This window comes from Watersipora subatra, chromosome 4, assembly GCF_963576615.1.
Source record: "Watersipora subatra chromosome 4, tzWatSuba1.1, whole genome shotgun sequence".
Lineage (NCBI taxonomy): Eukaryota > Metazoa > Bryozoa > Gymnolaemata > Cheilostomatida > Watersiporidae > Watersipora > Watersipora subatra.
Window position 1 is genome coordinate 19,543,378 of NC_088711.1, and position 67,394 is coordinate 19,610,771.

The 67,394-nt window shown below is 36.3% G+C and overlaps 6 protein-coding genes across 10 annotated transcripts; 3 read left to right on the forward strand and 3 right to left on the reverse strand.

Annotated features, from left to right (window-relative positions):
- Positions 1-520: 520 nt before the first annotated feature.
- On the forward strand, positions 521-3,234 carry LOC137394007 (protein FAM200C-like). The gene is made up of 4 exons (XM_068080722.1): positions 521-786; positions 930-1,109; positions 1,409-1,593; positions 2,756-3,234. The coding sequence occupies exons 1-4, from the start codon at positions 521-523 to the stop codon at positions 3,232-3,234; spliced, it is 1,110 nt and encodes a 369-aa protein (XP_067936823.1).
- Positions 3,235-6,695: 3,461 nt separating this feature from the next.
- LOC137394008 (perlucin-like) lies at positions 6,696-10,521 on the reverse strand. Its single transcript, XM_068080723.1, has 3 exons — positions 10,471-10,521; positions 10,144-10,246; positions 6,696-7,123 (listed from the first exon to the last, which is right to left on the reverse strand). Exons 1-3 carry the CDS (start codon positions 10,519-10,521, stop codon positions 6,696-6,698), a joined length of 582 nt encoding a protein of 193 aa, XP_067936824.1.
- A 14,496-nt stretch (positions 10,522-25,017) lies between these two features.
- Positions 25,018-27,876, forward strand: LOC137394755 (uncharacterized). Of its 2 annotated transcripts, none has more exons than XM_068081517.1 (2): positions 25,018-25,121; positions 26,247-27,876. In XM_068081517.1, exon 2 carries the CDS (start codon positions 26,664-26,666, stop codon positions 27,612-27,614), a length of 951 nt encoding a protein of 316 aa, XP_067937618.1. In that variant the 5' UTR covers positions 25,018-25,121; positions 26,247-26,663; the 3' UTR covers positions 27,615-27,876. The 2 variants fall into 2 exon arrangements, with proteins under 2 accessions (XP_067937618.1, XP_067937619.1); XM_068081518.1 differs by lacking the exon at positions 25,018-25,121 and adding an exon at positions 25,316-25,340.
- A 2,281-nt stretch (positions 27,877-30,157) lies between these two features.
- Positions 30,158-36,025, forward strand: LOC137394009 (17-beta-hydroxysteroid dehydrogenase 13-like). The gene is made up of 6 exons (XM_068080725.1): positions 30,158-30,301; positions 32,074-32,199; positions 33,530-33,659; positions 34,108-34,231; positions 35,013-35,123; positions 35,896-36,025. Exons 1-6 carry the CDS (start codon positions 30,158-30,160, stop codon positions 36,023-36,025), a joined length of 765 nt encoding a protein of 254 aa, XP_067936826.1.
- Positions 36,026-36,096: 71 nt separating this feature from the next.
- Positions 36,097-53,305, reverse strand: LOC137393452 (uncharacterized). 3 transcript variants are annotated; one of them, XM_068080009.1, is made up of 17 exons: positions 53,170-53,305; positions 52,806-52,954; positions 51,865-51,979; positions 50,081-50,194; positions 48,196-48,256; positions 46,154-46,224; positions 44,073-44,099; positions 43,667-43,807; positions 42,585-42,723; positions 41,686-41,910; positions 40,819-40,880; positions 40,074-40,190; positions 39,414-39,446; positions 38,682-38,804; positions 38,108-38,230; positions 36,704-36,793; positions 36,097-36,354 (listed from the first exon to the last, which is right to left on the reverse strand). In XM_068080009.1, exons 2-17 carry the CDS (start codon positions 52,826-52,828, stop codon positions 36,316-36,318), a joined length of 1,503 nt encoding a protein of 500 aa, XP_067936110.1. In that variant the 5' UTR covers positions 52,829-52,954; positions 53,170-53,305; the 3' UTR covers positions 36,097-36,315. The 3 variants fall into 3 exon arrangements, with proteins under 3 accessions (XP_067936110.1, XP_067936111.1, XP_067936112.1); XM_068080010.1 differs by lacking the exon at positions 44,073-44,099; XM_068080011.1 differs by lacking the exon at positions 39,414-39,446.
- A 708-nt stretch (positions 53,306-54,013) lies between these two features.
- On the reverse strand, positions 54,014-59,643 carry LOC137393453 (RING finger protein 11-like). Of its 2 annotated transcripts, none has more exons than XM_068080013.1 (4): positions 59,611-59,643; positions 58,251-58,401; positions 56,926-57,110; positions 54,014-54,854 (listed from the first exon to the last, which is right to left on the reverse strand). In XM_068080013.1, exons 2-4 carry the CDS (start codon positions 58,377-58,379, stop codon positions 54,674-54,676), a joined length of 495 nt encoding a protein of 164 aa, XP_067936114.1. In that variant the 5' UTR covers positions 58,380-58,401; positions 59,611-59,643; the 3' UTR covers positions 54,014-54,673. The 2 variants fall into 2 exon arrangements, with proteins under 2 accessions (XP_067936114.1, XP_067936113.1); XM_068080012.1 differs by having other exon boundaries at positions 58,245-58,401.
- Between the last annotated feature and the right edge of the window lie 7,751 nt (positions 59,644-67,394).

Sequence of the window (67,394 nt, forward strand, 5' to 3'; positions counted from 1 at the left end):
GATTTGGTTTGCATAAATGTGTAACATTTTGACAATTTGCTCTGTAGCCTAACATATATATGATGTTTTGCTCATGTAGATATTGAACGTATTCAAATATTTTGATTGCATATCCCATATTGTAGGTGTTAGAAATGTCAAAGACCCAAAGACCCATATTTTATGCATTCAGTTCTAATATTATTATATTAGTTAGACTATTCACTAGTTTTTTAGTTAGACTATAGTTTCTTTGCGGTCCTTTTTATTTTTTTGTTGTACACCGCTTTTTAGTTAGTTTACTTGCCGTGGTACCTTGTGGAAAGCATATTGTAAAATATGACTATTGATTACCACAATAAATATTGCTCATATATAAAGACGAACATAGGATGATTCTTACCGTAACTATGGATTCACTTGTGTGATTAAAAGCGGCATCGAAGTACCACAATGTGTTTTGTGCATGAAAGTGCTCGCTAACGACTCCATGAAACCACATCAACTTGAGCAACACTTAAGAAATAAACATGCAGAACGCATGGATAAATCAAAGCCGTTCTTTGAAGCTAAAGAGAGCTTTCATATCCAAGCACAGGCCATTACCGAGGCATCCTATGCTCTGTCTTACCGTATCGCCAGAGATAAGAAGCCACACACCATTGGTAAAACATTAGTTAAACCTTGTCTGCTGGAGTGTACTAAGATTATTCTCGGAGACACAACCGCTCAAAAGATAGCTGATTTATCCCTCTCAGACAGCACAGCAAAATCGAGGATCGATGATATGTCTGCGGACATAAAGAGGCAAGTAATTGAAAAGATCAAGTCATCTCCCATGTTCGCCATTTTACTTGATGAGTCCACTGATGTTGCTAGCATTCACAGCTGATGGTGTTTGCACACAATGTACACAGAGAGACAATTGAGGAAGAATTTCTGTTTTGCAGTCCTCTAACAGAGACCACCACAGCTGCTGATGTTATGAACCTGGTTTCCGACTTCTTCAGCAAAGAACATTTGAACTGGGGCAAACTAATTGGAGTTTGCACTGATGGTGCTCCAGCCATGCTTGGCTGTCGTGCTGGATTTGCACAATTGGTAAAAGAAAAGAATCCTTTAGTGGTTGAGTACCCATTGCTTCATTCACAGACAAGCGTTAGCAGCAAAAACTCTTCTCAAAGGATTGCAGGAACACCTTTCTTCAGTGATTAAAGTAGTAAACTTTATCAAGGGCTCTGCCTTGCAAACACGTCTCTTCCACAAGTTATGCGAAGATATGGATGCTGCGCAGTCATCACTATTGTTCCACACCAAAGTTCGATGGTTATCAAAGAGTAACATGCTTCTGTGTTTCTTCAATCTACGAGCAGAGGTCAATGAGTTCTTGAAAACTCATAACAAACCCAAAATACTGGCTTCAATGCAGGTGGAAGTCTTCCATCAGTGTCTTAATTGCTTACCTGGCTGACATATTTGGTTCAATCAATGAAGTGAACACAAAGATGCAAGGTAGAAACAGAAATGTGTTGAATGTAACTGATAGTATCAATGCATTCAAGGACAAGCTCAAACTTTGGGTGGAAAGACTAGCTACTGGAAATGTAAGTAGAGGTAGAACGAGACACGAGACGTCTCGAGTATCGACCTGTCTCGTCTCGTATCGGTCTCGTCTCGACTTAATTATTGCCAAACTCGAGACAGGAAATAGAACTAAAGCGCCTGCGCACGGTTGTTAAAACATGGCTTCTTACGGTAGCGACAACTCCATATATTGTAATGGATTGCGGGCAACTGCCTTTAAAGTTATACCCGGTCCGTTACTACCTGTTGTTATTGATTATGTTGGCCACTGAGTCTAATCATGTAGTCCGGACAACGGCCCTGTTATATTTTAGTTCGGTTCTGTGTTCTTAAAACAGATACCGGGTCGTATCTAATTACTCTTCGGATAATCCAATTTAATAAAGAAGACTTTTGCGGGTAAAATGTCTGTATTTTATCGTATCGTGTCTAAACACCAACTGCCCTTCATAAAATTCGGGCCTCTTTTACGTATATACTACCAATCGCGGGTAAAACTTGCCCTGACACGGAGAAACGAACGAAAGGCCGTGTCGACCATAGTCCGTGTTCGGTTAACAATGACGTTTTGTTAGCTCAATATAAGAATATACATGTGCATGTATACAGTAATTAATATAATTTCATGAGTACAATTTAAATATAATTCACATACTACAGTTAATACACAAACAACACTTAACATTAATGAAACGATAAGAATGAAAGTATTATCGTGTGTTCTTTTAGTTGTGGTATTTCTTTGTAGAGCGACGGCTATCGGTTTCATTACATTAAAAAGTAAGAACTATTCAATAGATGGTAAAAATATACATGTACAAAGCAATATGTTTATAATAATTATGATCAATCAAGCTCAAAATTCTTAGAATATATAACTTCGGTATTTTAGAGCTGTTTGTGTCACTTTTGTTTACAAAAACTACATGCATATCACTATTAAAATGTTGTATTTAAATCGTTTACACCAGGCGAAAATTCAATTTAAAAATAGTTTTATTAATTTTATATATACCAAGTAGCTAGTAATTGTGTAGTAAAATCATCACCAAATGCTCATTATTTTACTGTCTCGTGTCTCGAGTCTCGAATTTTTACAAGACAGTGTCTCGAGTCTCGTCTCGAACTTAAAAAACCTGTCTCGTTCCACCTCTAAATGTAAGAGTTTCATTTCCAGTTCTGCATTTATTAGTTGACAAGAAAACTCCTTTCGCTTCTCTGCTAACCGACATAAAGCATCACTTGAACAGCTTGATAGCAGAGTTTGAGAGATGTTTTCCAAAGTTAGATCCTAGGACAGAGCAATTGATGAGCCTGACCCGAGACCCTTTCAGGCGCAATGTCCACGAGATTCCAGAACAGCTTCAGGAGGAGTTTTTTGAGCTGACAAACAACTCTGCATTAAAAGATGACTTCAAGGAGCTATCAATAGAGCACTTTTGGGTTCAGGCCCAAAGATTGTATCCTAACATAAGCCTGGCCGCTTTCAAGGTGCTCATACCATTTGCTTCCACATATCTTTGCGAGACAGCATTTTCGGCAATGCTAACCATAAAGAGCAAATTTAGAAACCATCTGGAAGTAGAAGCTGACCTATGGTGTGCCCTATCTACAACAACTCCTAACATCAAAATTCTGGTCAGCTCCAAACAAACACAGAAATCGCACTAGTCTGCTGACTGTCATACAATGATAGATAAATTGAGTTTCAATATACATTCATTTTGAATATTCCATGTAAATATGACTGTAATAAATGCATATATACATGTATATATATATATATATATATATATATATATACAGTCAAACATGGATAACTCGAACTTCAAGGGACCGAGCAAAAGTGTTCGAATTATCAGAGCGTTCAAGTTATCAGAGCACTGTCACAAGTCCATATATTTACTTATTTATTAGTAGATACATGTACATATACAAACTATAATATAAATCAAAAGCACAAATGGCTTGTTTCAAATTAAATGCTTCTAATGTAAAGTTTAAAACGTTTTCATGAAAAAGTATAGAGATTTTTCTATCACTTGAGATTGGTTTGTTGTTTGAGGTGATGTTATTGCCAAGACGTTTTTCAGATTGAAATTGGCAAAACTTGATCATTGTTGAAATGCTCAAAAGAAAAGACATTTTTTTCTTTTGGGTTTTTACCCACGATCAATTTTGCCGTTTTTTCTTGAAGTTTATGCAGATTACCTTACTTTACCTGGGATTCGTTAAGAGCAACACTCTGAGGCAGTTCAATTAGAAGTTTTACGAGGTTTTACGAGGTTTTACGGTACATTCTATATCACTCACGCTTTTTTAATAGATACTTATTGAATGTACACACGTATTCTGTGTTTAGGTCAAACGAAGAATAGTTTTTGTAGCTCAGACAACGTATACGTTTAATTACAACAATTTTTAAGACGATTTAAACATTCAACATTCCGACGTTGATTCAACACGGAATCAACGTCGGAAAACTATTCATCACGGGCTAGCCGGGTCACGCACTCAAGGATTTTCGCCACGCACATACAAAACAAAACTCAACATGCGATTTTTGTTTTGTATGTGCGTGGCGAAAATCCTTGCACGCGTGACTCGGCTAGCCCGTGCTATTCATCGTATCGCAGTATAAATCAAATTTCACCAAACTTTTAGAAAAGTCGTTGACAAAAATATTTTGCCGATGGTGGTAATAACGACGCTTATGAATTACGAAAAGATGAAGTTTACCTCTATGGCTTTGAATAAAGTGATTTTCTAAAGCGATAACAACCGTTTCGGTAGCCGTTGGGCAAAAAACAGTTCGAATTAACAGTGTTGAGTTCGAGTTATCTATAGCAATTTATCATTACGTGGGAACGGACCAAAGGAAATGTTCGAATTAACCATGTGTTCGAGCTATCCGTGGACGAGTTATCCATGTTTGACTGTATATATATATATATATATATATATATATATATATATGTTAGTATATGCCACAGTCATCATGTATATGTAGTCAGTTGTAAGTATAGTCATCGTGTATATGTAGTCAGTTGTAAGTATAGTCATCATGTATATGTAGTCAGTTGTTAGTATAGCCATCATGTGTTTGTAGTCAGTTGTAAGTATAGCCATCATGTATATGTAATCTGTTGTTAGTATAGCCATCATGTGTTTGTAGTCAGTTGTTAGTATAGTCATCATGTATATGTAGTCTGTTGTTAGTATAGCCATCATGTGTTTGTAGTCAGTTGTTAGTATAGTCATCATCTATATGTAGTTGGCAACTATTTCAGAATAATTTTCTGAAACTTTTTTTAATGGAAGGAGAAATCCGTGATTTGTGTTCTGTACACTAGATCAGTTAAAGTAAATTTTAAGAAGTTAGTTTGCACTGACAAGAGCAGACAACTCTGCAGCATAAACATGATAAAATCTTTGCACAATAGATTGCAGTGGAACTACCAGCTCTCCATTTGAATATCTCCAGAATCATTCGTTGGCAAAACAAGCATGTAACTACCCGAGTTAATTACATAGTATACAGAGCTGTAGTCCTAACAGTTCCATTATGTGGAGCTAAAACCTAGACAGTGTTCCAAACACCAGCGAAGAGATGAGACAACTCTGCAGCTTAATGAAACTCACTTGAAAAAGGAGGGTAAAAAAACCAAGTTCTCAGATTGATTTGCATCCCGCTCATGGCAGACATCTTAATAGAAAAAGGTCTAAGATGGTTCAGACAAGCGTTCAGAGTGGGTCATGAACGGTTACCAAGGCATTATTATATTCTCAACTTTATTGAGCAAAGAGAAATCAGGATAGACCCAGATTGAGAAACAAAGATGTAGCAAAGTATAACATGAAGTTAAACAAACTTGACACAAACAGATAGCAAAAGAAGGTGTAAAACGGAGCTGGTGGAAGTCCGTATATAAATCTAAGAGTTTGTTTGTTTGTCATATGTCCAGTTATTACAGGAACGAAAAACTGCTCTGCAATGTAATAAAACTCGGAAACACCAATTCGGCAGACAGGTAGACTATTCACTACTCCACCCTGCCACTTTGCCATATTGTGGAATAATTGTGACCATACTTATAACACCAGCCAAAATACGAATGCTAACAGCGCTTGCAAAAATGCTATTGGTTACTACTAGAACGCTAGAAGATCATGAATTCATGATTGCCTGAGCGATCATGGGGCGTTAAGAATATAAGCGCAATTATTTCAAAACACGGCAAGGCTGCTGACTGGCTTAACATTAGTGTGCTTAACTTCACACACGTGCATTCGTACAATGCATGGCTTCAATTCCTATGAGGTGCAATTTTTCTTTCATGTTAGTTTCAGACGAAGAGACACGGCTCTTATTATAGTTAAGAATTTGACAAGTTCAAGGTCAAGTTACTAGCTTAAGTTACTCAAACTCATTGTGTAAAGAAACTTAGCCACTGGCAACTACATTACCTTTGCCACTGTTTATAAGCTGTTTTAAATCTTGAACGAATGTTTAACATACGAAAAAAGAAATTTTTTTTATAGTCCATTCTAGCTGTACTTTGAGCTTTCAAATATCTGAATTATGCATTGACTTGGCGCACAGGAATAAACAAATACCTTCAATTCAAAGTTAGAATGGTTAATGTTTTATATTTTGATTAAAAATAAACCTTGTGCTAAAACTTTTTTAATTACCTGTGCAACGCTGGGCATTCCGTTAGTTAGTGATAAAACCTAAACCATAAGACAGCCATTGTGAAAACGACGGCCTGCAAGAGAAAGAGAAAAAGATAGAGAGTGAGGGAGAGAGAGACAGAGAGGGAGAGAGAGAAGGAGGGAGGGAGGGAGGGAGAGAGAGGAGGGAGGGAGGGAGGGAGGGAGAGAGAGAGGGGGGTAGAGAAGGAAAGATTGAGGGAGAGAGAGGGGAAGAGAAGAGGAGGGAGAGGAAGAGAAGGGGAGAGAGGGGAAGAGGGGGGGGAGACGGGGAGAGAGGGAGAGAGTGGGCTTTTGTAAATGTAAGTTGCAATATTGCTGGCATAACTTGCACACAACAGACTCGCTCAACACTGACATGTTTGTAAGAGCTACAAAGTTGAACTTTTATAGACTTATTGCTTTATTAATCATAATTCTTAAATTTGATTTCTCTCACAAATGAATGGAAGCAGCTCTTTGCATTGAAGGTCATTCCAGGCATACTGCTGATTTGATCCTCTCAGTTCAAGGCAATTCTCACGTCCTCCAAGGTTGTTTGGCTCACCCGGTGCCCAATGTTTTATCGTCATTGTTGTGTTTTCATTTTTTCCTTTCCATTTCCACACTCCATCTTCTTTGAAACCTCCAACCCAGTGTCGCGTGACTTTGAGGTTCTTGTAAAATGCTCTGTAGCCCATCAGCCAATAGATTTCTTGCATATCCTGAAGGTCAGCCAATATACCTCCCTCATCCGCACATCGACTTTGCGCTTGGTTCCACGATGCTCTAGTACTAACAAACATGTAGCAGTTGCCTAATATACTTGTCACCCATTCATTAGGGCAGGTAAAGGCATTGGCTGCACCTGCAACATGAACCCATTACACTTAAGAATAGTAAGTAATCTAAAGATGGTATCACGAGCATATTACAATAGTCAGTCCATGACATACATTAGACATATGAAAAACTTCCTATTCTGATATCTAGTATCTGATGTGACAATGCAAAGAATAGCTAAAAAAGAACTTTTAACCACAAATATTGAGCTAAATTGTAGCAGTTGTCATGGCGATCTCTATAACTTTCCACCAAAAACAGTAGGACAACTCCTTTAGTTCCATTGGCCTATTTTCCTGTTTTTCTTAATAATTCTGCCAGAATTTCCAAAATCAACTAAAGTGTAATTCTGTCGAAGTGTGAACAAAGTTTAAAAATTCTTCATGTCAAGCAGTCAGTGAAATAATTTTGAATTTGCCTTATTGAGAGTTGCTTACTCCTCTGAACTCATTCGATTTAACACCAGTCCTTATATATGACCTTACCTTTGAACATGAAATGTTGTTACCACTTCTTCACACCTGATAAAAAACTGCTTATTAATACTAGGCTGATTTATGATTCATTACGCTATTGATTTTATCTTTACATTTGTTCAGATACTAGCAGGCTAGCATGAATAGACAACTCTCAAACATTTGATATCATTGAAGACAGTTTCCGAAGATAATCGTTATGGAAAACTAATGAGCTTCAAGTTTTATGCAGGATACCATGAAGGATGCAGCTTGAAGAAGCTCATTCATCATGCCCTGCCTTTAAGAAGAGGCCCTGCTATTTCCTTCTCCCCTTTTTTCTCCATCTTTGTCGGCTGATTTCTATCATATGATTAAACTCTTTTAATCTTCTTCTCTTACTTATACTACTAAAAGATTTTGTTTAAAACACAGCCCTGTATCTTTTTCCTCGTTGAAATGCTGTCTTTGAACATCTTATACCGTTATCACAGGGCTCAAAAACTTTTACCGTTTTATTTATTTATATGACTACCGGTTCCTTGTTTAAAATACAGCCCCGTATTCTTTTGTTTTGTTAAAATGCTGTCTTTTTACATTTTATACTTCATAGTTAAGCAAACCTCATTCTTACCACAGTTGAACTTACCTAGAGACAAAGCTATTATTACCAGTAGCAGCTGCATTTTTCCTACTACTTTCTCACCTCATGTAACTCAATATATATAGTAGCTTAACATATAATCCCATTCAGGTGCTTTTTCTCACCACGTCTGCACAAAAAACCACTAGTCAGACTTTAGACTATTACAGAACTGATAGAGACAGAGATTAACGAAATGCCGCCTTCAAGCACTAAAATGACAGAAGCTCTGTGTCCACTTTATCAAAGGTTGTACACTGCTTATCTAAATCCAACTTCACATGTGATTGTATGTAGCAAGAGCATTTGTTGTTAGCTGTACGGGGAACAACATACAAAATACTATTATTAAATTATACTATTATATATATTGTTATATTAAAAAGTAGTTCAATTAGGCTCCTCTCTCAGCATATATTATTTGTGAACATATCAATCAAAAATGAACCTGATGTTAGAGCCATTAGTGTGGTCTGAGACTATTTTATATTTATAGGCCACATTGCGCGAATGAAAATCTGATTGGCAGCAAAATGCGAAAATCCGATGTAATGTTTGTTACCATCATCAATAGTTTCTCTGTCACAAAATACAAAGAATATACAAAAAGCTACATGCAATGTACATATATGATATAGAAATATTAGACTTGCATGTTTGATACCTAAACATAAAGTTTTTTTGCAGAAACAGCTATTAAATTAAAGTTTTTCTTATTGTTATGTTTTAAACATGCACAAGTTTGAAGTGAAACACAGCTCTTATGGAATGGGGGGCACTCAAAGGGGCTGAGTGGTTACACACAATATTGTGAGGAGCCATTATTCATTCCGGAAAGCATGGGAGAAGTATTGATGGCACTCAACTGAAAAAAGACTGCAGATGCACAGAGGCCGTTTATTATATTCTATTTTAAGTTCAAATTTGTCAAGTCTAAGGTATCTAAAGTTTTGAATTTATGTAGTACTTGATGAATTCTCATTGTTGCACGAGTAATAAAAAACATTTTGCACGGAAATTTTATTTTTTACCAGCATATACAACATTTGCCATTCTAACTTTTAAATGAAGGTGTGTGTGTGTGTGCGCGTGCGTGCGTGTGTGTGTGTCCGGTCATAGCTAAAACTGATTGTTGGAAAAGATTTCTTGTTTCTCTTGCTACACTTTCATTCAAAATTTAGAGCAGCTTATAAATAGTGGCAGGTAATGCAGTGTCCATTGAGTAATCCATTGACTAAGTTTCTTTACTCAGTGAACTTGTGTAACTTAATGTAGTGACTAAAACTAGCCTAAATATTTACTATAATAAGAACCATGTGCATCTTTCTAACTGGGGGATTAAGAGAAAAGACTGCCCTTTACGAGAATTGAACCCATACATTTATGGATGTAAAGCCAAGTTCACTATCAGTGAGCCACACAACTACTGCCTATAATAGTTGTGTTTATAATCGTGACACATCATAATCTCTCCCTTTACAAAGGACTGTGAAAGTTGTTTTTGGGGAAGTCTGGGTAAGTATTTTTTTCTAGTAGTTTGAGCATACTAGTTCAAGTTTTTCTAGCAGTTCATATGGGTTATAGCACACATGAACTGCATTTAATTAATTTTAATCAATTGCATTTCATATGGGCTATAACCAGTAGCTGGACATACAACAGACAGACCAACAAACAAACACTTAGATTAATATACATGTATACAGTTTTGTTATTAGCCTTTTTCTGTTTTGTGAAATTTTATTTTACAATTCCGATAAAAACTTGCTTATGCTCTGCACGCTTACAACACACACAGATAAGATAGCTAAAATTTATACTAGCTGAAGACAAAGGAGATTTAACTGATCCCATCAGCAATGGATTTTCAAGGAGGCAGATTTTTAGTGCCCAGCAAAACATGCTTCCCCTGCGTATTGGAATCATAGTCCCACATACAAGTTTTACCTAGCAGTTGGATAAAGTTCCATTTTCTCCTTGGGTGAACCTTGAGCCCTAAAACTGGTGCAGCCCTGTGTATCGGCTCTTCATCCAGCCTAGACTGGTTTTCCTGCAGTATGAAAAACTTTGCATGCAGAAACAAGCTAAAATTACAAGTTTAATTAAGTGTTGTTTTATGTTGTGTTCATTTTTAAAGGATTTGTTTTTGTGAGTATCGTTTCTACTTATATCTTGATATCGTAAATATTACAGATCAATCTACGTAACCACCTTAACCTATTTCTGAATGTTTATCAACAAACTATCAAGTTCTTGACATCACATTACGCTCACTTGTTGAATACTACGCGGATAGGTGATAGAATTGTTAATGTCCATGACCATAGCATGTTCTTTTTACTGGTGACAGTGCAGTACAAATCTAATAATATGCCAGAATGTTTGAAGAGATCAAGGAAATACTTGGCTATCTGAAACAACAAGCAGAGCGTTATGCCCAACCAATGGGCCAACAGATCAACGGCTCAAGCTATGACGGGTCACCTGACGTAATAGAATTTGGCAATAGAATTCATAGAAAATTTCAAGAGGTCAGCATAAAAAGTGAAGTAAAGAGGACACAAACCTACAGTTCAAAATATCTTTAAAAGGAGACACCGCGAAAGGCATATCAGCAGCAGAATATGAACAAAAGAAGGAATAGTTGTTAGAAAAATACGGAAATATGAGTGCCACGCTCACCAGTTGATAAAGAAGATTTGGTTCCGCCCTGAAAAAGGCATTTACAGCCAACTCAAGCATGTAATTAAAATTGTACACTCATCCCTCATGGGTGAAGAAAGAGTTGGCTGCCCAGGAATTCTTGGGACTGCTTTTGTCAAATCACCTGGCCATGTAGGCCATGGCGTTAAAGCCGCCCAAAAATATGAAGAGATCCAAAATCAGCTAAAGGCGTTCGAGACGACCAACCTCAAAATTTTACATATTGATATAGCAAGAAGCGATGACCCGGAAAAGAAGAAAGCTACCGCAATGCCCAAACATTCTACAATGACCAATTACAAACACAAATGAGAACACAAGAGGCATTAAAGCGAATGGTGTCACTTGTGAACTAAGTAGGCCTATCGCACCGGCCAGAGAAGCCTGGGGATAGACGTAAAGCATGTGCTGTTGGAGATGTAACCAAATGGGGCACCAAAAGCTTGACAGTATCGCCTTCCATCTACACCAACAGCCACACAAGCGTTGGTGCAGATGGAAGGCGCCAGACGATAAAAAAATGCATCCAGAGCTAGAGGGTCCAGCAGGCTCCAGAAGAAAATTATTTCATCCGGACATAAATCAAGAGTTCAGCAACAACTATGCAACACCCTATGAAGTTTTTGGGCAAGCCGGAATGGGAGGGGCAAAGTTCCTTCTCGACAGCGAATGCTCAAAACCAATTGTTCTAATTACCATCTACAGACAATTCCAAGAATGACACACTACACGCTGAAAGCCGTGGGCTGTCAAGGAGTTCTGGTAAACAAGAGTAAACTGCCCTTGGAAGGATTAACCACCATCACAGTTACGCCAAAAAAAAAAAACTTTTCATCAGTAATTTTTGGTAGCAAATCTCCAGAAAAACAGATTATTAGGCGTCCATGTTTTATGGAAAAGGTATGCTACATAGATTTGTGAAAGGAGCAACTCTGTCAAAATGGAAAAATGATTAAGCATTGTGATCAGCATAGAGGACTACTGCAAATGGATGGGCAGGCAGTGAAAAACGTCAAAATTAATTATTTATTTATTATATTATATTTATATTATTTAGAGGTTATTTTTGCGTTCTGTTGCCAGTCAGGTTTTCATTTGCACAATACAGCCTATAAAATATAAAATAGTCTCAGATTACACTAATGGCTTCAACATCAGGTTCATTTTTGACTGATATGTTCACAAATAATATATACTGAGAGAGGAGCCTAACTTAACTACTTTTTTAATATAACAGTATATATAATAATATAATTTAATAATAGTATTTTGTATGTTGTTCCCCGTACAGCTAACAACAAATGCTCTTGCTACATACAATCACATGTGAAGTTGGATTTAGATAAGCAGTGTACAACCTATGATAAAGTGGACACAGAGCTTCTGTCATTTTAGTGCTTGAAGGCGACATTTCGTTAATCTCTGTCTCTACCAGTTCTGTAATAGTCTAAAGTCTAACTTGTGGTTTTTTGTGCAAATGTGGTGAGAAAATGCAGCTGAATGAGATTATATGTTAAGCTGCTATATATATATATATTGAGTTCATGAGGTGAGAAAGTAGTGGGAAAAATGGAATATTACCATCTTTCAATGAAGGCTTTAAAAGAATTCGAACAATACTTTGGAAAAGCTTACGATACTGCTTTTTCACTTCTGGATCATAGATATAAGACCACTCCTTGTCGCTGAATGATTGTAACAACGATATAAAGCACAATGGCTCGGACATAGCAACTGCATTTGGAAGGGCATGGAAAGCCTAAGATAAAGCTGTAGATCCGCAACGCCCGGTATGGTAAACCCAAAAAACTATTTTTCTGTTTTTTGGCATAGATTTCGCCAGCCTGTTAAATGATTTGATGGGCATTACTAAAAGATATTCAGCGGTATAAAAAATGGCTTGAAATAAAAATGGTCTTCTTCTCGTGTCAAAGACATCGATATCTTCTGGTGGAACACAAAACAAAACATACTCCTTAGAGATGCTGGCCAAAACGATATGCTTCTGTAAAGCATATTCAGGATTAACCAATCGGACATGCGTAGTAAGAAAATGGCGGAAGTCAAGGATGGTAGGCTTTATAGTTTGTGCCCGAGACCAGATCTTTAAAAGCTGGGCAGAACTCTGGTAACTTCTCCCTTTTCTAGTATTTACTAGATGTGTATGAACTCCATTCAGCCTCCAGGTGATACTTTGCCAGGTTGATAATAAGACAAAGAGAAGCGGGTGTCCAAAATATTTTAATAATCCAAGACATGACTTTTACCTTTCCATGACTGACAAGCTGTAAAGGGGGTACAATATTTTCATTACATTCAAGTAGTGAAAATACAGCACAAGGCAGCACAAGTTGATTAAAACTAAAACAGTCAGCATAGAGGGTTGATGTCAACAACAGTGTTTGAAAAATATGAGTCACTGTTCAAGGTATATCTCAAAGTTCAGTGGAGGCACAGGTTAGATGCTTTGCAAGAATTGCAAATTGTATGAGTTAGAGATCTGGCTATTGGTGACCAAAATCATAGACTCTAACAAAGATTTTCAGTTGCAATTAATTTTAAAAGCTTAGAAACCATTTTGTGGGTGTCCACCCATTGTAGTGAAAGGATATCTATTTTTTGTAGAAAATCTCGAATTTTAGTCATTTTAAAATAACTGATTAGCACAAATTAAGAATTTTCAATTCTAGATTTGAAAAGATAAGAAATTTTACGTCAGAGGTCACAGCGGTGCACACCTATCTCATCAAATCAACATAGAAACAGCTATAATGTGAAGTCGTTTAAAAAGGAAATAGCTCGGGTGAAATTTTCTTGTACATCATTTACGAGCACCATTTCCATCTTTCGTAAGCATAAAACTTTCAATAAAAATTTGTGAGTAACAAAACTCGCTTGTCTTGTGGGTTTTTGCTGTTTCTGGTGAATGACACAAACTTGTGGGGTCATTGTGGGGTCATGGAAACATAGTGACCAACTGGCAGTTTAGAGCATTTTCATCAATCTAACAAGTAAGTATTATCTTTATAGAGATATCTTCATAGTGTTATCTTCAAAACTCGCTTGACTAACGGGTTTTTACAATTTCCATCTTGGCAGTGACGTATACTTATGTATTAACTGCACAAAAATGAGACCATGAACACCAACATTGACGTTAAAGGCTCAGTATATAATATAGTAAGTGACAATACAGATAGCAATGGCTGAGCGCTTTATATTCAAACATGCAAAAGTATAACAAGATGTTTAACTACTATTTCCAGATTGGATAATAATAAGATACCCAATAATTCTATTAGATTTGCTTCTGCAGTGCAGAAAACCATGAAAGCATGTATGTATGTTAGAGGGCACAGCTCTAATGCTTGAGCGCTCATGTGCACAAATGTGGATGGCACTACAGAAATTATGTCATCTTAATTATTGACCTTTCCACAACATGGAAATAAATTGACCAATTAGATCAGCACTGTGAGGACCTAGTGTCTTTCCCATGATGTCAGATGCTGACACAACAGCGGCTATGACTGCTCATACCTCACTCCGCTATCAAAGCAGCAGTTGTATTCACAGACTGTCCGTCTTGAGTTATCCTAACAGCTGGCTCTACTGTTTATGACTATCAGAGAATAAAGAAGTTGTGATCTCCTGGCTTATAGCTTTATTAGAGATGAAGTTGCACAAAATTTTAGTATGTTTCATCTGAAAGTATTTGTAATTTTTTATCCTTTGAGATTGTTTTTAATGTTTGAGGTGATTTGACTACCAGAATGCTTGAAGATTAAAATCGTCAAAACTTGATCGGCGTTAAAATGTTCTGCAAAAAAGACATGCCCAGACTTCTCCAAATATGATGTCAGTAACAATGCATATTGTTTATAAGGGATAAATCTACAGTTTCTTCAGCGTTGGGTACTTACATGTTTACATGACATTTAGAAGGAAAAGTCGGACAATTTCTAACCAACTAGGCCTATCTTTAAATTATTAAAAACATCTATAGAAATGCATCTGAAGCTATCTTTGAAGCTTTATACCGACAATAATCAGCAAATACAAAATAAAACATACGTAAATAGAGATATGTAACACACAGCTGACACATCAGCGTCTATGACTGCTCATGCCTCACTCCGCTATCAAAGCAGCAGTTGTATTCTCAGACTGTCCGTCTTGGGTTATCCTAACAGCTGGCTCTACTGTTTATGACTATCAGAGAATAAAAAAGTTTGTTCTCGGATCACGCACTTACGAACATCTCAGTTTCAGTGATAAAAGCTATAGACACCGTTCATCCTAGTCAATAATCAAGTCAATAATAATAGTCTGACATTTTGATATCATGGTTTATAGCTTTAAAGATGAACTTACACAAAATTTTAGTAGATTGTATCAGAAAGTATCAGTATTTTTCTATCATTTGTGATTGTTTTTTAATGTTTGAGGTGGTCTGATTGCCAGGATGTTTCAAGATTAAAATCGACAAAACTTGATCACAGATAAAACGGTCAGAAGCAAAAGACATGCCTAGACTTCTCCAAATATGATGTCAGTAACCATGCATATTGTTTATAAGTGATAAATATACAGTTTTTTCAGCATCCGGTACTTGAATGTTTATACATAATTTAGCAGGAAAAGTTGGACAATTTCTAACCAACGAGGACTACCTTTCAATTATTTAAAACATCTATAGAAATGTATCTGAAGTTATATTTGAAGTTTCGTTGTAACAATCAAAGCAAATACAAAATAAAACATACGTAAATAGAGATATGTAACACACAGCTTGACCCCAATAGCTGATATCATAACGAGAGGGACAAAAAGCGAAACTAAATTTTGTGCGAGTTTATCTTTAAACACAGTTTCATAGTAAACATACCCATGTTAATAATCAGAACTCTGTGTTGGTCATTTAAAATTCTGTTCAAGCATTAAACAGGTTCACTTAGATTCTCACTAAACTCCAGCTAGGCTGGTTAGTGACTTGGCAGAAAGCTGCTGTATGTCATGTCAGAAGCCCTGCCTGTCACTTCTGGAGTCTTTTCTAGGAATTGCACTCTAACCTGCTGGTCACGTGTCAGACACTCCAGACCACCAGGGCAGGATTCTATTACCGTACATTAATGTGAAGTAAAGCAGTGGATTGATTTTGTGGATCCACTGAAAGTCGCCAGTAACAAGTATTTACTGTAGTAACAAAAGACGTTGATCCCCTTCCTTGTACAGATGGTAGTCTAGACACGCAGGAACGAAGCGCCGTCTTCAGCCCATTGAACTTACCAAGCGGCTATTACCCTAGTAGGTAGAGTTGGGTAGGAATGTTAAAGGTTGACTTGCAACAAAATTCACATTACAGTTATTTGATATGAAAAGATTCACCATGTCTTACTCTGTTGTGTTGTAGGTGCAAAATATGTGAAAATGTGATTACAAGCTCTTAAAAGCTCAAAAACGAACAGTTAATCGCAGCCACACGAGACCGCCGTAGTTTGGATTCTCTTTCCAAAACAGCTCAAATGTGACGTAGTTGTGGTAGATGGTTTCTGTTTACACTTTCATGCAACCTTATTCGTCGAAATATTTTCACAAATATACTTCACGCATTCAATAAAACCATGTCTATTGTTCTTAAGCGTCTATTTTATCGTCATTGTAATGCTGTCACTTTGAGCACTGATATCTTATAACTTACCGTAAAAATTCGTTAAACTTTTTAACCTTAGCTCGAAGGAGTGCATATCGTTCTCTGATAATCATGACGAGTCTGTTGGTGACCTGTGATAATCGAAAAGTGCTGCAAAAATTATTTTCGAAGTATTGAGTCACATGATCAGGTTACGATTTGACGATTAATTCAAGCCAAAACAAAACTGTAAAGTAGCGAGCATCTATATTTGATACGGGGTCTTCGGTAAAACCCGAAGTGTTTGTCATAAACTAGTGCTACGATAGGTTTATATTGAGCTTTTTATTTGGCCTTTGATACGGGGTCTTCGGTAAAACCCGAAATGTTTGTCATAAACTAGTGCTACGATAAGTTTATATTGAGCTTTTTATTGGCCTTTCAATTCATGTGAGAACATCACGTGACAAGACAATAACCAAACTGTCATGACTACATCAGAGAAATAAAGAGATTCCAATCTACGGCGGCTTTTCGTTTTTGAGCTTTTAAGAGCTTGTAATCATATTTCCACATATTTTGCACTTACAACACAACAGAGTAAGACATGGTGAATCTTTTGATACCAAATAACTGTAATGTGAATTTTGATCATCTAGTTAGATCATCTATTTGGATGATATAATTGTATTTGCCCCAGGCGTTGATGCACACATCTAGAGGCTAAACGATGTATTCACCTGGCTCTGGGCTGTCAGCTTGAACTCAAGTCAAAAAAGTGCTCATTCTTTGCAAACCAAGTGACCTATCTAGATCACACAGTGAGTAGCAAGGGTGTCAACACTGATGATGAGAAGGTCTTGGCTCCTCAGCTCTGGTTCAATCCACTACAAAAGCGGCATCTCCGAGCATTTTTAGACACCTGTAACTATTACAGTCAATTTATACCAAGCTATTTCGAAATAGCTCAAACCTTGACGCAGTTAAGTTAGAAAAACGCACAATTTCAGTGGTAAGATGAGTGCCAAAAAGTGTTCAACACGCCACAGCAACATCTGGTATCCGCCCTTATACTAGCTTACCCAGACTTCCAATTCCGTTCGTTCTGGACATCGATGCCAGTGTGAGAGGCCTTGGCGGAATTCTTTCTCAAACGCAGGATGAGCAAGAGAGAGTGCACGCATACAATTCAAAGATGACGACTGTGGAAAAACTGAACTTGCATAACTTGACAAAAGATGATAACCATCGTAAAAGCAGTGATACTCGTCAAGTTGCAACTCTGTGGCCAAAAGTTTGTGATCCGTACTGTTCATGCATCTCTGTCATGGTTAATGCACACTGGCCTGTTGGATGGAGACTTTGGGTCTGTATGACTTTACAATTGAATACAAAAAGACCTGTGTACACAATCCTTCGTTTTTTTGTGATGTCATTCTAGCGTTGTCCGCCATCTTTATGGACACATTTTATCGTTAAAAACACGAAGCTTCTGCAGTTAATTATTGCAAACAATCCTTTTGTTGGCAATTTTTTGTTTTAGTATCAAAACAACACTGAAAAATACTATTAATCAAGAGAATGACGATCGTTTTCTACAAAGATGGCGGTTTTTTTCGTGGACGAGCGCATGTGCAAACAGGGTGATGACGTCAAAAAACCGATGGATAATGCGGACAGTTTGAGTCGCCAGACCTGTAAGGACTGGTGACAGTGCACCCACCTAGCTTGCATCAATCCCTGGATGGAGAAGAACATCGCACCAAGGGTCGAGCAGCCTGAAGAGGCTCAGCCTTCACAATGACACCATGCTAGCACACCTCTTCATACTATTCTTTCTCATATGAACTTGCGCACTGGTAGCCATGCGGGACCCTACCAGGTTCCGCCCCTCCATAACAGCACGGTACAAGCAATACTCGTTGGACCCTCATTTCATAGAGACAACTATCTCCCCCTCAAGCTACTAACTTGTATCTTTAATGTCATGCAAAATCCTCTGCGATTCTCGTGATGGAGTTGTTAACATTCGTGACCACACAATGTTTCACTCAGGTTTATTTAAAGATGATACTCATTTAAAGAAAGAACTCATGTCATTAAGTAATTAAGCAGTACTGGAGGGTTAGTACATAATTCAATAGTTGTACCAAATATGGATACAAGCTAGTTACCTACTGTAGCAAATAATTTTCATTGGGGACTTTCAGTGGATCCACACAATCAATCCACTGCTTCGTTTCACATTAATGTAATAGAATCCCTGGGGGCTCTAGACCGTCTAACCTGTGACTAGCAGGTCAGAGTGTAATTTCTAGAAAAAACGCCAGAAGTGACAGGCAGGACTTTTGACATAACATACCGCAGCTTTCTGGCAAGTCACTAACCAGCCTAGCTGGAGTTTAGTGAGAATCTAAATGAACCTGTTTAATGCTTGAACAGAATTTTAAATGACTAACACAGGGGTTCTGATTATTAACATGGGTGTGTTTACTATGAAACTGTGTTTAAAGATAAACTCGCACAAAATTTAGTTTCCTGTTTGTCCCTTTCGTTATGATATCAGCTATTGGGGTCAAGTTGTAGGGTTACATGTCTCTATTTACGTATGTTTTATTGTGTATTTGCTTTGATTGTTACAACGAAACTTCAAATATAACTTCAGATACATTTCTATAGATGTTTTAAATAATTGAAAGGTAGTCCTCGTTGGTTAGAAATTGTCCAACTTTTCCTGCTAAATTATGTATAAACATTCAAGTACCGGATGCTGAAAAAACTGTATATTTATCACTTATAAACAATATGCATGACTACTAATAACACATTTGGAAAAGTCTAGGCATGTCTTTTGCTTCTGACCGTTTTATCTGTGATCAAGTTTTGTCGATTTTAATCTTGAAACATCCTGGCAATCAGACCACCTCAAACACTAAAAACAATCACAAATGATAGAAAAATACCGATACTTTCTGATACAATCTACTAAACCTTTGTGTAAGTTCATCTTTAAAGCTATAAGCCATGAGATCAAAATGTCAGACTATTATTATTGACTTGATTATTGACTAGGATGAACGGTATCTATAGCTTTTATCACTGAAACTGAGATGTTCGTAAGTGCGTGATCCGAGAACAAACTTCTTTATCCTCTGATAGTCATAAACAGTAGAGCCAGCTGTTAGGATAACTCAAGACGGACAGTCTGAGAATACAACTGCTTCTTTGATAGCGGAGTGAGGTATGAGCAGTCATAGACGCTGATGTGTCAGCATCTGACATCATGGGAAGAGGCACTAGGTCCTCACAGTGCTGATCTAATTGGTCAATTTATCTCCTTGTTATGAGAAGGTCAATAAACAAGGTGACATAATTTCTGTAGTGCCATCCACATTTGTGCACATGTGCGCTCAAGTGAGAATGCATTAAAGTTGTGCCCTATGACATGCGTACATGCTTTCATGGTTTTCAGTACTGCAGAAGCAAATCTAATAGAATTATTGGGTATCTTATTATTATCCAATCTGGAAATAGTAGTTAAACAACTTGTTATACTTTTGCATGTTTGAATATAAAGCGCCCAGCCATTGCTATCTGTATTGTCACTTGCTATATTATATACTGAGCCTTTAACGTCAATGTTGGTGTTCATGGTCTCATTTTTGTGCAGTTAATACACAAGTATACGTCACTGCCAAGATGGAAATTGTAAAAACCCGTTAGTCAAGCGAGTTTTGAAGATAACACTATGAAGATAACACTTACTGGTTAGATTGATGAAAATGCTCTAAACTGCCAGCTGGTCACTATGTTTCCATGACCCCACAATGATCTCACAAGTTCGTGTCATCCGCAAGATGGGAGTAGCACAAACCCACAAGACAAGCGAGTTTTGTTACTCACAAATTTTTATCGAATGTTTCATCTTGCGAAAGATGGAAATGGTGCTCGTAAATGATGTACAAGAAAATTTCACACGAGCTATTTCCTTTTTAAACGATTTCACATTATAGCTGTTTCTATGTTGAGTTGATGAGATAGGTGTGCACCGCTGTGACCTCTGGCATAGAAATCTTTATCTTTTTAAAAAAGCGCCCGCATTAATCCGCAGTATGGGAATATCCATTGAAAAACTTATCGCATGGTAACTCAGAGTGCGCACAATTCCAAGTCTACATAATGGAAGTATGATGATTAAAAAGCCAGTCATATCACCTGCGGTGTGTTTGCTTATTTACATACCATGATGGATGCATAAATTGGTCAATCAAGCGTCCGCAACTGAAGTTTGCCAGTAAAAAAGTATTTACTATGTAACTAGTTCATATGCATATTTGGAAAATCTCCCCATTACTGCCAACTCAGCATGGGAAAGAGCAGGTGAGAGAAAATAATAACGCAAATCTATGCAAGACAATTTTTCTTTTACTGTACTCATGCAGAATTGATGTGGTTCACCTCTGTGCTGACTGTTTTAGTTTTGATCACCTTTTGCTGCCTCTCATTCTCACCACTCAAATGAAATAAAATTTTTATACCCCTTTACAGCTTTTCAGTCATGGAGAGGTGGGAGTCATGTCTTGGATTACTAAAATATTTTGGACACCTGCTTCTCTTTGTCTTATTATCAACATGGCAAAGTATTACCTGGAGGCTGAATGGAGTTCATACACATCTAGTAAATACTAAAAAGGGTAGAAGTTACCAGAGTTCTGCCCAGCTTTTAAAGATCTGGTCTTGGTCACAACCCACAAAGCCTACCATCCTTGGTTTCCGCCATTTTCTTACGTCGCATGTCCGATTTGTTAATCCCGAATATGCTTTACAGAAGCATATCGTTTTGGCCAGCATCTCTAATGAGTATGCTTTCTTTTGTGTTCCGCCAGAAGATATTGATGTCTTTGACACGAGAAAAAGACCATTTTTATTTCAAGCTATTTTTTATACTGCTGAATATCTTTTGGTAGTGCCCATCAAATCCTTTAACAGGCTCGCAGAGTCCATGCCAGAAAACAGAAAAACAGTTCTTTAGGTTTACCATACCGGCCGTTGCGGATCTACAGCTCTATCTCAGGCTTTCAATGCCCTACCAAATGCAGTTGCTATGTCCGAGCCATTGTGCTTTGTATCGCTGTTACAATCATTCAGCGACAAGGAGTTGTCTCATATCTATGATGCAGAAGTAAAAAAGCAGTATCGCAAGCTTTTCCAAAGTATTGTTCAAATTCTTTTAAAGCCTTCGTTGAAAGATGCCAATATTCTAGTCGTAAAACATCCTGCATTCGATTTCTTATCACATATTGATTTAGTTTCTGAGTTCTTTCCAGAATTTAAAGTTATTTTTATGTATAGAGACGCTAAATCACAAATCTCCTCACTCTATCGTGCAATTGGTAACACCGATATGACGGTCGCTCTTACTAAAGTTGTTTCCAGAAATGCAGTGCTTTCAAAATTGTTTCCTTTTATAAAGCCGATTGACCTTGAATATAACAGATGTTACACCTGCAAAGAACATGCGCATTGGTTATATGCCAGGGAAAAGAAACGCCCGATATGCGAGTTAGGCATATTCAGTGTCGGTTACAGTGAAACGTGCTACCACTACAGACAAGCTGTACAAAACAAGCTAATGCCCATCATGGCCTTTAAGTATGAGTTATTTAGGAATAACCTGCAGCAGCAGCTGGCAGCACTGTTTCGTCACATGGAGCTGAGGTTCACAAAGGAACAATCATCACTGATGCACAAAGCTCTTGAATCGGACAGCCAAGAGCATTCACATATAAGTAGAGTGCTGGTTGCTAAAAAACAAGTGATGATAACTCCATCTATGATTACTGAGGCTAATGAAAGTTTAGAATATTTTGATTTACCAAAATGGGGAGAGTCGACAACCCTCCCTAACACAGTAAATTTGTTTGTTTGTTTGTTTGTTTATTTTCATCTATAATATAACCACAAAAAATAATATGAAGAGTGTTTCTAACAGTATAAAAAGACAAGAGAAATAGAAAAAATAAATAAAAAATGTCACTCCAGGGGAGGTGATGATGAGGTCCCTGTGCGCAATAGCAAGGCTAATCAAGGCGCGGAACCTGAAAGTAGAGTCAGCAGAAGTATGTCTAGTTGGTTTAGTCGTCTGGTTGTCTGAGGTAGCGCTTCAGTTCATTTTTGAAAGAATTAGCATTTACAATTTTACGCAGTGTAACCGGTAGTAGATTCCATAGCAATGACTCTTGATAATCCAAACAACATTGACCAGCTTTTAATTTAAACAATGGTATTTTTAGGTTTATGTGTGTTTGACGAGTAGTTAAATGTGTTATCGTCCTGTTATTGTTTGTTTCGTAAAATGTGTTGTGTGCTTTTATCAGTACTTTTTATTTGTATAACTTTTTGATAGTTAAAACTCTATTTAGGTTGAATAGCGGATTAGCAGAAAAATCATAAGCTTTCTTGTTAATTATTCTGAGTAAACGGTTTTGAAAAACTTTAATTTTGTTTAAGTAGCAGTCTGGAGCATTTCCCCATGCCTCAACACAATACGAGAGTTTGGAATTGATGAAGGAATTGGACAGAATTAGCAAAACATCCTTAGAGAGGTACTGAGACAATTGAAAAACAACCCAGCATAAGATCTAAAGTCTTTTAACAGTTTGGATATATGATTGCTCCAATTCAGCTGAGGGTCAATAAGTACTCCCAAAAATTTTATATTGTCAGATTTATTTATTGCATGACCATTAATTAGTAAGGATTGTTCATTAAAGTGGTACGAGTTCTGTGGGTTTTTTAATAAAATGTAGCAAGTTTTGTTGAAATTAATTGTTAGTTTATTTTGGTTGCACCAACTCTGAAGGCTTTTTAGGTCTTTATTTACCAAATGCATTTGCTTGTGAAGGTCTTTGGATTCCAAAAAAAGATTAGTATCATCTGCATACAATATTGGTGAAAGTACTTTTAATTGACATGCTAAGTCATTAATATATATTAGAAACAAAGTGGAACCCAATACAGATCCTTGAGGAACACCACATTTCATAGATTGTGGTGCTGAAAGGGCAGTATTTATTTTTGTCCTTTGACTCCGATCTTTTAAGTAGTTTTCTATCCATTTAATAGCTGTTAATTTGAAACCAATAGACTTCAATTTTAATAACAATATATCATGGTCAATGGTATCAAATGCTTTGCTGAAATCTATAAATATACCAAGAACACAATTTCCCTTGTTAAAAGCTTGGAATGTTTTGTTTGTAAAAGAAATAATTGCATCTCTTGTTCCAATACCTTTTCTAAAACCAAATTGATTAGAGTATAGAATGTTACTGCGTTGAAGATAGTCCATGATTTGGAAATTTATAAGTTTTTCTGTTGAAATTAGCCAAAGCATTTTTCAATTCTGCTGTTAACCTGTAATAACACCTCGTATGTTCCTGTCAAGAATCTATTTGTGGCACGTACTATACATCTGACCTAACTATTCAATTGAATGGGCAGAAAATAGACTGGTTTGCATTGCTTGATTCGACTATTAATGTTTAGTTAATGCTCTCCGTTTTCACCCAGAATCAGACATACTGAAATTACAATCTTTGCTGAACATATTATGTAATTTTTATATTTTAGAAACTGTATTATAGTAATACAAAGTTGTCTAGCAACAGAATTTAAAATCAACTGTAATGTTCAATCCCATAATCAGTACATCCTGGAATGTGCAAAACTAGTACATGGTGAAACAGCTGCCAAAAAAACTTCCTCTCAAATGACACTGTTTGCTCCAGAATTAGTGGCATCTCTTTTGATATACAAACCCATGTCCCTGAGAAAATCAAAAAAGTCTCGCTGGTTCCCCATTTAGCTTGTTGAAACAACTGATGCTGCAAGCCTTTCTCCGTCAATTGAATTTGTTTGATATATTGAAAAATGATATTGGTATTCAGAAAAATGGTAAAATGATTAATGGAAACAGCAAAAACCCACAAGTCAAACGAACTGTGTTACTCACAAATTTTTATTGAATGTTTCATCTTGCGAAAGATGGAAATGGTGCTCGTAAATGATGTACAAGAAATATCCGCACAAGTTAGTCCATTTTAAGTATTTCCACACTTCAGCCGTTTCTGTTTTGATTTGATGAGATAGGAGTGCGCTGTTATGGCCTCTGGCGTAGAGTTCCTTTTCTTTATAACAAAGTTCCCGCGTTAATCTGCAACATATGAAATGTTCATTGAAATATTGAAGCTCAGTAACTCAAAGTGCACACAATTCCAAACTCGCACAATGAAGACATAGTGATTAGAATGTCAGTCATATCAAGTGAATATTGAAGTAATATTGAAGTAACTACTTAAAAGGCACACAATTTCAAGTTCGTACAATAGAAACATAATGGTTGGAAAGCCAGTTATATCACCTGTAGTAGGTTTGCTTATTCACACACCGTGATGAATGCATAAATTGGTCAATCAAGCATGACTCCTCAACTGAAGTTTGCCAGTAAAAAGTATTCGTTATGTAACTAGTTCATATGGATATTTGGCAAATCTCCCCATTACTGCCAACTCAGCATTGGAAAGAGCAGGTGAGAGAAAATAATAATGCAAATTTATGCAAGACAATTCTTTCTCCCACTGTACTCACGCAGAGTTGCGGTACTCGTTTATCTCTTCATAGAGCCATCAGTATAAAAAAGTTAATGACTGGAAAGTTGAGAAAATTGCATTTCACATAATTATGACGACGCTCCTACTCGTCAAAGCTTTAGAATGATTTGGGTTTTTGTCTGCTGCCAATAAGTGAGGTAGGCATTTGAGAAGATACATTAATCTAATAATTTGAATTAATGAAAAAAGAGTTTTTCTTAATATTCATTTGAACCAAAAGAAGGTTGAATCAGTATGAAATAAGACTGGTGGTTATAAGGTGAGTTTCAAATAAACGAAACTGAATCACTTTCTTAACTGTGTAGTATCACTTTTATAGTCAACATAACAAAAAGAAACATTGCAACTCGTCTGTTTCACTTCACGCTTTTGCTTCCTTCACCTTTACTACTAGCCTGCATATCAGATCATCATTTTATGTTTAGCCTGTCAGGTCCATTTTTAATATTTTCAATTTTTCATAATTATTTTTATTTTTTATTACTTATTTCATTTTTCTCATTTCACCTCTTCCTCTCACCATTGCCTTCAACAAGCCCTCTTCTTCTTCCATCTTCATTCTATCTACCCTCATTCTTTTGAGTTATTGTTTTATGTCTATTATGAATTTGTGATTCAGCGTTTTATTTGTTTTTCCGTGCTTCCAAATCTAAATTTGAAAAGTCCTAATCAACAATTTTGAAACAACTAGAATTAGAAATTTTCTACAAAAAACTGAATAACTTTTTACTACAATATGTGGACACCTTCAAAACGGTTTTTAAGAATGTTTTTAAAACTAATTGTAATTGAAAATCTTTGTTAGAGTCCATGATTTTGGTGTCTAATAGCTTGATCTCTAACTCAGACAACTCTCAATCCTTGCAAAGCATCTAGCCTGTACTTCTACTGAACTTTGAGATATACGTTGAACAGTGACTCGTATTGTTCAAACACTGTTGTTGGCATCACCCATATGCGCTGACTGCTTTAGTTTTGATCAACTTGTGTTGGCCCTCTTTTTCACTACTTAATTGTAATGAAAATATTATACCCCTTTACAGCTTGTCAGTCATGGAAAGGTGGAAGTCATGTCTTGGATTACTAAAACATTTCGGACACCTGCTTCTCTTTGTCTTATTATCAACCTGGCAAAGTATTACCTGGAGGCTGAATGGAGTTCATATACATCTAGTAAATACTAGAAAAGGGAGAAATTACCAAAGTTCTGCCCAGCTTTTAAAGATCTGGTCTCGGGCACAAACTATAAAGCCTACCATCCTTGGTTTCCGCCATTTTCTTACTTCGCATGTCCGATTTGTTAATCCCGAATATGCTTTACAAAAGCATATCGTTTTGGCTAACATCTCTAAAGAGTATGTTTTGTTTTGTGTTCCGTCAGAAGATATCGATGTCTTTGACACGAGAAGAAGGCCATTTTTATTTCAAGCTATTTTTATACTGCTGAATATCTTTTAGTAATGCCCATCAAATCCTTTAACAGGCTGGCAGAGTGCATGCCAGAAAACAGAAAAACAGTTCTTTGGGTTTACCATACCGGGCGTTGCGGGTCTACAGCTTTATCTCAGGCTTTCAATGCCCTTCCGAATGCAGTTGCTATGTCCGAGCCATTGTGCTTTATATCACTGTTACAATCATTCAGCGACAAGGAGTTGTCTTATATCTATAATCTAGAAGTTAAAAAGCAGTATCGCAAGCTTTTCCAAAGTATTGTTCGAGTTCTTTTAAAGCCTTCCTTGAAAGATGCCGATATTTTAGTCATTAAACATCCAGCATTCGATTCGCTATCACATATTGATTTAGTTGCCGAGTTCTTCCCAGAATTTAAAATTATTTTCATGTATAGAGACGCTAAACCACAAATCTCTTCACTCTATCGTGCAATTGGCAACACTGATATGGCCGTCGCTCTTACTAAAGTTGTTTCCAGAAATGCCGTGCTTTCAAATTTGTTTCCTTTTATAAAGCCGATTGACCTTGAATATGACAGATGTTACATTTGCGAAGAGCATATAGAGTGGTTATACGCCAGGGAAAAGAAACGCCCGATATGCGAGTTAGGCATATTTAGTGTCGGTTACAGTGAAACGTGCTACCACTACAGACAAGCTGTACAAAACAAGCTAATGCCCATCATGGCCTTTAAGTATGAGTTGTTTAGGAATAACCTGCAGCAGCTGGCAGCACTGTTTGATCACATGGAGCTGAGGTTCACAGAGGAACAATCATCACTGATGCACAAAGCTCTTGAATTGGACAGCCAAGAGCATTCAGATATAAGCAGAGCGTTAGTAGCTAAAAAACAGGTGACGATAACTCCATCCATGATTGCTGAAGCGAACGAAAGTTTAGAATATTTTGGTTTACCAAAATGGGGAGAGTCGATAACCCTCCCAAACACAGTTAATTAGCACCAGCATAGCTTCAATTCTGCTTCTGTTAGATCAATAGTATAGTTATAACTTTCAATTATTAACTTTTATATGTATTCATCATTTTTATTATTATTACTGTCAGTAGGTTTACCAAATTTTCTATTAGAAAATTTGAGTTGCAAGAAAAAAAATTGCTACTGTTGGATTAGTTTTTAGTAAAACCTTTTTATCGTATTCACGGCTGAGGCATTACTGGTAAACATAGGTACTATTGCTTTTATAAAATAATATAGTTGTTTAAGCGACACGACTGTTTTTTTTATAAACACTTTAGATTATTTTTTATTAAACAATCAAAACATTATTTTTATTGTTGCCATTCATCTCTAACCATGCTTAAGTTTTATGTTCAGCAATACAAACACTTTTAAATGTACACCTGCTGTTTAGCTTAATAAAAAACAATTAAAACACAATTAGAATGCTACCAAAGGCTGACTTTTCTTAAGTAGACTTAAGAAGACTTTTTATAACTTAACTGTTTGCGAATTCCTACATGAAACACGATTAGTTTTTTTTAATAAGGAGTAAAGTTCTGATTTTGATCTGAGGCTATTTACTTTCATCATCTGCGTTTACTAAATTTGAACACTATGATTATGAGTGAAGACTTAACCAGCAACAAAGGTTTTCAAAATTGGGTGTTGCATTAACGCATTTGAATACTCATTAGAACGCTTTCATGATAAACCCATAAAGCTTTTCGCTTAGCCCTCTGCTACAAGTAAGCTAGCTCTATACTTGCTATAACAATGAAACCTTACTGTTGGAGCTAGAGAACACCCGCTTTAGCTGTCAAGCTGTAGTAAGAAGCGAGGGTTGCGACCGCAGTGCTGGTGGTGCCCAAGGAGTAGCTTGGATACTAGAGGTAAGTACAGAGATCTAATAGATGTCTATAACTGTAGCATCTTCAGATTTCATCATCTTGGAACTGTTCTGGCAGTTGTTTGTTTTGGGCTTAAATGGTAAACTGATTGAGTGCTTCTTAGCAGTGACAATATACACAGTATAAATACTAGTACACTTCGCAGTCTCATACACTGTGGGAGATCGTAATGAGTGTCAAGATATACATAGTTAATCAATGGAGTGGCGAGGTGGCTGAGGGGGTAATGGTAGTGCGCTGGCCTTTGATTCTGATGACCCAGGTTTGAACCTAGTGAGAGGTAGTCCCTTTTCCTAATGCTCTTAGTGTGGATTCAAAAAGAAATATGGATCTTATTATGCCCTGGGTTTAATTCTAGTGGGAGGCAATCCTTTTTTCTTATGCTTTTAGTGTGGCTTCAAAAAGACGACGGATTTTATTATAGCAAAGACTGGGTCATTCATTGCAATATAATCTCTAAGTTAACTACTTTAAATGCAAAACATATCTTTTGTGTTCGATATTTTTAATTCGGATAAGGAAATAAAATCATGGAATTAAGCTGACAAGTGGTGAGATACATTTCTGCACCAGTTAATAGTGTTAAGTATTTTTGGTTTTTATAAACATTTAAAGATATCTGTGTAAATTGTCTGAAGGTAAAGGGATTCTGCTGTGGCAACCTACATACATTGTATCTGGCACTATTTCAGCTACCGGTTTATTGTAGTGCAGTGTTGATAAAGTAAACTGGTGTCTCCATCTACCTAACATGAAAAGTTTATCGTCGTAGGCCGATTGACATTCTTTTTTGCGCCAAATAAATGCATCGATGTCTATAGTATTCGAATTAGCATTATATAGCTCTGTTCTATTCTAGAATTTTATGACAGTTGCTATCACACTGTTGTATAGCTCATTCTCGGTGTCTTCAGTCCATACCACTAGCTACTTTATTTAGAGTGAGTTGATATAACAACTCCATGGCAGCGGCACACTGACCTGAAATAAGAATGTCTTTTATTTGCTTTTAGCATCAGTTGCAAGATGGCTCTCCACACCATGAGTTTTTTTGCCATTTTTACAACTCTGGTGTTGTTCTCCTGGTACATCGTTGAAAGTTTTTGGAGAGCTGTATTTCGATATTTTGTTGATGAGGACATACGTCTCTATGGGCAGACAATTCTTATAACAAGTGCAGGTAATTAGCCTAACTTCTTGAATATATGTGAGCATTTGTTATCATAGTAACGGATATGAAACTATGGAATTTGTTAAGTTTTTCTTGAGCATCGGCTAGACATAATCAGCTGCTTGTTTAAGATCGCTTTGTTTTCCAGTTATTGTATTGTTGCAGTCAGCAATTAAAATTGGATATTATCTTTGCAGTTATGAATAAGAAACCTTAAAGGCATGATAATATAAGAATAGTTGTTTCTGCCAGTATGTCATTAGCATCTTAGGTGACCAGTTTTGATGTACGAATGTAAGCATATTTCATGATATCTAAGCAACTCATCCAAATAAGATGGCAAGCTGTTTTTGACATACTGCCTCTAACCGAAAACTTGCATGGGTAAACAACTTCTCATAGCCATCTCTTCTTCTGACAGGTCACGGTCTGGGCAAAAAGATGGCATCTATACTTGCGACGATGGGTAACACAGTAGTGCTGTGGGACACGGATGAGGAAGCTCTTAATACCACTGTTCTTGATATAAAAAAGTTTGGAGGAGTCGTTCACCCTTTTACGTTAAAGGAGCACAATGAAGAGAGTGTCATCGCTACAGCAAATCAAGTTGGTTTTTTGTTGTTCAGACCTTTGCTATTGGCTGATTGTGTTAGGATGAAGTGCAGGTAAATTGGCTAGCTTTTCCTTGGTCTTTAGTTTATCTGGTGATCAAAATTACTGTAGACTAGATGTCTATACACATAACATTCATCAAAAGACATCAAGCCATAAGTACCGACGATGCTCTTCATAATCCTCCTATAATGTAAATAACAATTAATGTAAAGAACCTATGTTTTTGTTTCGCATTACGTAAGAAATTCCGTATACGACAAATGTCAAGTTGACAAGTTGTCAAGTGACAAGTGTCAAGTTGTTGCAAGTTCTCAAGTTTGATTTGAAGAGCAAGAGTCCCACGGGGAACCTTAAAAATATGGTTCTCTTTCATTTGCTGAACCTGGGAGAGAACTATGTATAGCAGTATCTCCATTATATACAGTACTTGCAGGTATGTTCTGTCGTTGCTCAGCTGGTTTAAATTCTTTTAGCCGTCTGTGAGTATAGTTTTGGTTTCATTGCTTTAGAGAGGGAAGTGGAAGAATTGATGTACAGTACACAGTTATTTGACGTCTCATCGATGTATCCAGTTAGCAACTTTAATCACAGTATAACCAGTTTTAAGGATATGATACAAACTAGTTAAAACAGCGCATCTTATCAATAATATTGAAGTCATTCATAGTATTGTTTTGTGTAATATTACACAACAAAGCAATTGATTATTTAGTAATATATCACACGAATATTAATGTGTCAGACGGATAGTGATGCGTCAGACGGATAGTGATGCGTCAGACGGATAGTGATGCGTCAGGCGGATAGTGATGCGTCAGACGGATAGTAATGCGTCAGACGGATAGTAATGCGTCAGACGGATAGTGATGCGTCAGGCGGATAGTGATGCGTCAGACGGATAGTGATGCGTCAGGCGGATAGTGATGCGTCAGGCGGATAGTGATGCGTCAGGCGGATAGTGATGCGTCAGACGGATAGTGATGCGTCAGACGGATAGTGATGCGTCAGACGGATAGTGATGCGTCAGACGGATAGTGGTGCGTCAGACGGATAGTGGTGCGTCAGACGGATAGTGGTGCGTCAGACGGATAGTGGTGCGTCAGACGGATAGTGGTGCGTCAGACGGATAGTGGTGCGTCAGACGGATAGTGGTGCGTCAGACGGATAGTGGTGCGTCAGACGGATAGTGGTGCGTCAGACGGATAGTGGTGCGTCAGACGGATAGTGGTGCGTCAGACGGATAGTGGTGCGTCAGACGGATAGTGGTGCGTCAGACGGATAGTGGTGCGTCTCTCGGATAGTGGTGCGTCTCTCGGATAGTGGTGCGTCTCTCGGATAGTGGTGCGTCTCTCGGATAGTGATATAGCATATTAAATCTGCTGCCATTCTTGAAAGGCTCTCAAGGAACTTCATCTGTTGGTAGCAATGGAAGGGACAAATGTGCTTGCGAGTTATGATCATAATTTGACTAGGTATTGTTTTCACTCTCTTGTTTTAGCTCTAAACTTTACAACAATTTGTTTTACCATATTTTATGATCTTATATTTTTATTTTTATTGAAATAATTACATAACAATACTTTCTTCTTTTAGAGATTACCACATCTTGATTGAGGCCTTTTATGGATGAGATCCTTTTGCAGATGCTTTTATGAATTTTTTCCTCCTAAATGCCAAGTGATATTAATGAAGGGAAAATACTGGTTTTTATGATGTTATGTAAATGCTCATCAATGGTGTTCTTATGCTTGCTCTGTTGTTAGGTGAAAGAACAAGTAAAGACTCCAATATCCATTTTGGTTATTCTTTCGACAAAGAGGAAAATACACTTTGATGAGCCAGATGTAGATGTGAAACACAAAACAGAGGAAGCCCAATTTCCAATATGGGTGAGGAGCCTTTTAAAAGCTTTGCTATGGTTTAGAAGCTTTGTTGCGTTTTACAAGCATTGCTGCGTTGTAGTTGTTTTGTTGTGGAAGCTTTGTGACGTCGTAGTAGCTTTGTGACGTCGTAGGAGGTTTGTGACGTCGTAGGAGGTTTGTGACGTCGTAGGAGCTTTGTGACGTCGTAGGAGCTTTGTGACGTCGTAGGAGCTTTGTTACGTCGTAGGAGCTGTGTGGCGTCGTAGGAGCTGTGTGGCGTCGTAGGAGTTGTGTGGCGTCGTAGGAGTTGTGTGGCGTCGTAGGAGTTGTGTGGCGTCGTAGGAGCTGTGTGGCGTCGTAGGAGCTGTGTTACGTCGTAGGAGCTGTGTTACGTCGTAGGAGCTTTGTTACGTCGTAGGAGCTTTGTGGCGTCGTAGGAGCTTTGTGGCGTCGTAGGAGCTTTGTGGCGTCGTAGGAGCTTTGTGGCGTCGTAGGAGCTTTGTGGCGTCGTAGGAGCTTTGTGGCGTCGTAGGAGCTTTGTGGCGTCGTAGGAGCTTTGTGGCGTCGTAGGAGCTTTGTGGCGTCGTAGGAGCTTTGTGGCGTCGTAGGAGCTTTGTGGCGTCGTAGGAGCTTTGTGGCGTCGTAGGAGCTTTGTGGCGTCGTAGGAGCTGTGTGGCGTCGTAGGAGCTGTGTTACGTTGTAGTAGCTTTGCTGAATTATCGATGTATGTTCAGATTTAGCAGAAGGTTTTATGCTGGAACAACATTGGAGAAACATTGAAAATTGGTGAAACAAATCGAGTAGGTAATGCAAAAACTTTTTACTGAATCAATTTTGCTAATATTAGCTAACGTACAGGATGCATGAGTATATCGAGTAGTCAATGACTGGAGTAGCCAATAAATATTGGAGTAGTCAATGACAATTTTGAATGTACACACTGGAAATGTTCACGTAGACTAAACTGATAAATCAACATTTAAATTGTCTAGTTTATGATATAAGCAGACTGTAGGCCTCACTACAAATAGTGTATAGTTTAAATTTATCAATTTGAATTTAAAAATAAATTTAAAAATTATCAATAAGCTTTGTCCAAACATGCGCAGGATTATACAAACAGTTATCTGGGTTTGTAATAATATTAACGAAAACAGCTGCCAAGTTGAAATGTGAAACTGCATATTTCATGATTGATGCAGCGGACTTAAATTTCAAATGTTTTGAATTTGCAAAATTTTGTAAAGTTCTTAAAGATTTGTAGAAACACGCACAGGATTATCCTGATGCTGATTGCCAGCAAATAAAACACACCAAAAAAAAGTTAACCCTTAACCGCCATTGGTGCATCTTACAGATAATAAATGAGTTTCTACCATCGATGGCACAGAGAAACCGCGGCCATATTGTCGAGGTTTCCCATTTGCCCAACCAGCCCATCATCCCTAGGACCATTCCGTATGCGGCGAGCAAATATCAGAGAGTGGGTGCGTGTCTACTGTGCTGTTATTGTCTTTGATTTCCTCATTATATATTAAAAAGAATATTCTAAACTTCATAATAGCTATGGTGCTAAGTTAATAACACTGTACTGACGCCATGCAAATGTATTGACTACCTGTTTGAGCCAACACAGTGGTTTCCACATAAGAAGCCATGCTCACTTAACTTTTTGTATTCACGATTAACTTGGAAGTATTGCCACAAACCATATGAGATTTTACAATTTCTAGTTTCTCAAAATAGTCCTCTTGACGAATATTGAAGATGTCTGGCTTTAACACATAGAATATCAGAAACTACCAAAATAGAAAAATTGGAGCTAGAGAATTTTTATTTATTTTTTTATCCGACTTGCCGCTTGTTTGCAATGGAATACTTTAAAAGTAAAATACAGTAAAATACATATATGAACAAAAAATCATTAATGCGCAGGTGCCCTGGAGGGCATAGCTGAGATGTTGGAAGAAACGAAGAGTGGAGTTGTCTGCTCGACAATTCTTACTGGCGCTGTTAAGGATGGTCCATGCTTTGCTCACAAGGACACACTACTTCGGTCGTAAGTATCAGTGACTACATTATTACTATCAGACGGTTTGAAATAAATTATTGAATACAACACGATTACTTCGCAAACATTGATCATCTATTTTGCTAGCTTACCCTACTCTCATATTGCCATCGGCTCACCTTCTCATGTGAACTTAACACAGAATGTATCATGCTTTACAGAATTAGTGGAGTAATATCAATGCATTGAAATAGAAATTTTCTGTTCAACAGACTTCACAAAATTTAGAAAATCAAAAAATAAGAATCTAATTGCAGTGCCTCATTTGAAATGGTCATAATCCAGCAACCCTTTTTCGTTTTTCCTTTTTTCAATGTTGAGCGCTTTGTCTACATTCTACATATGCAGTAGGTGTTAAATAATTTTTCAAAATTACAATGGGCATGAAACTGCAACATTTTAGAAACATTACCACGATATCAACATTGCAATTTTACAATAGTTAGTAGAACTACCTCTTACATGTATTCAACTATTTCCTTAATTATTGTTAAAGTATTGGCAAAAATATAAACTTGAAGGGATTTCCTTGCTGTCTCACTAGTCTTGTACAGCTAATTCACTTGGAAGTTCTGGCGACTAAATGTAGAAAAAGTGGCCACAATTTAAAACAGGCCAAATATATATGAGTTCTTTCAAGGGAGAAAAATATGCAAAAAGCCAACTGGATAAAACTGTTGTCATACATTTTTAAATATCAAATATGCATATTACCGCATACATAACTTCTGTTTGTTTGTATTGCCAACTTTTGTTTTTGTTCCCTTAGGCTTTTCGGGCCTGTCACTCACCTTCACATCATAAAGGCAGTGGTTGAGGCTATATATCACAAGCAACAATTAGCATATGTTCCCAAGGTGCATTCTTACTGGGCTAAGAGGTAAGCAGTTTTTGTGATTCATTTATAGCTATTAAGTTCTAGAATGAAATATTTTCATACTATTGTAACATACGTCAGAAGCATGAATTTCTATATTTTCTATCAAATATCGTCTTGACAACAAATCTTACATTTTCAGTTGCCTGCTTTAAAAATAAACTTACACAAATTTTAGTAGATTTTACTTGAAAGTATTTTTCTATCATTTATGATTGCCTTTATGCTTGAAGTGATCTGACTGCTAGGATGTTTTAAGATTAAAATAGACAAAACTATAGCAGTCAAACTCTTGATGAAAAATGTGAAAAATGTCACTAGTTATTGGTGCTATAGTTAATATTGACTATTGCTTTCAAGTAGTAGTGTTACGTGTCCCTATTCTGTCGGTCTTTTTGCAACTATAACCGTCATAATCCCATTTAATGAGTGTTTTAACGGCCGATCACGCGTTATCGATTTTAATCTTAAAACCTCTTGGCAATCAGATCACCTCAAACATAAATCGTAAATGATTGAAAAATACCAAAACTTTCTGATCAAATTTACCAAAATGTTGTAGAAGCTCATCTTTAATGTCATTCATTGGTAAAACAGCGATTGGATGTCGTGACATCCAATCCTTGATCTTTTGATCAATAGATGCTACTGGTTGAATTTTAGGAATGTGTCATGAATAAAGTTTACAAGTCAACTTTTTATGTAGTATTACATACGTGTATGTAAATCTTCAAAAGAGAACATTAGTTTCTATTTTTGATATAATTATTTGCAGACTTTTGCCCAAGAAAGCTTTCAAGTTATTGCAGCGAGTACTCAATGGTCAAAGCTGCATGGCTGAAACGTGCCGCCGTTGGAGTGCAGACGAGTATGCAAGTCCTAGAAATAAACAGACTCCTACCTAACTCCTTAATCATAGTTTTTTTATAGGAAATTATTCATTGTTACATAGATGTGGTTGAAAATCATAAAAAACTATTGTTATTACTTCTGAATATAGTCAATGTATGAAATATAAAATATACTTGATTAGAAAAATAATTTTTGAAAATGAATAAGTAGAGTTAAATGTTACATAAATATGAGCAATAACAGTTCTGCAGGCTCTCTGAGCTGACAAAGGTGTCAGAGTTGTAGCTAGCATTCGAAGTGATGAACAGAATATCTTGAATAAGTCATAGGAAGGTCAAGTTGATCAATATGTAGCGTATGGTGCTAGCACTCCAAAGCCTTTCTACAAAACACAGATGACACAATCCAAATTAGATAAAACTTGGCGAACATAAATTCCAAAAAACGACTCCCAAAGGAGACTACTGTAACTCTCAATAAGCTCATATCAAACGACTAGCGAGGTGTTATTGCTGAGTGTAGGTGAATAGACCACTTCAGCAAGGCTGCACTTGAAATCATGAAGTATTAGGTGAAATAATGGCTCTATCAAGCCAAAGAGAAGTACGCTTGCTCTATTTGGTTAAGAAAATTCATGCGTGATATGAAATAGGTACATGCGAACTGTACAGAGGTACATGCGAACTGTACAGAGGTACACCGCATGCGGGGAAAAGGAAAGTGGCAGTTACCTGAGGCTTAAATAGACTTCTGTCTTCTGGAAGCTGGAAGTTGTTTTCATGGCTGCTAATTTGTTTAGGAACTTTTGTAGCGGGTAAAGGCTGTGAATAGGACAGGTACATAAGAGAAAGCACAACACTGGTTTAGGAAACAGGGTTAAGAGACAGTGAGATACTACGCTAACACATGAAACATAACTACATAGAAGTACAAACATTAACATCTTTAGCTTCGCGCAGAAGATGAAATGATGCCTGCCACATCAGCAAAGCTTTCAAGCAGGTGCCCCACAGCAGCCAAGTATCTGGCTAGCTAGCTTATGAACCCTGACAAAATCTTAAATTTTAGACAAATTCGAATTTTAGATTTTCAGAAACCAACGAAAAATTGAATCAGCGGAAATTGTTAACAATTGTACTCCAATGTTATCTTTCTCGGCGCATTAAATTTTGTAGCGAATAAAATTTTAATCTGTAATGCATAGGTTCGCAAGTTTGGTAAAAACTTCTAAATTGAATGTGACGATATCTTTTTATGTCTAAACCAAAATTAGCTAATATTATTTACTAATTCACAATATTATCACTAAATATGTGTTATCTAAAAATATCAGGAAAGTGAAAAATAAACACTTACAAAATTTTCACTAAATGCTATAGAATAGTTCAGCAATTAATGATATGTTATATAATAGTTTGCAAAATGTTATCATTTCCTCTACTCTAAAAATGAAATTTAATTTGCAGCATTTGCCTTTATTTAAAAAAGATGTACAGGTTTACCTCGCATCAAGAATTGAAGATTTTGAAATGAGATTAGACGGTAGAAGCAAAGGGAAAGCGAGTGCTGATAATTTTAATCGCGGATACTTGCCTATTTACCTTCACTTTTATATCCTTGATCAGCAAGCTAACATTGTCTAGCGACTGACAAACAAACTGGTACATTTACTGCCAGACATAGTATGTTGTCATACTTTTAGAGTCATGGAATATATTATAATCATTTGTTATATTATATATAATGTATATATTATATAATATATATAATGTATAATAATATATACATTATAATATAATATGCTTTATGATATATTAACAATATATATATATTATATGATATATCGTTAATATATTATAAAGCATTTGTTGATAACTTTAAGAAAAAGCTAGTCACGTTTTAGTTCTATTCAGTTGGCAAAACATGACTGTCCGTAGTGTTTCTACTTTTAAATAATTTGTTGGCAACCTTTATGCCAAGTTGAGATGCTGCAATTTTTAATAAAAAACAAGTTTGTACTGCTGAGAATATATGCTATAGGCTTGGATAACGTAACGGAACTACGCCCATAAAGTTGTCAGTACAGGACTAAAGAGTTAGTAACAGGCATTGCACACACTTGCTCCTCTACTTACCACATTTTTAGGCTTTGGGTAATGTAACGCTTCGTTGAGTTTTGTCTTTTTAAAGCCTGCATCACGTTCCATGGGGGCCCCACCTCCAGGTCTTCCCCACATATCTGACCAATTCTCACTGTGCTATAAGAACAAGACTTGGTTATTCATTAAGAATGTGGATTTGCTGAACCAAAAAAAGTTTTATATCTACCAGAGCATGATCATATCTGCATGAGAAAACAAAGTTTATTTTAAAAAATACAAACACCATAATTGCAAAAACATTTGTAACAACCTCGCATCAATAACTTTGGTTGATAGCCAATCAAAGCAGGAGTATATAATAAATGAAAATAGGTTGCAAAAATAATTCGCTCTTCAGCAGCCATTTTGCTATGGATCACATACATGTAAATTAATATATCAATATTTTTTATTAGATTGGGATTGGAAAAAAATAAATATAACAGTTTTAAAAACTCACATTTTTCAGCATAAAACCTACAGACGAGAAATAACAAGATTTGCCAAAATGGAAAAATCAGTAACATAATATTGAGTTTGCAGTCTAATTGATAGTTTTGGTACTAACCTTGTTTTCTTGCTTAAGTTCCAACTCTTTGTCTCTTTGTCGCTGACGATGCCGTTCATCTGCCAGCTGACTCAGCTCATTGTGGTATTCCTTTGGATTGGCCATACTGTTGTTCTCCCCGCGCTAAAAATATAGTTTATTTTAGGCTATGTTAGCTAACAAGGTATTGAGAACATTTGCACTCAAATTTAATAAAAAACATGATTTACCTTTCTCGGTGTTTGGCTACACACAAGAATCTTTAACATAAAAAATGGTAACAACCCAAACGTATGTCCTATAAAACAAGTTTGCATGCAGATATGGAAATTTCGTGAAGTACTGATTATGTTTTAAGCATTTCTCTACACCATCTTTAGACACATGATGCTAGAAATAATTTATTAGAAAAGTGAAACATTCATACTTATGAAAAATGAATTTTTAAGGATACTCTTGAGTGTTACGATCATAGCTGCTGTGGCTTCAAAGGGCAGGTGAATGGCAGTTCCTATGATTGTGGCAATTAGAAACTGAATGAAAATCAATTAATGCAAATCAATGAGACATGTCTTCACTAAACATTCAGATATGGGGATCGAATAAATCGGCACACTCATCTAAACCATGAAGATGCTATTTTTATTAACGATTGCTAACATACATGCACATCAGAAACACTAAAACAATACAGTGAGAGATGGTGTAGGAGTTGTTCCACCACCAAATCACATCAAACCAAGTGCTACTCACAATTCCAGCAAAACGATGGTTTGATTTGCCCATCTGAAACATAGCGTTAGTGAACAAATGAAGATAAATCATATGAAAGAGTCAGGCGACTTGGCTGAACATAAGTGACACTCAAATAGACTAGCTGATACACGTAATCATACACTTAACCAACATAAATAACAAAAAATCATATTGCAGCATCTTAGATAGTTTAAATTACCCATCGAAGGGAGTTTCCAAGAAATAAGTCATGGACCTCCTAAATATTGCAATTACAGTCATAAAATGCTTCAAAATTTTTTTAAAGTCATTCATAAGCTTCCTAACATAGAATTTCTTTTAAAAGTCTGCTCTGTAGCAAACACTAATTCAATAAAAGTTTCCTATTTTGATCTGAAACATCGAAACTAACAAATATTTGCCTAAATTGTAGTTATTTGATCATAATTTCATATTTTGTCATGCATATCTGTTGTACTGAGCAGCATGAAATCATCCACCATTACTACATGCTGTTATTGCTTCTAACAAATTGAAACATATCAACAAGCTATAAAAACTTTACTGAATACTAACACCATAGTTGCAAGTTTAGAGCAGCCATGACCAGCATGACACAGTCTTTCAAGCAAAGTTCATAAGTGAAGTTCATGTTAAAGTTTTCATGTCTACACTAACCTTGTGTTTGGTAACATCTGAGGTTCCTTTGTGTTGAGAGACAAGCTGTCCAGTACCTGGGTCTCTTTTAGGAAAACCTACTTTGCCCTCTCTCACCACCGCTGCCAGCTCCCCAATCTATCAGCACATAGAAAAGATAGTAATGTCAAGGTCACAGTAATAAAACGAATGGGGCTTGTAACATAAGTTAATTGGTTTCCAGAATAGGGTTAACATGTGTAGTAAAACAACACTAGACATACATGTATAGTTATAAAAATGGTCAGCCTACAAATAGTATGTGAATTGTGAACTTCTAGTTATAATTGAAAACAATGTATGAGTGGGAAGAAACAGCTGCATGTATACAATTGGCAAAAGTAGCAGGTGCCCAGGGACTCTGGGCAGTCATGTATACAATTGGCAAAAGTAGCAGGTGCCCAGGGACTCTGCGCAGTCATGTATACAATCAGTACAAGTAGCAGGTGCCCAGGGACTCGGGGCAGTCATGTATACAATCGGTACAAGTAGCAGGTGCCCAGGGACTCGGGGCAGTCATGTATACAATTGGCACAAGTAGCAGGTGCCCAATGACTCTGGGCAGTCATGTATACAATTGGCACAAGTAGCAGGTGCCCAATGACTCTGGGCAGTCATGTATACAATTGGCACAAGTAGCAGGTGCCCAATGACTCTGGGCAGTCATGTATACAATTGGCACAAGTAGCAGGTGCCCAATGAGTCTGGGCAGTCATGGTAAACTTACTGGTGCTTTATGGTCCATCAGTTCCAGTTCACGATTTCTCCTTTGTTCATGAATTTCTTTTTCTAAATAAAATTTAAACTATGTGATTGGAGCATAAAAGAATGTATAGGAAGAAGATTTAGGCATAATTTCAAACTGATTCAAGGTTTTCTTTTATGACTGTCAAGTTTTCGCGCTAATCTAGACATTGTCTACAGAAAAATGGCCCTCGGCGAAGGTCACTAATGATTTGCGGTTGTCGCTAGAACTTGCATTTGTATTTGATAAATGCCGAGTGTGATCTTATGGCAATAAAGATAGCTGAGTGAACTATATTATTAGTATTAGTACTCTGTCGTGATAACTAACAATGGAGGGACTCGTTTCAGGTTTATTTGTTACATCTACAGAGATATTGAGTTTTGACAGATTCAAATTTTAAAATAAATTTAGATCAGTAAAATATTGGTGACTGTTTATAAGTAAATTTTGAAGTCTGTATTTCGGATTTCGTTATCATGAATCATTATAATTGGGCAAATAAAATGCAATTTTCAGGAATTTCATTCGATGTCATAGATGTTGAAATAAGTTAAGCAAAGTGAAAAAAGTTCAACAAAGAAAATATTTACATCAGCATCATATGAAAAACATGCATCTACCACTCTCATGTTCACACTCAAGTTCTGTCTGTTTCTGAGCATGAACCAGGTCGTGTAAAATTAATGTAGAACTTACGAAAGACACTACTAGTGTTTTGCTTTCTTGATAATATTTTATAATACACTGACATTAATTTTTTAGTTTATGTATCCCTATAAAAACTGCTGGAAATCAATAGGTTGTACAACTATGATTGTATTACTAAATAGGATAGACGACTCCTACTTATTTCAATAAGATATTGGTCTGCAGCTTCTCTACGCTTATGCACTTCAGCTGAGCTGTCCAGTTCTCGAACAAAATCAACTCCTCGTCTTTGAGGCGCCAATTTCCCATCTTCATTTCTAAGAGGCGCCCCACCTCCTGGTCTTCCAAATGGAAAGTATGTAGTGCCAGAGTCTACAGACATGCTTTTGAAAGGGTCATAGGTCGACTCTTCCAAAGATGCATCTATGGAAAAGAGAAAAAGGTGGCGAAGTTAGTATGCACCAATTTCTAAACTAATAAAACAACTTGCCTTAAAAACAGACTGATGTGTTACATCTTTTAAAGGTGGCGTCATCATTTTAGTTCAAATCTTAAAGAACTGTTAACTCTTGCAAACGAAGCAATATTTTCAGTGAGTGTTTATGAAACAAAATAATACGTAGGCAAAAATTTGAGAGAAATCATTTAAGGCTGTAAACGTGTCAAATGAAATCTGAAACTTCCGAAAATTGTTGAAGTCAATGTGACGAAATGTGTACCTCGGCATAACAATTATCCATCACAATATATCATTATCATTAATTATTATTGCTATATAGCAGTCGTTAGAAACTGAAGCTCAAACGCATCACAGCTAATTCTGTTCATCATTCATCAAAATCCAATAAATCAAACAAGTCTCAGCATTTTTTGTTTGTTCAAGCACAAACAAACAAAAGATGAGTGTAAACAACACTCATATAATTTGAAAGAAGCAATACAAAATTTGAAGCGTGTATTGCAAGAAAGATTAGAAGACTAAATATGATTAGGTCAACACGTAGACTGACATCCCCATAAGGTTATGAAGATTTAACTATATTCGGTGTTACCTAATTTGAATTCGTTTATAAATACAAGTGTTCAGACATACTTACTGCCATAAATATCCCGTTTCATAGTCGTTGGAAATCTGGTCTTTACATTTCCACTTCTTGTCTTATTTGGTTCACCTCCTCCCCCATACGGACTTTTTGTGTCCAGTCCAACTCCGATGTTCTGATCCTTCAAAACTTCCTAAAAGGTAAAAAGATGCCACTAAACATCTATTCCCTCGATAGATACTCATTGCTTTAAAAACAACCCTGGATATAAATCTAGAGTCTAGGATGTAGTTCAGATGCTTGCAGTCTGAACACCATTATGAATTTGCAATGATTAGCTGAAGAATTGTTGGAGGCGGTCATTGCAGACACCCAAGGGAATCAAATACAATATGAAGGGAAACGAGATGAATGTGTTCAATGAAATTCTATAGAAATATTATTCTGCAATACTGCCAACACTAGCTTATGCCGTTAAACACTATCCAAGTGCATATTCGCTCACATCTGTTCAATATTTACTGCACAGAAGTTAATTGAATAAATCCTCAAAGGTCATGGTCATTTAGAGTATGTATGGATCCTGTAAACTAAACTATACTATAGTTAACAGTATCCATACATACCATAAATATTAATAGTATAGTTAATAGGTCTATGATTTCCAGTTACAACCATGATACTTCTAACAGCCACAAGCTGGCAGCATGTTTCATGACACGCATGACTCACATCATGTGGATTTGGAGTTGTGCGCCAGTTGGAGTTGCGATACCATGTGAATTAAGTGTTTCAATGGACATTTGCATGATGCGGATTGACTCCAGCGCCTTGTTGAATAAAGGTAAGGAATTGTACACTATAAGCCAATAACTAGCGACGCATGTGTTAACGACGCAAACACATAAAACTTGATCGAGAAAGTATGTATTAAAAATGTTTAAAATTGAATAGCTGACACGAAGATGATTTCAGAAGATTTTGAACAGAAAAGGAAAAAGGATAACTGAATGGTCGTGAGTATAGATGGTTAATTCTTTAAGGCTGACAGTTTGGTAAGATAATAAGATAAGATACATACAGTTAAATACTTTTGCAGACTATTTTAATTAGGTAAACCGTTACTATTGACTCACTGTAGCCTTCTTTACCACTGTGTCATCTAGAGGTGGAACTATTCCTCGCTCCTTAATACCAGCGAACCTCTCTACATAACCATCATTTCCTCTGCGAGGGTTGCCTTGTCCTTGTCCCCAAGGATCAAAATACTCGAAAGGCTGTAAATAAGAGCATCATCAATGATATATTCACATATTCAGACAGCGTTTAAAGGGAGTTGACAGATTCCAATCAGACGAGAAGTGCGATAAGATATACACCTCAATTGCTTAGCGAAGTACATGTACGGTATGTGTGCAATTACACAGCCGTTAATAGCAATTTATTTTTAGCATCTAACAAGCTTGTTTTACAAATGAAGCATTAAAGAACGCAAACTGATATTTCGATGCAACAGAAATTCCCTAATCACAGAGAACTCACCAAGTGCTTGGCTCTGTCAGCTCGTACCTATAATAGTTGAGTGAAACTAGGATCTTTTAAGGTGATCTATTTTTGTCTGCTACAGATGTACTCGAAACTCATAAAAATTAAATTGAACTCTTTCTGACCCCAGTAGGTGATGTGATCTCAAAGCAATAAGTAACAGCAAGGAATTAGGTTGAACTCTTATCCGGCAGCTCTAATTTAAACTCTAATCAAACAGCTCTTGAAAATAACACTTAGCTGTTTATATCTGTTTCCATCTCATGTATGACCAGTATGTAAATCTATATTGTAAAATAAGTGCTTGTCTGTTGTAGTATGTCCTGTTAATAGCGATTGGTCAAAATACACACACTTGCATGTTTCTGCAATTCAGGCTGCCGTGAGATCATGATGTGTAATGATTACACACACAATTATTACAAAGGGTGGCAAAGTGGCTGCATGATTTAATGATTTAGGGGTGACGAGCTTGGCTTCACATCCGCTCATCCGAATGTGCGGGTTCGATTCCTGTGAGGTGCTATCTTTTTCCTAACGCTCTTAGCTGACTTTAGACAGACACGGCTCTTATTATAGTAAAGATTAAAATATTACGTTAAGTTACTAGCTTAAGTTACTAGCCTAAATTACTCAAATTCATTGGATAAAGAAACTTAGCCAATGACAACTACATTAGAGTTTCTCATCTCTATAATTAATGACAACTATATTACTTGCCACTGTTTATGAGCTATTTTAAATCTTGAGCGAGTGTGTAGCATAAGAAGTAAGAAATGTTTTCCAACAATCTGTTTTAGCTATGCCTCGAGCTTTTGAATTTAAATTATGCAAAGGCCAAACACACCCAGAAATAAACAAGTACCTTCATTTAAAAGTTAGAATTGTAAATGTTGTGTATGTTGATTAAAAATAAAATTTCCATGCAAAAATTTTTTTATTACTCATACAATGCTGGGTATTCACCTAGTTATGTATAAAACTCATATTGTAATATTAAATGCACAAAAACAGAAAAACATACTTGAAGCTAATATCAACAACAAGGATACGAGTATTTTTGCATCTACTTTTATCAGGCGCTACAAAGAAACTTTGTATAGCAGTTAAACTTTGTATAGCAGTATCATTCTAGTGCACTTATTAAACAATGGAGCTGTACACTCAAACCTCTGAATATAAAATTAATTCTTTCATATATTTGCTGTGTATGTAAAAACATTCGTGCATTAAAACAAATAATCTCATAAGACTACCTATATTTTATTAAATTTGCTTCAAAGCCTAAAACCTAATGATAAGTATTTCAGGTATAAACCCAGATGTATTATGTTAAACAACGAAAAAGATGCAAAAGACTAAATTATATGTAAAAAAAACTAAAGCGATCAAGATAAACATTATTAATAATCAAGATTTTAATTGTTGCTTCACCACAGAGACCCAAAAACTGAAGTGTAGACTCGTCCAATCATAAGTAGAAGTGGCAGTAAATATGTGTGCCGTAACTTGCTCTCGCCTAAATATAGTGAATTCTTAAATTAATTTAGTGTATATATTTTTATGTATTACTTTTGATAAAAACTAGAAAGTTGGAGAAACTTCTACAGTTGTATGTTAGAATGGAAGTTCCTTCAGGTACAAAGTCAAATATTTGTTCAATTTTATAAAGTGATCGTAAGTAAAGGTAAGTAAGTAAGTAAGTAAAGGTTTGACTGTATGTGTGTCTTGCCTACAAACCAGAGTGTTGGAAAGTTTTCGGATTTACTAAAATCCTAAAACTTTGTAAAATTTTAAACCAACGAAATCAATGATAAATATACAATTTGTAATCACAGCAGGATACATGTTACAGCTTTATAGACAGCAGGTAACTCCTTAACTAAAAACATAGGCATAACAGCTTTTGATGAACTGAAAAAGAGATGTCTTTGGCTCTAGAAGCCGCCTTGAATTTATCTATTGAGTAGGAAGGAAGCATTAAAATATTGCTAAGAACAGTGTATTAATTTTTGATGAGCGGAGATGAGTGAAAATTTTTTAATATCGATATTTATCAATATAGACACTACACTTACCATCCTAAGTTCCTGTCGGTAGTTGTTTATCTTAGCCTGTGTCTCCTCCAAAGATTTCTCAGATTGTGTGCCTACAGCAGGAGTGAAAGGCTAGCCAGAAACTTGATGAATTATGCACAGAGCACAGGCTGCCTACACCACAAGGCTCCCCGAGTCAATTGATGTTACACACAGCATGCAGGCCACTAGCGTGCGATTATGGATTTCCTTTTCATGAGACAAAATGACCTAGTTTCTATTCACACTTGGTGACCACTTAGCAACAAGTAAACAACCAAACCATTAGGGACATTTCAGATAATACATGCCATGGCTAAGTTTACTTAGCTAGTGCGATAGGGGATGGGTGTAGAAACACCCTTACTCATGAAGTTTTATCTCAGGCTATTTGCTCCCCTTGTCAAATCTATCAGGCATTTCACAGATCACAGAATTAATTGTTGACAGCATGAGGAATCAATAACTCCACAAACCAATGTTGATAACAACAATAGCTTACACTGCTGTCATTGATCGCTTACGTATTTGAAACCAATAATTATCCTGTATTACAACAAGTCAGGGATACTTTAAACAACTTTGTCAAAGTACTAAATATTATTATAATATTATTAGTGTTCGATTGTAATAAATCTCTTGCTATACAAGGGAGAAAGAGACTGCACTGTTGAAAGAGCTAATGTAGCTTTACATTGAACTCTATGATGACTTCAACGAGTGTCGCGACCTCTCTTAACAAAAGAACAGCGGATGTTTGCTTCAGACTAACAATTTATCCTACTGGTCAATAACCAAATTAGCTTGTGGCGGCATACTACCATAGAACAAACCCTGAACTTCGTGAAAATAGTCTTCCAGTCAGTCAGCATTTTAATATATTCATAAGATGATGAAATTCTACATCTGCTATGAGAATAGTTTACAGGTCAGCTAGACCTTACAAATAGCCTTGTAAAAGCAATTTTTGAGCAAAGACAATGTTAGAATATTTTCCGAAATGTTAAAACTTTACATAAATATTTTAAGCATCCAGTAAAGTTTTCTTACAAAATGAGTATATGCTGCTATATAACATTTTAATATCCCATTTCAGCCATAATAAATTTACTAGCAATAAACAGCTTTAGAAATAGAAAACTTCAGACGATCATAAAAATGTTAGTAGATGGCAGAGGCACCGGGCTAACAAAAATTGTTGGCACACAATGATAACACATAATTAACGTTAAACAAAAAATGTGTTAATAAAACGCATAAAAAGTTAAACAAAAAAAGGTAATCACGACAAACATTACTAAACTTGCTATTTTTTTAGTATTTTACTCAACCATAAATAAACTCTGAATTTTCTTTAATTGATCGAGATTATGAAAACACCAGAAAACACAGTTTCTAGTTTTTATTAAAACAGCTATCAACATGTCAGCAGGCTCAGTAAGTAATAAGCTGAAGGTGTGTTTAGCTAAATGAAGCTACCAACAATAGCAGATGAAATAGAGCAATAAATTACGTCAGCCTGTCCCATGAGCAAAATGATTGTCATGCAAGAGCCCCGCGGCGGACAGGTATCTAGCCAGCAGGCTAGTAGAACCTGACAAAAATTTTTAAAACTTAAGATTTCGAAAAAACAAATTAAATACAGAATCAATTGGGCATATTAACAACCATATTCAAATAACTTTCAACTTTGCAGCTAGTTAAATTTAATCTCCAATCCCAAAGTATCATGCACAGATATGTGATATATCTGGTAAGAACATCTGAAATAAATGTGATGTATATTTTTCATGTCTAAACCAAATTTAGCTAATACTATTCACCCATATTATCATGATATCCTAACTAAGTGTGTGTTACCTAAAAATCTTAACAACCCATAAAATAAACATTATTTACGGTATATTCAGTAAATATTAGATTACTATTTTTTAAAGCAGTGTAAAACACATCTCCTTTATTCTCTCAACACTGACAAGTATGGTCAGTGGCTAGGAGTGCTGAATGTTAACATGAGAGTTCCTCAGAATACATTAGCAACTCACCGAGTCTCGGCTGCGTGTTTAGCCCAAGGTCATCAATAAGTCCCCCTAGTCCCACATCATTCTACAGGAAGAAGTTTGAAAGTATATAATGGCTGTTGGTATGTTGCACATACAGTGCTAATTATGTGATAAGAGTCATGCAGCTAACATCTGAATTTACAGTTGCTACTAGTAATTTGTACTCATGTGCTTCCAGTTTGTGTGCAGCAGATGTATATGTATATATAACTGTATATATGTATAAGTGCTATATGTAACCAAAGAGAAACCGATCCTGTTCAAAAGATATTTATATCTATAGGTAAGCCTTGTAAAAACTTGTACTAAAATATGTGAATTATATATTACAGATAACAAGACAGAGAGCTTTACCATTCAGACGCTCAAAGTCTATACTACGCATTGTAAAATCATTTGGAAATAAATTATAAACTTTATTAATTTGCTATCGCTTTAAATCATGGCACAGTAGTCTTCCTTTAACTAAAACAAATAACTTGCAAAGTGGGATTTTAGACTCAAACATAATGAATAAATTCTACTTTTTGGCTGCTATAGATTTTGAAGCACAAACACACAATTGCTATAGTGGGCACTATAAAAATTGATCATAAAAGGCTGATAATGTCGATCACCGATCATTCTTCATATAGCCAACACCGCTTTGTATTTCTTCATGGTTTGCTCAAACAAGAGACGCTCTACCTTTCAATTATAATTAACTCATGCTGTCCATGATCCTCTCATTGGCTCAAAAGTTTATGCTAACCGCAAAATCTGTTGGCATATATCAATAACATAGACACAGTGACACCGTATAAGCTCATATAGCAGTCGAGTAATCCCACCAGCCATTTATTTAAGAGTCATAAACCAAATAGCAACACTGAAAATAGACCGCCAAGTCAGCTCGTAAGCAAATAATAATGATGCAACCGGCACACTTATTTGATCTAAACAAGATCTATGAAAGCAATGCTTAATCAATCCTTCACAGATCTGTCTCAGACACTCAAGGTATTAACAAAAAGTTTTCTAATTATAACTTGTACACCACTATTACGCAAACATAATCAATCAACAAGTGACCTTTGGTGATCTGACCTTGAACATTCCCAAAGAGAGCGGATATTTGGCACAATTGTCTTATTGTTTACTTTGGTATACCAAATTAGGAAATTCTCTAATTAAAAGATGTCAGCAAGCTGACATCTAAGTAACAGTCAGATGACTATCTATATCAGAAGATAGAATAAATAATAAAGAAATAAATAAACGTAAAACACAACTGAAGTAACAGAAACAGTTGAGAATTAGACATCTACCTAAAACACCTCACTGGCTTATAGGTTACTAATAAACGTGTATTGATGCATTTATCGCTCTCATAAAAATTGTGCTTGATTACACTGAATGGCAAAACAAATATAGCTTTTCGTTTTTACATGATAAACATTATATATCATCAGTAAGCAGAGATTGTTATTGACTTATTCAGCATGTGTTTAAAGAGTTCACCTACAAAACAATTTTCAATGTGACAGATGGGTAAGGTATTCGACTTAGAACCACTCTGATTGGACAACAAGTTCCTCCGTGTAGAAACATGGATTCTCAATGCAGCTCTCTTAGGCAGCCATCACCACATATTATCTAAACATGCCGAGTGAGTAATAAAAGCTATTTTCAAGTCTTCTTGTATATCAGCGACCACAATGACAACCTCTAGTCACTAGTGTGACTCACATTTGTAAAAACGCAAGTGCTGCTACAAATAATATATAACTACTGTGACAACGAAAACACTGGAATGAGTATGAATGTATAAATAGTGACAGTGAGTAACTCTATACATAGAATTATGTTCATATACAAATATGTTTACCTTGAATCCATCATATTCCGTAAACTTTTTCCTTTTGTGTTCGACACTGGAGAAAGGGGCTCCTGCACCAGGCTTTCCCCACGGATCATATGTGTAAGATGCTTTGGTCATCTCCTACCGATCCATAAAGTCAACGATATAGAGAGATTTAAGCCAAATGCGGCACGCACAACATATATGCACAGCAAATTAATAGATAGGCTATAAGCGAAAAATGAAATGGCTGTCTACCTGATGTTAAAAGGAATAATATCTTATTCCCATGGTATGTGAGTATTGTAGAGTACAAGTAAATAATTCATCCAGTGCAACTTGATAATCCTAACGACAGGCACCAACAACAGAAGTGGTTGAAACTTAACTGACTTGAAAGAACATATTAACTGAACCAAATGTCACAGCTAGTTTTGAATATTTTAAGTTTGAACCCGAAAATTGCTAAAAATGAAACTTGGTTCACAGAAAAGACAAGTACTGCATAACATGGAACTTGCAGTGAAGGACCATCACACCATGCATAATACCTCTAGTTTTGTGATTGTCAGAAAAGACATGATAGCAGACTCAGAGTGCTCCAAATAGCAAAGCCTCATATTAGTATTAGCCGCTACGACAACTGACAGAATAGCACAGATGTGTAGCCTACAATGATGTGAGCTCTTGTTTTATTCAGATTGGTGATACAACCACATCCGGAGGTTTGAGCAAATATTTTATGAAGATCAATAAACCAAAATCAATGTGAACAAGTTGGAATTAAATAAGGCCTTTGTATGAGTTCTGGTATTAAAAGACTAAATAGTTCAATTAGTACACACCAATGACCTCACAAAATTGCCGACGAAAGTATATACACCCCAATGATCGCATATGTTTGGTTATAAAAGTATATACACTCCAGTGACTGTATATTTTTGGTGATAAAAGTAGATACACACCAATGACCGCATGTTTGGTGATAAAAGTATATGCAGTTTTATACACCCCAATGGCCGCATATGTTTAGTGACAAAAGTATATACACCCCAATTGACCGCATATGTTTGGTGACAAAAGTATATACACCCCAAAGACCGCATATGTTTGGTTATAAAAGTAGATACACACCAATGACCCCCAAATTTGACCGAGAAAATTACACAAACATCCATGATCCCACAAGCTCACTAAGGAAAGTATACACACATCCATTACCCCAAAATTTTACCAATGAAAATATATACACACTAATGACCGCCATAAGTTTACCAAGAAAAATAGATAAACACTCACAACCCTAAAAATTTTCCGACAAAAGTAGATACACACCCATGACGTTATAAGTTTAGTAATGCTAGTAGATACACACCAATGACTTTATAAGTTCAGTAATGATAGTAGATACACACCCATGACCTCATAAGTTTAGTAATGAATGTAGATACACACCCAAGACATCATGGTGTTAGCTATGATAGAACAACCTTGAACTACAAACAGTGATATCTGTTTGTTTTTACCAACTAAACTAGCAACATGCTCTATAGTTCAAGATTAACCAAACGTTCTGTTATGTTATCGTAATCATTTCAGTTTAATCAGGCAGACTATTGCACCTTTCGTATAGAGACTAAAATGTATAATCTACCTAAAGCATTGTACATTGCAATTTATTTGTTTATGTTCATAAAACTACAATGAAATATATTTTGGTGCCAACTAATACTGTTTGCGGACCAAGTCAAGCGTCTGGAATGTAACCGCTTTTCTCACTCTGCACTGAAGATGAAAAATGTGATAATTACCAAATATTTAGCTTGCTCTTTGTTTAGCGAGTTTCGCAGGCGTTCCTCCTTGAATCCAGCAATGTCGCTCTCAGCCTCTCGTCGCTTGATTTCCAGTGCACCAAGTTCGGTGGAACTACGAATAGAACAATGAATTTTGATGTAAGTAAATGACTATACTCTCTTAATTGATGAGAAGTAAAAAGAGAAAAGAGAGGCTTGTGAAAATTAAAAGAAACTTTTAGACAACTAGTAAGCAACTTGAATAGATTTCTAATAGATATAATGCTGTCCTGTATTGCTATTATTAGTACGGCTATACAATTAAATTTGTAGCCTAAAATATTTATAGCAGTTAAACCCAAGAACTATTTCTCTTGTTTAAAATGAATTTGGGTGAAGTACACACTTCTAATGAATTCTGATTAACAGTGTAACCAACCCCGGTGCCAACTATTTTTAAGCATAAACTGAACAGTAGTTCTGATCGAATCTATATACATGTACATGTATGTCTGTATCAACATGCATGCCCATTCAGAGTAAGAAATTTGAAGGCCCATCCATAGTACCTGGCACAACCTATTGAGAGAACATAATATTCAGCAAGTTTGTCCTTTGTATTTGACATTCATTACAATGCCAGCATCAATATGAAAGTTACTGCCATCGCATGTATTTGCAGGTCTATTGTCAAACTTTTCACCAGCTCACTCATAAATCCTTGAAAACACTTGACAACCAGCTTATGAAGGCTTTACTATTGCAATGACTGATTGTAGTTAAATAACAGAAATACATTGACTTATCATGTACCTCACCATGAGCTAATGCACAGCTCCGTTACTATTTAAGACAATGGCAACTACATAAAACATGTGGTGACTTCCTATCATAGGCAAGCCATAGAGAAATAAAATCTAGTTTCAGTTTTAAATAAAAGATGAGTAAATTTGACATACTCGACACTGCTAGTAGATCTCATCTTGAGAAGAGGTCAAACAGGATACAAGTCTCTCCGCATGCTAGCTGCTGCCAAGGCTAAGAAACTTATCTGATGCGTTCATGAAATTCACAAAAGGCTTATTGCAAAGTGACATCAAGACAATTCCTACAACAAAGGAAATCTATTGATTATAGATATCGCTACTTGATCTAGTCAGATAATAAATAGCCTGTTACGTATAAATAAAAACATAATGGTCAAGCCATTATTTACCTCAATTGGGTAGCTAATAGTAACAGATGAAATGTTTACAGGTGAACTACCTGTTTAATGAATACCCGCACTTGTGAGCATCCGATACGCGAGCAACAACTACCTACCATCAATAATGCCCAGATGTTAATGGTCCATGCAGTGGCTCTTGAGAATATCCTGCGCTGTAGTAAACTTGTGCAGGAATTCATAAGCTGGCTAATTTATAATGAAGGTCGACAGTGTTATTTTACTACTTTTGTGAAAAAACTCATCACAAGTGATAGCGGCATTTTAATGGCACTAATCACACAGTAAAACTATGTGAAAGTATAATAGCTATCATTAGCCAGGGTTCTGCACAATAGGAAAGGGACCCCTACATCAACCTAAATCTAGTACTAATACTCCTGCATACCCCAAATAGTTAGGTATTCAAATCAATGGGAGCAAAAATGGATAAACGATCAAGGTTCTTTAGTAAATCATGGCAGCTCACATTTTAGCAACTGCTTTGCTGTACCCTGCACTTAACAACTGCTTTACTGTACCCTGCGCTTAGCAACTGCTTTGCTGTACCCTGCGCTTAGCAACTGCTTTGCCGTACCCTGCGCTTAGCAACTCCTTTGCTGTACCCTGCGCTTAGCAACTCCTTTGCTGTACCCTGCACTAATAAAAATAGTTCTAGAATAATCTTTACAAACAAAGATTATAAGCATTTGTAATAAAAACTCACCATCGCATTGAGAGTGGATCATAATTGAAGGCAAATGGCTGCTGATGTTTTAGAGCAAGCAATCAAGTGAGCTAACCAAATTAAAAAGTGAAAAAGAAACTGCAAATAACTGCATAGTGCAGTGCAATTTGCAATGGAAAAATAAAGCTACGGTGTGGTTGTGTATTCAGATGCAAAAGAACTTACATTCTGCACCGCTACTATCAATGATGATAATTAAAAATTACATTTGGGAGAACATGCTATATATTAATATACAATACCGCTACAAATATGTTGATAGCAGTGTGATTGATGCATAAAGAAAAAAGAAAAACATAAGTCATGTTGGAATGATTGAAACAAAAACAGAACAGTTTAGCCCAACCTATGGTAGCCCGCTGCAGAAGCTATATTGCTGGAGGATTGCACAAGCCATAGTTTTAGGTTTTAAAGATATAACCAAGTAAGAGCACAAAATACCTACGCACAACATCTAGGGAATATATGAAGAATTAGATAAAAAGTCAATCAGACAAAATAAGCTGCACTAATACAATGAAAAACTCAGGACAGACTAAAATATTCTAGTAAAAATTGGCAATATGAAAGAAGGACTTTGAGAAAAGTTCTACAGGAACTTATATGAACAGGCAGCAACATATGATACGCAACAACAAATACATAGGTCAGATAACTACTAATCCATAGATAGCGACACAGCTATGCGCTATATAAATGTTAAGTAATATAATAATTCTACTTGAATATATGACTAGCAAAGTTATAGAGAGCGAACATCAGATGCTAAACCCATGAGTATTGCATTATACTCTTTGTGGAAATACAAATTCAGAACAGGATGACTGTCTAAAAGGGAGCCAGCTGAAAGTTGATTATGCGGTCAGGGCTGGCTACTATATACTGGCAAAGTGGTCAAACTGCGAGACCAAGGCGGCATCGACAGGCTCCATACATGATGGGCACCGAAGGTTACGCATGAGCCAGTCATCTATGCACTCCTTGTGAAAGAGATGCTTGCATGGCAAACTTTTTACTTCATGCTCTTTTTCAAAATCCACTATGCAGATTGGACACCTGAAGAATGTCCAATGGTGACAGTAAAGTAATTGCTATCTAGCAGTTTCTTAAAACAAACTAAAATGTATTTAACAAAACAATTGTGAAAAAGAACTATAGCTTCATTCACCTCATATCAGCCTAGTTACAAACTGATTTTGTACTACCTTAAAAACCTTTACGCAGGATAGCAATCATGCATAAATTTTTCCAAACTACTACTGTTTGACAAAAAATGTTGACCATTTATATCAAGGAAGGTTGTACAAGCAGCTCTGAAGCTGAGTGCCTTCATATATGAGACAAACAAGAACACTAATGATATACCTATCCGTGTCAATTTTCAATTTTGGGGAGTAGTCCGTCAAATACTAAATAGGCCTACATGTATATTCTAAAACCAACATATTCTAGGTCACACAAACCTTCATTACAAATATAGATACTATAAAACCTTTATTTGAATGCCATGGCCCTCTATTTTTCAACCCTTCTTCTACAGTAGCGCTTTATTAGAGATGAAGTTCAAATACAGGTTGGCGCTGTATTTTTAAATAGCTCGTCAGAATTTTAAGAAAACAAATTGATATAAATTACTTTTATGGGTGAAGCGGATGCTGCCTATATTTTGCACTCTTTATCAAGCAAAGAGACATTAGCCCTTTTGGATGCAAGAAATCTGCTAACTTACTTATAACTTGTCGTAGATCTCCAAATAAATATGAATTGGGAAGCTAAAAAATATCTCTACCAGTTGATACCTATTGCCTGCAATTAACCTACGATGATTTTCTAGCCTGCGTTGCAATTTGCTAAATAGATATTGCAATTTTTTCATTCTAAATTTGATGGCTTTTTTACATATTTCTTATTTTATAACTATCTTTAACAATGTTGCATAAAAGCTCATTGCACTCATGGATATGTTTGCTACAGTTTGCATCAAAAACTGGCTTTTCAAGTGAAATAGAAGAGAAATTCGATCCATCAAAAGAGCTTAGATCAAATAACGAAAATGATGTCATCAAATAATATGCTACAAATCAGCACATTTATAAATTATATAATATAAATCTATCAAATGCTACAAATATATATTCAAAAACAAGTGACATAAACAATCCATACTTTTGATACAGGCAGCAACAAAAATTAAAACTTGAAACAAAAATATTAGCATCATATGCTCGACCAGTTGCGTTTTGATTGTTGCTTCATTTGGACACATAGTATGTTCTTCAGGCTGTTCAATATCTTCCACAGCGTCCTCTGACCTCAATTTTTCTACACCACTGAACTAGTCGATATCAGTGTTCAACAATTTTTTAGCAGAGCAAAACTTACGCGATGCACATTTCGCGCTAATGAAGAAAACATTTAGCCAAACTCGTGCATGTGCGGATGTTTTAGTCTCAAAGTAGTACTACTGATTCCATATCGATTGCTAAAAGGTTTTCTCACATACGTCGAAGTATCAGGACCGCATTAAATAATGAGCTACTATTACCCCTATACAATTATTAAGTATTTCTATGATGTTGCTTTCCAAGTTTTAACGAAAAAAACAGTAAATATTTGGAGTTGCAAAACAGTCTTCGACACAAACAGTAACAACAAAATAACTAATTGTTATTGGTGTAGCTGAGTCATTATTAGTACCAGTTAGTGGACACTTTACTAATTACTTGTTATTATGAGTTCATGAAGATCAAAGAAAGTCAAAGTGGCGATCAAATAGAAGAGGTGTTCAAGTCAAGGGTGGCGGTTTTTTTTCAACTCTTCTCTTCTAGTGGCGGTCAAATAGAGATGGCGTTCAAATGTTCAAATAAAGGCGGCGTTTAAATAAAGGTATTACAAGTAATCCTATTAAGGTATAGAATTATAAGTTCTCAACACATCCTCACCACAGCCCCACATAGCTTCTGTGCTGAGTCTAGTCTTGCAGCTGACTTAAACACTCGTATAGTTTTTACCTGCACATATGTTATATATTACGGTGAAATTGGATAGAATAGTGGTGCTTGTCTTTCAGCTACTGACAATTGATACCAATATTGAGTCTATAAGGGTAAGACTGGTGAAAACTCACTCTGTATATGCTCTTTTAAGTGATTCCTCGTAGCGCTCGCAAGGCAGCTGATCGATTAGCCTCTGTCTCTGTGCTAATCGCTGCTGCTCCAAATGCTGTGAGCTACTGCGTCCTGTTGATTGTATTGAAGCCGTTATCGGCTGGTACTGTGTGGGCTGTCTGTTTCGAGCATACCGATTGGAACGCTACAAAAAGTGAAACAAGAGCTGTCTTATACCATTGATAGCATAAAATCTGTATCCAAATCATTCTGTGTAGATTCCTTTGTTGCAACTCTGAAAGGCTGAGCAAGATAAGCCTGAAAAGCTGCAAAGATTTTTCTCATCTTGCACATTTTATATGAATATGAGCACATTATAGTGATCTTGGCACTGAAAACACTTGAACGAAAAATATAAAAATACTCTAAAACTGTTGCATGATGGGAGTTGTCAGGCCTAGGCTACATTGACATTTGAGATCAGGGCAGTGCTGGTAGTAGCAGCAGTAGTATGCAAGAGTTAGTAGCAATAGCAGTTATGATAGGTATGGCCTCTAGAAGGCAGTACGGAAAAGCTTAGTAGAGTACGAGACGACAGTATGAAGGGATGTAGGGGCAGAGGCAAACCTCGTGAGTTGTGGACCGGTAGAACCGGTAGAACCAGTGGCGATGAAGTGTTTAGTAAAGAAAGCGGTGATACAAAAGTTTAGCGGAAAACAGCAAAAGAACAGCGATGGAGAGAATTATAGTAGTCAATGAATGACAGCCCAAAGCATCGGAGAGGTGAAAAGGCCCATGGCATGATAAGGAAGATGGGGTGCGATTCATGATTTGTCCGGTCTTGGTAATACATGGAGAGGCCGCAATATATGTCCCCGGCAGGACCATGAAATGTCTTTTAGACCAATTGGTAGTGCTCCTTGCAGGAACCAAAAAAGCGGTGAATGAAGTATTAGGCGAGGAAGTGCAATCCAATCCAAACAATAAGGTCAGACCCATAATTGGTATCTTTAGTGGAAGAAGTTTTTGATGAGACGAGTGAAGATGCTAGTAAAGTAGCTGGACCTGTAACCATAACAAGGCAGGTATGCTCTTGTTTGGCTGTAGTATACAGCAATGGAATATTGTACAGAGATGGTTATAAAATAAACATGGCTGAGATTGAAAAAGAGGAGATTCGAAGAGAGTTTCGGCGAAAACAGCGAGTTTCGGACTGTTCAGCGAGTTCTGAATGTTAGGTTTGCATGTTGTCATTATTGCACCTTGTGCAGTGCATAATTCAAGTTAGAATACATGGAACATACAGATCCATTAGGTTGGAAATAGAAGAAAAAGTTACATGTACCTGTGGAACAGTGTGAGCTGTGCTCTGGCTCACAGTGGCCTCTGAAGAAGAGCGAACTTGGCTAGTCTCATTAATTGGCTGTCGGTCCTCATTCTCATTATCGCTCATGCCGCAGCATGAGCTTCCCATGATTAAAGTGAGCTAGACCCACCTGTTAACAACAACAACATTGTCAATTCCTACCAAAATTACTAGCAGCTTTCTATTTGTGAAACTGTGTTCTGTCGAACTACTTCTGCGTTTATACCATAAATTTTCATTTCCATTTTGTTATATTAATATCACTTAAAGAACTATTACTGTTCTACGATTTTGTTAAATTAATTTACAGCATGCAGCGGAGAATGCCAATAAAGACAAAGATATCTCACGAATGCATTAATTGAAATTTTAACTCTAAAATTGGGCACATACTGATCCAAGATACTCAGACGCACTCAGGCATGAAGCAAGCCTTGGCCAGGTTAAGCCACCATTATTTAAGTATCCATGACATCTGACCATGAACATATCAAGCCATGCACAGATCAAATCAGGTAGGTGTTCAGTTATGTGCAGAACTTGAAATGTATAAAACTATGAGTGCATAGACCTAGTCAAGCACAAATCCAGTGGGGTGCAAATCTAGCCATGCACAAATCCAATTATCTACAGAACAAGCCCTACATAAATCCATCCATGCAAAGAACTAGCCGTGTTAACACTCTACACGTATTACACACAAATTCATACATTCGGATCCAGCAATACAGCCATGAATAAGAAAAAATAAACCAAATGCATGGCAAGAGTCAAATAACAGATGTTCAACACAAGTTTACAGGAAACTAAAAATGTTCACTTTGTGCATACTTATTAGATTATTTACCAATTACTCATAAAAATGTGATATGCTCAAAATAACGACTTGTGACACATCAAGCATGTGGATTCAATTATTTTCTGGCTTCAAACCAGCACAATTTTTTAAGTCTCTCTTCGAACTACAAGAAACAGAAAATATCCAGAAGCCTAAATCCACAAGAACATCTGACAAACATCTGACAGTATAATTTGCCATGTACATGTAGTACAAGCTTGCATAAACTTGCCATACACAACAAATGACTGAAAAACATTAAATAAATTATTACATAAGACTCGAATAGAGCTAAAAATCATCACATAACGCACAAAAAACCGTCACAGTAAAAAGCTCTCATGAAAATCTGAAAATCATGAAGAGATAGTATGCAGCTTGACAGAAAGCTCTCAAAGGCATGAAAGAGAAAGATTAGCTATGAAGACTTGAAGAGTCATAGCTCAGTGAGTTGTATTCACCACCCATACAGTTTTTAAGAAACTAGCCACCAAGTCTTACCCCAAGGAGAGCATCATGATAGGTGCAGCATCTAAATTATGAAGATTCAAGTTGTTTTTAATAAAAATTAGATATTACTTTTTATAAGGTGAGTCCACAAGTGCACAGATCTACAATCACACTCTGCAGTACGATGAATCTGTTAACAATGCTAAACATACGAAATTTGAAATGCAATACAAATTTTAACCTATAGATAGTAATTATGCATTGGTTGTTACAAACACACAAGGGGAGATTATATGACATAAATATACGCAAAAAAGAACTAACGAAATTGATAGCAATAAACTACACTCCATAAGTCCTATGTATGAGTAAATTTATAGCACAAGCAAAGAAACTTGTGAAACATTAAATTCACAATTTAAATCTTCCATTAATAACAGTAAAAATGATAATTACAGCAAAGGAAATAATAAACAGCAGTTTAACTAACAATTTTTTTAAATAAACAAGAGTTCACAAAGGCTTGCGAAGATTTTATAAAAACTACTATGTCATTTTTTGACAGATTTCTCAAAGCAATTAATAGTGAATCGGTTGACTATATTTTACATCAAGCAGAATGCTTCAAATAACAAAGCTTTAAGTGAAAAGTAAACTGGTTTTACACTATTTCAGGAAACAGATGTGTATCACTCAGCACTTGCAAACTTGTGAAACAACATATATAAAAAAACGGATATCCTTTATCAAGTTCTAATCAGTGGAAAAAGAACTCAATGCGAAAGCCAGAGCCCAAATCTAGCAGTATAGCAACTGTTAAACAGCCTTAATAAAATCCTTTATGTATTCTTATGTTACGGTCATATGGGTATCAAAGAACAAAGTACTAACAATCTTTATTGCAATCTCATACGACTTTGATTGAATCTTCTAATTTTAATAAAAGACACATCAACACAAAATACATTAAAAAAATGAAAATCTGCAGATATAGGTTAAGTCCTGCAGTGTTTATTAAAGCTAAAAATGGCTCCTGCTATTAACGCAGTGCCTTAGATTCTTATCTAGCTAGTAAAAAGCTTTTTATTGCCCCCCGTCTTCACTTTATATATAACATCAGTTTTTTTAAAGTGGCTGTTAAACAAAAATGTTACCGACTATACAGTGATACCTGCTTCATGCTTTGATTCATTCCAATACCAGTTATGGACCTGCATCTCTTTGCCTGACTTTGTATAGTGCAATGTTGAAATAATAATGACATCTTATTTTAATTGCCTGTACCCAATACTAGATATATGAGTCTGTAGTGAACAATTGAGAAATGGGTACAGTTTTTTACTATGAGATTTGACAGATTTCATAACCTAATTAAAAATTAATGAAAATCGAAAGCAGATTAGAAACTTAATATTCTAAATAACTAAGAGGTTATATTATGACATATCAAAATTTGAAAAAGCTTGTAAAACTTTAAAAATTCACTAAATCTTATGCAAAATTTTCATAATAAGAAATCTTACCCAAATTGAGTTGTTTTCATATTTTAGTGCAGTTAAAAATAAGGGATTTTGCATGCGACTTGTTAATATTCTTTAGGTATGATAAAAACAAAACCAATTGTCAACAAAGATTATATTTTTTCTATTTTCGAGCTTTAGCAACAGCAATATACAGCAGCTTGTTTTAATAGAAAGCAGCACGCACAAGACTAATTCCTCAGCAATGTCTATTCGAATAATTAGGCAGAATGCCAACACGCCCATACTTATACTACTGATAACATTGGTTCTTACAACAGAAAATGAACAATTAGTTATGCGTTATCCTGAGCATTAGATTTTATTTATTAGTTGAGTAGATAGTCAGATACAAACTATATTCAGAAGACTTTGTGTTTGTCATTGACAATGTATTGTGTTTGGCATTGGCATGTTTATGCACAAAATTTCGCTTACAACAAGTGTGTTATAGTTGAATACATTGCCATCATTTTGGTGGTCAAAATAAGAACTCGTTTAACAACAATCACTTTTACAATGTGCGTCTGCTTCATACATTTGACTAAGTGAATGTCCAGTGCTGCACTGGTAATAAAGATTGTTGCATAGAAAATTTACGTCTAATCAGAATTTTCGATTCCAACCTTTAAATGAAGGAATTTGTATATTTCTGTGTGTCCGGCCAATGCATAACTCACATATTTGAAAGCTTGAGGGATAGCTAAAGTAGATTGTTAAAAAAACATTTTGTTTTTCCTACGTTAAACATTCGCTCAAGATTTAAAACAGCTTGTAAACAGTGGCAAAGGTAATGTAGTTGCCAGTGGCTAAGTTCTTTTACCGAATGAATTTGAATAACTTAGTTGACTCTAAATCTTTATTGTGATGAGAGCCGCGTTCGTCCTTCCATTTGGGTGCTAACTCGTTCACTACAGCAAGCGATGTATCAGCTCGGGTTATCTTCTCGTTGTGGCCGGAAGCCGATACATCGGCTTTTAGACAGTGGGCTAGTTTATTTATAATTACTCAGCTTTTACTTCAGATAGACCAATGAGATCTGGTCTTCATGAAAACAAGTTTGTTGCTAACAATATAGACCAATCAGCAGACTTCTCACTAGCAGCTCCAATTTTACAGATTTTCAAACAGAAAATTCACCACAGAAACAGCATGGCCGAAAAAAGAATATTGCCATCGCTTACTGATGTAGAAGCTCTTATCATTCTCAGCCATAGGGACTCCCAGAACTCTATACCGAGTGACTCTGACTCTTCTAGCAATGAATCTTGTTATGAAATAGCCCAGTGTAGTAGTAGTAACAGCAGTACCAGTATAGTAACCAAATATTATGGTGACAGTCAAAATACGACTATCGAAATTGCTGGCAAAACACTGTTGGGAAAGTTTGTGAAATTTATGTCGTTTTTTAATGAAGTTAATTTACGATTGTTGTCCATTTCCTAATAAATTACCTTCTTCTCAACAACCTGTTTTTTCAATTTAGTGGATATCTTTATTCTTTCTCTTTTCTTCAAGTTATCACAAAATTAGTGACGTTATATCAACATTTGTGTGAATAAAAAAAAATTTGGTCAGAGATAAAAATAAATACGGTAGAGAATACATTAAGAAAAAAACTGCGCCTCACCCATACACAACCCGTACATTCGGATGTACAGATGTTAAGCCGAGCATACTTGCCCTGAACCATGTAACCAGCTTGCCACATCTTGGAATATTGTGCTTATAATTGTTATACATGTACATCACGAGCTCTCACGGCGTCATTTTTTTGGGTAATTGGGAAACATATTTTTCTTCTAGTAGTTCAAGCATGTAGGCTCAAGTGCATCTAGTAGTTCAGTTCAAACATGCACAATTCAATCTATATATACATTTATCAAAGTTGGTTGTATGTGTGTAGTTCCAGCTATAGCTATTAATATCTTGAAATGAACAATCCACAATCTGATGGATTTGAAATCACGCAGACAGCTACCGCAAGTTTAAAATCCAGGCTTTTAACCACCTTTCAACCTTTAAATTTTATTTTGTTTTCGCAATTCGAATTAATTGTATCATTGCAGAATCATTTTTTATTGTAATCGTAGCAAAGCCAAGTTAATTTAGCTATTACTTGCTAATTATTTCATATTTCATCTAAACCTTTTCATAGTCGTTTTATTTTTTCAACTTATTTGACCAGCACGAAACATTTTCCTCATGATATGAAGTTTAAAAGTTGTTTGACAAAGTTTGAAAACCTTTACAGTTGCTTTTATCTTCTCTTAAATTATCTAAACTACACAAAACCCTTTCCTCATAATATGTAGTTTAAAAGTTAGAATGGCAAGTGTTGTTATATGTTAAATACAAATCAACTTTCTGTGTAAAGACTTTTTTATTATTCGAGCAACGCCGGTAGTACAGCTAGTTAACCACTAAACAAACACATAGATTTATATACGTACCATAAAACCTCTAATTGACCACCACCTCTATCACTATGTTTCCATGATGCGCAGCGCTTCGGAGTTGCGCTATCTCCGAATCATGGAAACGGCGTCTTCGCACTGAAATCACTGCGCACTGATCAGTGCGAAGCCAGTGCAAATTCGCAGCAAAGAAACAGCAACTGCGCAGTGGCTGCGCAGTGGCTGCACAGTGGCTGCGCATAGCTCTCATGTCGTGGAGACGGATTCTTCGAGGGCCATAAACTAGTACAAAGGTTGTCCTGCTAATCTTGTTTTTTTTATTCTTCCGATTTTCTTTCACCTAAATTTAATTATGGTCTGCATTCACGAGGATGATGAGGTGATTACTTTCCTGGACTTTGTTATCGATGCCAACACTTTTCAAAAAATAGGTGGCAAGTCCTAAATTAATGTTTAAATAATATATTACTTAAAAATACTTATTAAAAATATATTACTTTGTAAAAAGTGTGTTAAGGTTTGTAAAAACCTTGTGAATGTGTATTGTAAATAAAAGTATAATGACGACAGAATCATAAAAAAGACTATTTATGACGTTCGGTATCCGTGATCGATTCTATTTCTCCATCAGGCGATTCGATTTATACAATTTCTCTTCTCTGGCTAATTTGCTGAAAACCACTGCGCAGCATGGAAACGTACAATCCCCTCGACATCGGAGGGGCTGCTTCGCAGTACTGCGCACCATGGAAACATAGTGAATGTGAATGCCACTTCTATTTAATCACCACCCTGAGGGAAGAGTTGAAAAAGAGAGCGCAACTCTCTAAAGCCTGGTTCCCATATACGTTGCAAAGCACCGGCAACAGCACCACAGGCTATTAGCGGTGAGATAGGAACCTACGCGCCGGGTACCGCCGAGGACCGCCGGTAGTTGCTGACGGCATCGCAATAGTTTAGAGCTGTTCTAATTTTGCAAAAAGCCGCAGGCAAAACCTTCCCGAAATGCACTGTACAGGTGAAGGTCACCATTATAGAAACGGGATGGCGAGCGAAAATTTTATTTGATTGCGCAATTATGTTTAGCAATACAGCTTAAATGTGAACATATGTCGCCGAACCTAACGTCGCAAACTTTTTGCTGCGATTGTTACCGCCGGAGTCTCGCAATCGATATGGGAACCAGGCTTAATCGAACGCCACCTCCATTATGACTACCACTTTGACATTATTTGATCTTTACGAGCCCATAATATCAATTGATCTGTTGAAAAGTGGCCACAAAATCTTATAAATAATATATCATTTACATCAATATCAATTAATTTTCCCGTTGTCCAATTCCAAAACTTTTAGTTTTTTTTCGTTAAAACTTTGAAAGCAACACCATAGAAATAATTAATACCATAAGTCCTTATGCTCAAGCAGCGCGGCCTGTCGTTGGGAGCGGTTTCTGGTTCAAGGTCATAGGCCGTGGCTAAAGCCAAGTTTTTAAAACTTACGTGGGGCTCAGGGCGGCTTCTCGTTAAATGCGGTCTCTGCTCAGTTACGCGCTATACCCGTAGAATCGCAGTCATGATACACTTTTAGGTAAGGGTTTTGGCGACCTACTCGTTTATTTTCAAGATATGTTTATGGAATACTTTAGAATAAAGAAGAATTCATCGCTCATGTTTAACTCACCACAGTCATAGGTAATTAACACCTTTTCATTCTTGACCGGCATCTTTCCATAAACGTGAAGCCCTCTAACAGTGCAATAAAAATCTAGCTGAGACATGGCAAATAAGTTATTGATGCAAGGGTTTAGAAATTTTAATTCGAACTTGGAAGTAAAAGAAATTTTTTTTCACGTGTACTGATGTAGCCTGGTTTCTTATTCAATAGGACGCGGGTATAGCGAAACCCGTCTTAACACTTTCGCTCTCGAAGGGGGTCAAGGACGACAAAACCTCAGTCATTAGCCGCGGTCTGTGGGCATACGCGGCTTGTTGGAGGATTAGTTTTTCTTTCGTGAGTCATCTGTTTTTGAGCACAAGCCGCGCGGCTTGAGCATGAGGACTTACGGTAATGATTGCAGGTTAATAGTAGTTCCTTGTTTAACACGGTCTTGATACTTCAAAGTAAATGAACATAAAAAATGGTTTAAATTTGCGATGGTAAATGAACGACTAGTTTTAGGCTAAAGGTTGCGTTTACCGAGCAAAACTTGTACCCGTTGCATTAGTGCTAAATGCAACATGTAAAAGTTTTGCTCTGCCAAAAAATTGTTTGGACACTAATATCGCCTAGTTTAGCAGTACAGAAGAAAAGTTGAGGTCATAAGACATTATAGAGGGTATTGAACAATCAGAAGATGTTCTTTCCATCAAAAGCAACAATCAGAACGTAGCTATCCGAGCAAACGATGCAAATATTTTTGTTTCAAAAAGTTAATTTTTGCTTCTGCATGTAATATAAGTATGATTTGGTCATGTCACTTGTTCATGAATATATATATATATATATATATATATATATATATATATATATATATATATATATATATATATATGTGTGTGTGTGTGTATATATATGTGTGTTAGGCTAATAGCAAGTGGCAGACAACTCTTATTACTTCTCATCGTTTCAAAGCTGATTTTTAATACCCGGATTGCAATCTTAGAAACCATGGTAAAGTCGCAAATCACGAAGTTGAGTTATTCGACTTTGAAGCTGCACTAACTAAGTTTAAAATATTGGTAATGATTTTTGCAACAAGTGCATCCGGACTAATCAAAAAGTGATCTTTCTGAATCTGAAGTCAGTTTAGACAATACAAGTCTCCAACCCTAAAAAACCTTAAAACCGTTGCTATGCTAAACAGGAAGCACTGAAAAATGGCGTCCAATAAAAATAACCAATTCTTTTTGGCTGATTTTAAAGAGAACTCTGACATTTTGGACACTTTTAATGAGTACTTTGGTATTCCAACTGATGTTGAAAGCAGTGAAAATGAAGGGAATGAGGATATTATCCTAACGATTTTTATAAGGTTATTAAAATATTTAATAACAAGAATAATTATTCAACTTTACAAGATCGGAGTATATAGTGTCCGATGGTGTGCCATATGTTACTGTCATTATTTTTTTTAAGATTTCGTTGGTGACACTATGGCTGTGCCCAAAATCGTGATACCGCCAAGCCGTTTTTAATATCTGCAAAATTAAAAATAAATAATACATTTTCTGATAGATATACAGCTATTTCTATGACAGCCAGCTAAAATCTGTTTAGATTTTTAAGTTCAGCATAATCTTTTGTATATAAATACAGAAATCTAGATAAATATCACAACTTCCTGATACTGGTTGCTATGACGTTTCGAAATGTAAACAAAATTGTGCATTGGTTTTCGTTTCTCAAACTTTTACACCAGTTTTCTCAGAACTATGTTTTGGCACTAATGGTGAGCGTGCATTTAGTTCATTGACCATAAAAGCTGCTGTAATTAAGTTAGAATCAAAAATCTTTTTGCAAAATAACTGAGACTTTTCTCCTTCTGCTAGTGTAGATAACTACAAATCTATAACACATGACTAAACCATGGTTTCTGAGATCATATATAAATATACTAGCTGTGCTTCTCGGCATTGCTCAGGTATTAAAAACCAGCTTGTAAACAATGAATAGTAAAAAGAGTTGTCTGCCAATTGCTATTAGCCTGGCCCATTGCCAATGGAAAAATTGAGAAAGCTTACTAATGAGGGCTATTCGTCTCCGTTATGTAATCACCCTGCGGAGTGTGCAAAGCCGTTGGGTATTTGCTCCCATATAGCAACATATATCGGCTAGCGAACAAATCAATCTCGGTGGCTTGATTGGCACGGTGTTGGACTGGTGAATGGGGAAGTCC

Bases quoted from the DNA above. Each gene is read 5' to 3' on its own strand.
- LOC137394007 (XM_068080722.1), top strand. From the start codon at position 521: ATGGATAAATCAAAGCCGTTCTTTGAAGCTAAAGAGAGCTTTCATATC. The intron at 1,110-1,408 runs GTACCCATTGCT...GCTTCAATGCAG, and splicing joins AAGAATCCTTTAGTGGTTGA to GTGGAAGTCTTCCATCAGTG. The intron at 1,594-2,755 runs GTAGAACGAGAC...TGCATTTATTAG, and splicing joins TACTGGAAATGTAAGTAGAG to TTGACAAGAAAACTCCTTTC.
- LOC137394008 (XM_068080723.1), bottom strand. From the start codon at position 10,521: ATGGTCATGGACATTAACAATTCTATCACCTATCCGCGTAGTATTCAA. The intron at 10,247-10,470 runs GTGAGCGTAATG...TTCATACTGCAG, and splicing joins ATCCGCGTAGTATTCAACAA to GAAAACCAGTCTAGGCTGGA. The intron at 7,124-10,143 runs GTAAAACTTGTA...TTCATGTTGCAG, and splicing joins GAACTTTATCCAACTGCTAG to GTGCAGCCAATGCCTTTACC.
- LOC137394755 (XM_068081517.1), top strand. From the start codon at position 26,664: ATGCCCATCAAATCCTTTAACAGGCTGGCAGAGTGCATGCCAGAAAAC.
- LOC137394009 (XM_068080725.1), top strand. From the start codon at position 30,158: ATGGGTAACACAGTAGTGCTGTGGGACACGGATGAGGAAGCTCTTAAT. The intron at 32,200-33,529 runs GTGAGGAGCCTT...TGCATCTTACAG, and splicing joins AAGCCCAATTTCCAATATGG to ATAATAAATGAGTTTCTACC. The intron at 33,660-34,107 runs GTGCGTGTCTAC...ATTAATGCGCAG, and splicing joins GAGCAAATATCAGAGAGTGG to GTGCCCTGGAGGGCATAGCT.
- LOC137393452 (XM_068080009.1), bottom strand. From the start codon at position 52,828: ATGAGATCTACTAGCAGTGTCGA. The intron at 40,881-41,685 runs GTAGGAGTCGTC...AATTTTATTTAG, and splicing joins CCAATATCTTATTGAAATAA to AAAAAGAAATTCATGAACAA. The intron at 36,794-38,107 runs GTAAGTAGAGGA...TCCTATTCACAG, and splicing joins ACCCAAAGCCTAAAAATGTG to CCTTTACCCGCTACAAAAGT.
- LOC137393453 (XM_068080012.1), bottom strand. From the start codon at position 58,379: ATGGGAAGCTCATGCTGCGGCATGAGCGATAATGAGAATGAGGACCGA. The intron at 57,111-58,244 runs GTAACTTTTTCT...CACTTTTTGTAG, and splicing joins ACACTGTTCCACAGGTACAT to CGTTCCAATCGGTATGCTCG. The intron at 54,855-56,925 runs GTGAGTTTTCAC...GACATTCTTCAG, and splicing joins CTTAAAAGAGCATATACAGA to GTGTCCAATCTGCATAGTGG.